Source organism: Trachypithecus francoisi, unplaced genomic scaffold, assembly GCF_009764315.1.
Source record: "Trachypithecus francoisi isolate TF-2019V2 unplaced genomic scaffold, Tfra_2.0 Lachesis_group0, whole genome shotgun sequence".
Lineage (NCBI taxonomy): Eukaryota > Metazoa > Chordata > Mammalia > Primates > Cercopithecidae > Trachypithecus > Trachypithecus francoisi.
Window position 1 is genome coordinate 32,365,204 of NW_022681453.1, and position 72,089 is coordinate 32,437,292.

The 72,089-nt window shown below is 40.3% G+C and overlaps 1 protein-coding gene, 1 long non-coding RNA gene and 1 other non-coding gene across 5 annotated transcripts; 1 reads left to right on the top strand and 2 right to left on the bottom strand.

Annotated features, from left to right (window-relative positions):
• Nucleotides 1-1,986: 1,986 nt before the first annotated feature.
• On the bottom strand, nucleotides 1,987-15,053 carry PSMD6 (proteasome 26S subunit, non-ATPase 6). Of its 2 annotated transcripts, none has more exons than XM_033210338.1 (8): nucleotides 14,361-15,053; nucleotides 13,396-13,601; nucleotides 10,388-10,533; nucleotides 9,911-10,130; nucleotides 9,691-9,799; nucleotides 4,828-4,996; nucleotides 2,343-2,420; nucleotides 1,987-2,194 (listed from the first exon to the last, which is right to left on the bottom strand). In XM_033210338.1, the coding sequence occupies exons 1-8, from the start codon at nucleotides 14,503-14,505 to the stop codon at nucleotides 2,098-2,100; spliced, it is 1,170 nt and encodes a 389-aa protein (XP_033066229.1). In that variant the 5' UTR covers nucleotides 14,506-15,053; the 3' UTR covers nucleotides 1,987-2,097. The 2 variants fall into 2 exon arrangements, with proteins under 2 accessions (XP_033066229.1, XP_033066230.1); XM_033210339.1 differs by lacking the exon at nucleotides 14,361-15,053 and adding an exon at nucleotides 13,942-14,083.
• Nucleotides 14,893-28,691, top strand: LOC117083087. Of its 2 annotated transcripts, none has more exons than XR_004436931.1 (8): nucleotides 14,893-14,978; nucleotides 15,727-15,844; nucleotides 17,628-17,689; nucleotides 17,851-17,991; nucleotides 18,476-18,566; nucleotides 20,185-20,301; nucleotides 22,213-22,416; nucleotides 28,393-28,691. It is a non-coding gene; the product is annotated as an uncharacterized LOC117083087 (long non-coding RNA). The 2 variants fall into 2 exon arrangements; XR_004436932.1 differs by having other exon boundaries at nucleotides 22,213-22,355.
• Nucleotides 28,692-63,475: 34,784 nt separating this feature from the next.
• LOC117084775 lies at nucleotides 63,476-63,692 on the bottom strand. The gene has a single exon (XR_004437662.1). It is a non-coding gene; the product is annotated as a small nucleolar RNA U3 (small nucleolar RNA).
• Nucleotides 63,693-72,089: the final 8,397 nt, after the last annotated feature.

The following is a 72,089-nucleotide window of genomic DNA, read 5'->3' on the forward strand; positions in this document are numbered from 1 at the left end:
AACACACGTGTAAATTTTCTTAAAACATTGAGGTGTTTTGTTTTGTTTTGTTTTGAGCTCATCAACTAAGTGTATTTTGTGTGGCACCCAAGACAGTTCTTCCAGTGTGGCCCAGGGAAACCAGAATATTGGACACCCTGTCCTAGTTGATTAACACAGGAGACTTTTAACCATCAACCTCACATGTACAATATTGGGGGTAGTGCAGGGATAACAAACTCAAATGCCAACAGGGGCCAGGCAGGCAGTGTATATGAACAGACTGGGTGGACTGGGGCACACTGGAAAACAAGCTATACTTGTCGCTTAGCTTTTTGGAGCATGAGTCCAGAGTTAGCCTAATCTTTCCTTTTTCCAGAGAAGCTAGATATGTGGTTTTTAAACTGTCAACTTTTACGTGGTGACTATAAATTTTTTTCTTGAAAAAAGTATTTAGGGTGTGCCAGTTGCAGCCTGTGGGTGACCAACTGCAACTCTGTAACATTCAGAAGCCACCTTTGCATTCCTGACTAGCTTTGGTTTTCTGTAGAAACCCAAAAAGCCGAGGTTTTTTTTCTTCAAGAAATGTTTTCTAGATAAGCATTTTTAGAAATTCATAGGTGGATATTCTCAAAATAGGCATATTCAGCATTTTAAAAGCCTCCCCTCCACCATAGTGCCTACAGGAAACTCCTTTCAAAACAGAGCTCTGGCTACAATTGCTTTCCTTGGCATATAACCAATGGCTCTTCTTCCAGCGATGAGAGCCACTGTCTTCACTTTTAAGATAATGCTTCTAATATTTTGCCATTAATTACCTTGTGATAGGGCTTTGATTTTCCCAGCCTGTTATTCCTAGTCTACTGAAGAGTTTTTATCATGAAGAAGTGTTGAATTGTATCAAATTATTTTCAATCAAATGAGATCATGTGTTTTTTTCTACTAATAAATATGTTAACAGGGATCATTCCCATCAGTAAATGCTCTTTAAAACAAAAAAACTCAAAACTCTTTCCTTCCCCTGCCTTTTACAGTAAAATGCCATTTCCCATTCTCTTCTGAACTCACCTCTACCAAAACTGCTCATTAAGGTCACTAGTATCTCTGGTATCTTTCACTTAAGCCAAAAAGCTTAGGATCTCCTCTGATAAATTTTCTCCCCCTCATCCTCCTCATCCCATTCTAATCTTTTAGCAAATCCAGCTGCCGCTACAATCCATGCCACCGAATGCCATAGTGAGACTTAAAAGGTAAGCCAAATCTGCACTTAAAATTACCAGTGACTTTCCCTGTCTGTCTTTCTTCCCTCCATATGTGCATGGGCTTTCCCTCCTTTACACTTAAATGTCACCTTACCATAAATGTCACCTTACCATAGAAGCCTTCCACAACACCTCACAGAAGAGAGCCTATACCCTGTATCTCTCTCTGGTTTTATATTTCTTATAGTACTTATTCCTATCTGACACACTGAAAAAAAAACTGATAAAACTAATAAAGTAATAAATTGTTTCAAACAGGGGAACAACTTTGTTTTCCTCACTGCTATTACTATGGTCCTACTTTTGGAAAAAGGATTCAATTTGCTAATATTTACATACAAGGTTTTAAAAAACTAAGATCGGCCTTGGTAGATTCTGTAATCCAGGTTATGTCAGTGTCCTAAAATAGGGTAACTTCCTGTCCTATATGGTTACTTGTTTCTGAGGGAAAGCTTATTACACATTTTATTATCTTCTATCTTTTGTATACTAAGTGGGAGACACTGTTTAATTGTAGGCCACTATATAGTATGTACTCTTCTTTCTAAAAAATCAGGAAGCTTACAGGTAAGAAATAACGGGCTGTGTCACCATCTGTATTTTACTGATGAGGCAGTCAGGATCTGAACCCAGCTGCAATCTTAACACTATAAACCAGATTTTCAATAATGAATAATTCAAGTGACAGTATTTTAACATAAGTGGACCCCATTCTACATGGCATATGTGTTTAAGAAAAAATAAATGGAAAGAAACAATGCATATTTATTTTATACAGTTGACCTGGGCACATAGTGAAGTAAGCTATAAAAATTCCAAATAATTATCTCTAAAGGAAATCCTTTGTTACATGGCTTTACATATTAATTACTCTGGAAAGTTTTTGAACTCTGTTTAGTAGCAGATCTCCTTTCTTGATAGTTTCTTGGTACTGCCAGTTCTTGCTATCAGGTCTATAAATAAATTCAAGAAAAAATGAATTATTTACCAGTCACATTACTCCATGACAAGTTGACCTACTTTTAAAATTTAAGGCACTTAAAATTTAGGAATGCCCCTTATTCTGAGCAGTGTAACAAATGATACACAAAATGAGAGTACCTGTTGGTTTCTACTATTTCATTCACTTTATCTATTTTGCAGTGTAGTCTCCCAGCAGCAATAAACCTGGACAGTTCCCTAATTTAGAGAAAAAAAATAACAGCATTAGCTTTATAGAATATTCTTAGAAAAATGCAAACTGCATTAAAATACTGTCTTAAAATTGTAACATTTAGCTTCCCTTCAAGCTTGTTATTGCATATGCAGTAGTTGAGGTTGTCCCTGATGTTATTGCAGGCTTTAAGTCATCTAGAATAAACATGATCCTAGAAGTTTATATTCAGATAGAAAGTAGATCAAACAATGAAACCATTCATATGTACTCTGAGAAAAACTGTAGGTTAGGAAAAATTAGGGACTAAAACTGATTAAACTAATAAAGTAATAAACTGTTTCAAACAAAAGACCTAAAACAAAATTATGGAACACAGCCCATGTGTAAACACATCAATAGCAATAGTATTTACTAAAACAACAACCCCTTCCCTCTCCAACATGTCTTGGTCTAAACAAGTGAGAGGCGAGAAATGATGTAGAATTATTGCTTTGCTCATTTTTAAAAAGGGGATTTCATCTAAAATGTAGTTTTTTAAGGGAGAAAGAAAGAAGAATCCATAACAACCCAGATTTGAAATTCTTAGGTATCACAGAAATTTAAAACAAGGGCTTTTTAGGTAACAACAACTAGAGATCAATGGTGCAACCTTTGCCTTAATCTTAAGCTTGTCTTAGAACGTGAAGAAAAAAAGCTGAACAATTCAAATACTACCAGAATTCAGCTACTACCTGAAAGGTACCAGCTGCCTTGCATTCACTTGTCATCAAGATGACTTAAGGAATACTGCTGTGTGTGCCCCTAACTAATTAAGGCTTTATCATCTTCACATCACAGTTAAGATACTGAAATATCACAGTTAAGATACTGAAGAGACATAACCTGACCAAAGCCACAGAGTTGGAAAAAGAAGCAAAGCCAAGCCCTTTTTCTCATGCACTGCTCACAACAAGCCACTCCTTCCACTGACTCATGAAAAACATAATGCCCAGCCTGCACCCTAATGAACAACCCTCTTGGAGAGTGGTCATCTGACTTCAATTTCACAGACTAGAATTCAGAAATGGAACAAAATCTTGGGATACCTGCCTTCTGTTTTGGTAAGGATCATTTAAAAAATGTGTTGGTGTCTGAAACTTACCTTCAAGTGGTTAAAAAACAAAATGTATAGATTGTGACAATATGTTAAAAGGTACTGTACAATTCTTTAGAATGTTATGGATGTTTGAAATTTAAAAAATACTAAAAAGAAAATGGTCTTATTTAAAAGAAATGCATCTTCATTTAAAGTTTCCACTGCAGACCATTGAAAACACCATCATCAACATTTAAAAACACCCACATGTGGGAGCCACCGATCTAGATACCATCTGGACATCCCATACTGTGTATGTCTCTTCCCCAACTCTACTCTTACCATCCTCGTCCAAGCCACAGTAACATCTCCTCCAAGAGCTACTAAACAGCGCAACTGGTCTCTGCTACCTTACTCTATATAAGACACTGCAGAGGACCATGTAACTTGGGCTCAAAATCTTCCAGTAGCTCCCTATCAAACCTAAATTAAAACTCAAACTCCATTCCATGACCTACAAGACCCCTACACAAATCACCTAACTCTCCATATATTATCCTCACAATCTCCTACTGCTCCCCCGACGATGCTGGAGCCACACTGACATTTTGTGTTCCTACAACATCCAAGCTTATTCCTGACTCAAAGCCTTAGCCTTTTCTATCCCCTTTTCTGCATGCAGAAGGACTCCGTATGCCTGACTCTTCTCAATTCAAATCTCAAAGCAAACCTCATCTCCTCAAGCATGCCATATGTAAGGATAGCATTTTCTCATCTCCATAGGTTCATTTCTATGTGAAATTACCTTTTATATTTATTTGCTTCCTTGCCATCTCTTCCCTACTACTACAATGAAAGTCTGTGAAGAGGGAGCTGTAAAACAATACCAAACATACAGTAATGGCTCATAATAAGTATTTGTTCAATCACTGATGCAAGTACTAAAAGTCCCACATTTAACAACCAATTTGACCAGAATTGCAGCAGCAACCTAAAAACTGGAAGGAATTATCAGAGGGGATATGAACAACTGTAAAATACGAGATCTAAGAGTCATTACTGTAGCTGCAGTGTGGTCTACAAAGAAATTACAGAAGACAACTCTGGTAACAACTGGTCTAATGACCTTTAACAAATCACTTAGAGTCACTACAACTCATTTTCCCATCTGTTATTGCAAGGGGCAGACATGAGGAAGGCAGAGGCGACAGGATATGTTTTGATAATATTGAGGAAAAAACCTCCCCCCTCCCCGTCAAGGTTGAGGGAACCAATGTAAACAAGTAAACTGTACAAGTTCATGTATTAAAAGGCAACTTTAAAACTTCAATTAACGTGGCATTATTCAGACTTACTGATCAATGAATTCCACACCAACACCAAATGCTTCTGCCATATAGCCAAGGGTTAATGACCTGTATGATTCCAGCAGCTGACTGTATGCATGAATTCTCATTTCTCTTACATAGTATCGATAATGAGGGGCAAAAAGCCAGTCCTTTTTCATTTCCTGTTCCACAACCGCTGCAATGAATAAAATGACAAATTATAAGACTCTCCTTTTCAGATAAAAAGATTAAAAACTAAAGCAACACTAGTTGAGTCCAACAGATAGATGAACAAGTATCAAATTTCTCACTGCCCTTCCACATCATGTCATCAACAATGGCAGCAACAGCAATAATAAAGAAGGCCAGGTATGTAAACATCATCCTTAAGTAGCAGGTGGCTATTTGACATCACCATCAGAAAGAGCTCAGCTTCTAAAGGAACTTGTTCACAGATGACAAAGTTCCCGTACTAACATTTTAACCATGGAGAACTTCTTAGGCCTTAAGTAAAATAAAGTAAAATTCATTTTTTAAACAATTCTAACAGAGAAACAGCAGGTGCGGTGAAAAATGATTTATACAGACCAGAAAAAAGGTATAAACCAGACATTTTCAAAAAGCAACAAAACTCAGAAGCAAGAAAGCAAAGACTGATGACTCCTATTTCCTGTTTATTTGTTCATGTAAATAGTCTACATAACAAAACACTATGAACAAGGTTTGAAGACAAATGATAAACTAGAAATTTTATTTACAATGATGAGTTAATGGCCTTGATCCAGAAAGGTCTTTAGAAGTCAATTAAACAGTAAAATGTATGTAGAGTATTAATGAGCAATTCACACAAATATAAATTATTTTACTGAATAACTCCTGTATATCACTGCTCTAGATAGTTATATGGCAGTGAACCAAAAGACAAGATCCTTGCTGCCACAAAAACTAAATTTTCAAAGGGCAGAGACAGATCAACAAATACACAAGATAAATCCTGTGAAGAAAATAAAAGTAACATGATACAGTGACGAGCAAGTCCTCCACCGGAATGGAGTGGACAGGGAATATCTCTTTGAGGGGCTGGCTAAGCACAGAGCAATGTAAATGATAAAAAAGTCTGAAGGCAGGAAAAGCATGGTTAAGCCCAGGAACAGAAAGGATGGCAGACTCAGTAATGCAAGCAGGAAGACAACTACAGGGATACAGCAGGTGAGCAAGAAAAGAGACTCTAGAGTATACTTATGTTTGTGGTTTCAATGAGATGGAAATCCCTGGAGAAGGAGAATATTTGTTTTTAGTGTTGGGGGTCAGGGTGGGATTTAAGCATACTTTGGCAGTGTTCAAGTGAATATGCCTATTAAACAGCCAAGTGAGGACACTAAGGAGGCATTAAGGCATGAGTCTGGTGCTCCAGTTTGGGGCTGGAGACATGAATTTGTCAATCACTGCCATTCAAACGTATCTGATGGCACAAAATGAAGATAAGAGACAAGGGCAGTAACTCAGTCTAAGGCAGTCAGTCACTGAGAGGTGTAACAGTGGATGAGGAGGTAGGGCCAGAGAAAACAAGAGCATGTTACTGCAGAACCAAGAGAAAGCTGTGGTGAGAAGCAAAGGATGGTCAACATCAAGGCAGATAAAGATGAGCAAGGGAACACATGATTTAGCAACATGGAGTTCAATGGCCACTAACCATGAGATGGTACGTATTCTCACTAATAAGAGAAATGCATAACACATCAATAAAATTATTTCTGTCCTCTCAGACTGGCAAAGAGTATGGAGAGGGTGGGACAGGCTCCCTCAAATGCTATAGACTGAGAGAAGTATAAATTATGTAAATATAAACTGGCATATTTCTGGAGGGCAACAGTAGTCAAGACACAATATATTTAACCTTTGGAAAGTTCAATTTCTTAGACTTTTTTCCCAAGGAAATAACAAGTGGGAAGGATGCATTGTTGGAGTGTTCAAAACAGGGTTGCTTATAATAGGGCAAAACTGGAAACAACCTAGTTTTCTGTCAGTAGAGGATAAATTATGGCATAGCCAATACAGTGAAATACTAGGAAGTCCTTAAGAAAGGATAACATGAAGCTCCTAGGAACACTACCTGTTCAATTTGCTGCTATTCTCAATGTTAGTACACGACAGCCACTCAAAAACTAAATGACCAATTATATGTATAGTGACATGAAAAGATACACACATTACTTGTGAAGAGAAAAAAAGGTACTTAGAAAACAGCATATAAAATACATCCACAATACATAAAAGTGTTACATGCTTGTATCTCTGGATAACAGTACCCCTGAAGGACACACTTGAAAACCTGATTAACAGCAGTTGCCTTTAGAGAAAGGACACTGGTGATCATATATTAGAGAAAGACTTTTTCTTCTTTATATGATACTGTTTACAACTGTATCATATAAAGTGTACATATAGTGTATAGTATATGTGTACATATAGCTTTGGTTTTTAAATTTTTTTTCTTTTTTAAAGTGCATATAATAAATGGACAAAAGGTCTAGAAGGATATATAACAAATATTAAAATCATTGTCTCGGGAAGAATTTTATGTGAGTGAATGTGTGTATGGATTTGGGGGTGAGGTAAGATACAAAACCTTTCACTTTCTCAGTTTATTTTTGATTTCTAAATATAGTCAGGTATTACCTAGAAAAGGACACTACTTCCTTTTCCAATTGAATTATTTTAGAGCACGTTAGTACCAAGTACTATCCTGCTGTCAGGGTCATTATGAAGATTAAAAAAAAAGCATAAGGTCTGCTCCCAGAAATTCTAGTTAGCAAAGGAGGCAAACTAGGAAATTATCACAAAACAGTGTGCTAAGTTTTAGCAAGTGGGGCATGTGGCCAGTAAGTATATGAAAAGATGCTCAATGAAACTAGTCATTAGAGAAACACAAATCAAAATTACAATGAGATACCATTTCACACCCACAACGATACCTATAATCAAAAAGACAGAAAATAGTAAATACTGGATGGGGGAACACTGGGACCCTCACACACTGCTGATGCGAATGTCAAATGGTGCAGGCACCTGCTTTGGAAAACTGGCAGTTACTCAAAAAGTTTATTAGAGGGTTACCATTAAAATGCAGCCATTCCACTCCATATGTCCACAGAAAAAGCTGTACACAAATCTTCATTATAGCATTATTGATAGTAGCCAAAAAGTGCAATCAACCCAAAAATCTATGAACTAATGAATGGATAAGTAAAATGTAGTATATACGTACAACAGACTATCATTTGGCTATAAAACAAAATGAAGTACTGATACATGCTACAACATGGATGAATGTGAGAGCATTATCAAGTGAAAAGCCAGGAACAAAAAGCCACTTTTTTTCTGACTGCACTTAGATGATATGTCAAGAATAGGCAAATCCGTACAGACAAAGTAGATCAGTGGTTGCCAGGGGCTGGAAAGGAGGAATAGGGAGTGACTGCTAATGGGTATGGGTTTCCTTTAGGGGTGATCAAGATGTTCTGGAATTACTCTTTTCAAAACCTTGCCAACATACTAAAAACTACTGTATTGTACACTTTAGGTAATTTTATGGTATGTGATTTATACCTCAATTTTTTTTAAAGGAGGGGGCATACAATAAGAGCCCCAGGAATGCAGAGAAGTAAGAGATTTGTTCTGACTGAGGGAAGCAGGGAAGGGCTCCATATTTGAGTTGAGTGATGACCAGGAGACCCCAAGCATAAAAAAGGGAAAAGAGCAATTCTACAATATAACCTGATGTACAAAAGCAACGTAACTTTATGTGTATGTATGAGAAGATAAGGCCAAGTGAGTAACTCATCATGCTGGAGAAACCTGTTCCTACATTACCTGAGGTAAGTACTATGAATTCTCACAAAGCAACCCAATTTGTATGCATAGAGAAAGCATCCAAAAACACTGGGCCAAAAGCCACTGCAAAAACATTAACAGTTATCATTTAGAATCCTCCATTCCTACTTTTCACCAATGCTATCTATTAAACCAAACACCTTCTGAAAAACATTAACAGTTATCATTTAGAATCCTCCATTCCTACTTTTCACCAATGCTATCTATTAAACCAAATACCTTCTGAAATTTGCAGCATAAACAAGAGACTATATCAATGTCAAATTTTAAGTTTTGGGAAAGACCCCTGGGTCAACTTCATGCAAGCTAATTCTTCTATCATCTTAATAGTTTGTGTCATTATTAGGAAACCAAATAGCCAGGAAAGAATGGGGACAAGAGGGAAAAACAAGCAAATGTGTGTAGGCAGGATCACTACAAACTAGCTTTGAGGGAATACAATTATGTTCAACAGATTATTTTCTTAACCCATAGCCCTTGAAAATGATTTGCAAATCAGCACAAAGATTTAGCTATTTAGCTATTGCATACAGAATAACCTATTGCTGAATTCAAGGTTCAATTAATCTCTAACCCAAATCACATTCAGAATTCCCTCACTTCTTGCTCCATGAAGCTTAATATTTATAGCCATTTGCTAACTTTTGCCTTATACTCCATTACGACTCTAAACCAGGGGTCTGGCAAATATCCCCAGCAAAGGGCCAGAGAGTAAATATTTTTAGGCTTTGCAAGCTACATAGCTCTCTGTCACATCCTCCTTTTTTAAACAACACTTTAAAAATGCAAACTTCATTCTTACCTCCTGGGCCATACAGCAGGCCACAATCTGATGACCCCTCTTCTAAACAAAATTGGGCACATTAGGAATACTGATCAAAGACATGCAGCTATCTACACACTACATTTCTCAGATAGGTAAAAAATCTTCTGAGGTTATTTGCACATAGGATCGGGAGTAAGACAGATAATCAAAAATATCAATTCTGTCCTTACCTAATGATTGGAAGAAAACAGAGTAACGGCATTCATAGAGTGAAAACAGATACTGCCGAACTGCTGGAAGACTGTGCAACACTTCAAGAATCTCTGCTCCTTTAATGACCTAGGTATTTTAAAAAACATATATACAAAATTCAAAAATGTACACTTTAATGATTTTGTGTATTTAAACAAAAAAAGTATTTAAATTTGAGTGTAAAAGTTTGGTCATTACCTTTTCCCTGAGATCTGGTCTTTCTAAGGCAATCATACTGACATAGACAGTATAAGTCACAAATGTTTTATAATCCATGAGTTCATAGGATGTAAATGTTGAAACAGTGTCAAGGAAGAGTTCGGCTGCCTGTTTGAAATCACGAATAGCCACACAATAAAGACCCTGATACACTTTTAGGCGGTTTCTCCTGTCCCAGTCTCCTCCTTCTTCTATTAAGCTATAAAATAAAAACAGTAAGATCATAGTCTGGAAACAGACAAAGCCATGTTTGAAAAATTTTCTGTTATTTGAAATGAGAAAACAACTTTTAACAACTTGAACCAAAAGGAAATATTTAAAATATTTTACTAAATAAGTACATCAATTATTTGACCAAACTTACTGGCTGTAAACAAAACAGGCAGTTTCTTATATCAACTTCTCATTTGTAACATCATAATTTAGAGAGAATATAATCCCACTGTTAGAAAGTACCTTTTGGCCTTTTCTGTGTTTCGTGTGATGAGATCATTATCCATATAAAATAAGCCAATCCTAAGGAGATAGAATACAATATCCAATCGGTGACCCAGGGCCACAGTTTTGTCATATGTCTTGCGAAAGGCTGTCAGAGCTCCCTCCTGTCAAGAAAGCCAAGGCAATAGGTTAGAAAAGGCTACAAGTTTCCAAAAAAAAGCTATCAGCTGTCTGGGATTTTCTTCAAAAGTTGGGGGAACAGGTAGGAGTAGAGGTACAACAAGATGGCCATTAACTGGTAATTGTTCAAGCTGGGTGGTAAGTACACAAGGGTTTATTATTCTACTTTCTCTACCTGTATAAAGTATTAAAAATACATAAGAAATGCCCAAGCATATACTTAGATTCTGGAAAACAATTTAAGAAAAATATAATATATTCACAATTGTTAAGTATTTTTCTTTGTTCTGTATATTCAATGTTTTCTCTCTTTAATAATCACAATATACTATTTCAAAATAACTTAATCATATCTGAAGGGTTTTGGAAATTGTATATTAGTCGCTGTTAGAATATGACTTAATTTGTAAATATATAATTTTCTCTCAAAGCGTTGTGGGATGTTTCCTTTGCTTTAAAGACGAATATGAATAAAATAATTTATTCACACTTGGTAGTTTTCATTATGTGTCTGCCTGGTTTGTTTTATGTAATTATTAGTTATATTTCATAAATTTATAAGAGACTGGGAAGAGAGCAATGGATACACCTAGCACTCAGATCTTGGTTTTTAAATACTATCCCCCACTAAAAGGAACCAGGGATCCTAGGAAAAATGGGTAATTCTAGGTTTATTAGAGTGAAAATAACAGGTGAACCTGTGACATTTTGTTTTATCAGAAAATAAGACTAATGAGATACGTCAAAAGGACAAAGTGTCTTGAAAGAGCCTCTACTAACAAATTTGCAACAAACTTAGCACCATAAAGAATAAAGACTCTCATCAGTGGTAACAGTGAATAATAAAAGCCCACTAAGTCCATTAAGTATTTAGTAATACTAAATAAAATAGGTGGGGAAAAGTTCTTTTTGGAAGAATGATATTTAATAAATACAGAGGAAATATAATATTAGAACATTTTACAACTTCCTGATACTGATTCAAGCATGTCCTTGTTGAAATTCTTCAAAACCTGAATCAAAAGTTTGAAGTTTCTCATTCATATGTAATATATTAGTCTTTAAAACCAAACCACAAATACACAGCTTAAAAGTAAATGGAAACCACTAGATAATTCTAAATTTTTATGTATTTTCCAAATTTTTACAATGACCAAGTCTTAAGTTTACAACCAGAAAAGAGAAAAAAACCTCGTTTTAGACATACATTACAGAACATTTAGGCACTTATTACGTGCTAGGTACCAGCCTAAGCTTTTTCCTATCTTGAATCCGCATTAAGTAGAAACTATCAGTACCCCTATTTTACACGAGGAAACCGAGGGTTTCATAAATCATACTTAACAAGGTTGAAAATAGAACCCAGGCAATCTGATTCAAGAGTTGACACTATTTTTATTTTATATTGGTACCATGTCATTCTATATCTAAATACTTCCAGGCAAATAATTTAAAATTAAGAACATTCAAAGCCCATTTTCTTAACCACTATTACACAGTTACTCAAATTTCAAAGATCCAGTAATGGTGGGTACCCCTCTGGTGCCCTGATGGTGGAGTAACCTGGCTGTTATATAGAACAACTGGCCACACATATTTAAAAAAAAAAAAAAAAAAGTTCATTGTCCCAACAATTGTTTCATATACTATACCCTAGAGAAACACTAGCATATATACACAGAGACATACATAAGCATGTTTTTACAGCAGCAGTTTGCTAAAGCAAAAACAGATGAAAACACCACACATGTCCAACAACAGCTGAACAGGCAAATAAACTATGCCAGAGCTAGCTCTACTGTGGAACATTTGGCAGCAGTTAACCAGGATGAGCCAGATTTATGTATGCTGGCATGGAAAGACCTCTTAAATATAATGCTGAATGAAAGGGGCAAACAGGACCGTACACTAGTACACTATGATCCCATGTACGAAAAAAAAAAAAAAAAGACTAAAAAATTTCTGCAGGTATTAATTTTTTTTTAAATTGGTTCTTTTATTGAGCATTTACATTTTTATATATAAAATTTTACATAAAAAATATTTTATGGCCGGGTGCAGTGGCTCATGCCTATAATCCCAGCACTTTCGGAGGCCAAGGCAGGTGCATCACCTGAGGTCAGGGGTTCAGGAGTTCGAGACTAGCCTGGCCAACATGGTGAAACCCGGTCTCTACTAATAATACAAAAAAATTAGCTGGGTGTGGTGGCGCACGCCTCCCTCAGCCTCAGCTACTCGGGAGGCTGAGGGAGGAGAATCAATTGAACCCAGCAGTGGAGGTTGCAGTGAGCCAAGATCACTCCATTGCACTACAGCCTGGGCGGCAAGAGTGAAACTCCGTCTCAAAAAATATATATATATTAAAAAGTTTATATAAATGCACAATAAAAGAACTGAAAAGCCTATCTCTGGGCAGGTACAGAGTAAAAGATCAACAGAACTTCAGCATTTACTATACTGTTTCTTAGTTTCTGCTAAGGAAAGTATTACTCGTGTAAAGTACTAAAGACACGAGACCAGTGCTTCCCAACCAAGAGAGAAAACTGCTGAAAACGATCCCAATTTTGTAAAAGCAGTAAATAAAATTCTCTAGATCTACACTTACGTTTTTATTGGCACGGGGTGAAATGGGGAAGAATACAGTCCTAGCTGCTGTTTAGGGAAATGACAAGGCATTGCATGGAGACTTTTTCATCTTTACATTGATTCACTAGTACAAGTAAGCATGATTACCTTTATACTTTTTCTAAAATGAAGTCAATTTTTTTAATGAGGAACGATTATCTGGAATAGTCCCCAGTTTTAGCCCATACTAACTACAGAGAGGGGAAACCATCTCCACTCACTTTGTCACCTATCCGGCAGAGGTACTCAGCCTTTGCCATCATTGCATCGCGAATTTCGCTCTCTCCTAGATTCTTCTCTGCATCTTCCAGCTCCTCATCCAAACGCTTCAACTCGTCTTCATTTGCCTTCTTCATTTTATTGAGTAGGTCCACGTCTATCTGCCAGTCGAGGGATCTGCACAAGGCTTCATAGTAAGGAGCCATGTCTGACATGCAAAAAGAGGGATGTGTGAGTGGGGACACTTGTGCCCTCAAGTCAAAGTCAGCCCACGTCTTTCACCCCCCGACCCCCAATAAGTCATCCACCAGTCTCTTCCCCACTAACAGGAAGGCATGGGATGGCGCTTAATAATCGACTTGGCAAAACATGAAACGTATGCTGGTGGGAGGTTTGCGTGAGGGCCAATCCTGGCACTGCCAACCTCTACTAGGGCTGGAGGGAGGGCAATCCTCGGTTTGCTCTTGCCGGAATCTGTTCCAAAAGTCTTCAAACAGGGAAAGACTTTTTATACACACATACTCACATACATATGTTCAAACACTCACATTCACTATAGAAGGGCCAAAAAGAATCGAACCCAAATTTCCTTCCACAGGCAAGCTGAACTCTCCTGCTGGAATACCCTGCGCCTGGGAGCAGTCCCGAATGACAGTAAGTCACGGGGCCTTTACCCTGTGCCTAGCACCGGGATAAATATTAATGCCTCACGACTCTCCTCCAAGCTGCCCTTACAGAGGAAGGCCGCAAAGAGATGCAAACCGCTCCGAGATAAGGCGCGGTCCCCCAGGGTATCCCCAAACCAAAGCAAAACCCTAAGGACCGGAGAAGCCAGGCCTGGTCTCGGAGACCCCGTCAGAGGGACGCCCCGGGGTCTGGAGCTCCACCAAAAAAAGTCCCCGCAGGCTCCGGAACGCGGGGACGGCCCAGGCCTAGGCCGCTGACTCGGCGCTCGTGCGGGCCTCACTGTTATCGCGGACGGCCGCCATCAGCTCGTCGCGCACGGCAGCGTCTCCGCGGTGCTCGGGCAGGCTGAGCAGGAAGCGCAGCTGCGCGATGCGTAAGTCGGGGTTCTTGGGCAGACCCTCCTCCTCCAGGTTCTCCAGCGGCATCGCGGCGATGGGGACAGTGGCTGACAGGAGACAACTCGGTTCCGACCGGCTGCGGCAGCGGAAGCGGAAGCGGGAGGAGTCGGCGAATACGCCCGGCAGCCTCCGGCCCGACTTCCGGCCCCGTCGCCGCCGGCAGCGTCCTCTGCTGGACACCTCCGGGAACGCCTCGCCCGGCCTGGGCGCCTGCGCCCCAGTGTGGTCACCGGGAGCTTTTACACGCTCAAGGCCCCGGCAGAGTCGCAGAGTGGGTGCGGCCCAACTCAAAAGCCCAATTTCTTGAATCTCTTTCTCACTCCCTTTTTAGCTATTTTACTTTCCGTTTGTAACTGATGGTACCTTAAGATTTTTTGAAAACTGAAAATGTAATAACAGCATCGCTAAAAAATCACCATAGTTTGTCGAGTCGTTACTCTTATGCATCTCATTAAAATCATCTTCATGCTGCGAGGTAGTACTATTAGCCTATTTAGTAGGTAAGACAACTGAGGCACAAAGACGTTAGGGAAACTGATCAACCAAGGTCATGTAACTGCCGTGTTGCAAGGCCTAAATGAAAACCCCTATCTAGAACTCTAAAATTCACATTCTTTCTGCAGTTTTTAGAAGAAAAAAACTGCACCCAGGATTCTGCGTCATAGTACAACAGCATGATCGTTTTGTTTACACATAAATTAAATCAAATCATTACATGCCTGCATTTTCAGACTCCTTTTGTTCATATTGCTGTAGATCTTCAGAACTGGTCATGGTTACATTAAATTCCGTTTTGTTTTGTTTTTTTTGAAACGGAGTCTTGCTCTGTCACCCAGGCTGGAGTGCAGTGGCACAATCTTGGCTCACTGCAACCTCTGCCTCCCAGCTTCAATTGGTTCTCCTGCCTCAGCCTCCCAAGTAGCTGGGATTACAGGCCTGCACCACCACGCCCAGCTAATTTTTGTATTTTTAATAGAGACGGGGTTTCACCATGCTGGCCAGGCTAGTCTTGACCTTCTGACCTTAAATGATCCGCCCACCTCAGCCTCCCAAAGTGCTGGGATTACAGGTGTGAGCCACCCTGCCCGGCCTAAATTCCATCTAATGGATTTACCGTAATTTACTTTCACTCTTCCCTCTCTTAGAGGTATCTTTAGGTTGACCAGAGTTTTTACTTACGTAATATAAAAACTTAGATGAAGACTTTGGATGTCTAGATCACTTCATGTTTTGCATCTTTTTCCTTAGCATAAATTCCCAAGAAGGAATAATGGACTAAGGAAAGAAGGATTTTGTGACTTGGGGATATTTAATGTTAAATGGTTTTCCAAAAGAGCTGAACCAGTTTACACAGCCGCCGAAACAGGTGAGACTGCCACATCTCAAAGGCAGCAGGCATCATCACATGATTTAAATGTATTATTTGTTTCTATAAAAATGAAACAAGCATTTTGAAGACAACTCAAATGATAGAGAATATATGAAGAGTAAAAAATTACTATTAAATAGCTCTCCACCACTGCTAAACTTTTGGTGAAAAACTTTCTAAACATCTTTCATTTAGTCATTCAACAAACATGGTTGCATGGTTACAAAGTACCAGGCACTGTCTTAGGCCTCGAGGACTCAGCAGTGAAGAGCACAAAGCCCTGTCTTTGGAACTTACATTCTAGAGAAGCATAGCTTCTTTAAAACTCACCTGGGTATTTTAACATGATAATTCTATACTCGCACACTTTATTTTATTTATTTATTTATTTTGAGATGGAGTCTCCCTCTGTCACCCAGGCTGGAGTGCAGTGGTGCAATCTTGGCTCACTGCAACCTCTGCCTCCTGGGTTCAAGCAATTCTCCTGCCTCAGCCTCCCAAATAGCTGGGACTACAGGCGCCCACCACCACACCCAGCTAATTTTTGCATTTTTAGTAGAGACGGGGTTTCACCATATTGGCCAGGCTGGTCTTGAACTCCTGACTTTGTGATCCAGCCGCCTCAGCCTCCCAAAGTGCTGGGATTACAGGCGTGAGCCACCGCGCCCGGCCTATACTCACACATTTTAAACTGTGTTTTGCTCATTCTACCAGGTATTGTGGATATCTTCGATGACAATGGATTGACCATATAGGATTCCATTATATTTATTTTTTTGTTTGTTTGTTTGTTATTTTTGAGACAGATCTCACTCTATTACCCAGGCTGGAGTGCAGTGGGGTGATCTCGGCTCACTGCAACCTCCGCCTCCCAGGTTCAAGCGATTCTCCTGCGTTGGCCTCCTTAGTAGCTGGGATTACAGGCATGTGCCACCAAGCCTAGCTAATTTTTGTATTTTTAGTAGAGATGGGGTTTCACCATGTTGGCCAGGCTGGTCTCAAACTCCTGACCTCAGGAGATCCGCCTGCCTCAGCCTCCCAAAATGCTGGGATTACAGTGTGAGCCGCCACACCCAGTCCATTGTATTTATATACCAACTTTTTCCTCACGAATCCTTAACTGTGAACTGATATGGGTTATTTTTGTTTTTTTCACTCTTATTAATATTACAGTGTCAGTTATCTGTGTGCATATATATTTTCACACTTACATAGTTATTTCTCAATCTAAATCTCTAGACGTGCAATTGTTGAATAAGAGGGTGTTAATATTTTATATTTTGATATATTCTGTAAGGATTTTATGAATTATTTTCCACAAATGATAAATCAATTTACATTCCCACTAATAGTGAACAGAGAGCCTGCAGGGGAGAAAAAGTAGTATCTTTTCCTCACCCATTGCAAGGTTCATAGCTGAGGCACCTGTAATAAAAGATAGAATAACAGGGCGAGGAGAGATGTCTCACACCTGTAATCCCAGCATTTTAGGAGACTGAGGCAGGCGGATCACCAGGTCAGGAATTTGAGACCAGCCTGGCCAGCATGGTGAAACCCCATTAGCCAGGCATGGTGGCGCACACCTGTAATCCCAGTTACTTAGGAGGCTGAGGCAAGAGAATTGCTTGAACCCAGGAGGAGGAGGTTGCAGTGAGCTGAGATTGCACTACTGCACTCCCACCTGGGTGCAAGTGCAGCAAGACTTTGTCTCAAAAAAACAAATAAATAAAAATAAAATAACAGGAGAAAAGCACACAAATATATTTAATATAAATTGTAGGTGACATGAGAGCCTTTGGAAATGAAGACCCAAAGAAATGAAGACATCTGTATATTTGTAAGGTAAGTTTGATGAAGAGTGGACAGTTGTGTAGAAGTGTGGTCAAAGGGGGTGTGATGTGATGGTAATAAATTGGGAGGACTTAGTAAGGTCTGTTTGTTCAGATTCTTCTCTGTGTCCCTGTATCTTCATATATAAGGATATTTCTTTCCTTTGGGCATAGGGATAATATCTTTGGAATGAGAGTCTTATGACCTACCTTATAGGAAGTTCAGGGAATTCTTTTATAACTGGCTTCAAGCGAGAAGGGCCCAGAGAAGATGAGAGTGACCTTCCTGCTTCTACCACTTCTTCAAAGCACAAGGTGTGATATTTTGAGGTTGCGTGTCCTGAACCCCATCAAACCTGTCTCCCAATGTACTTTCATTGACCATTTTAAGCTTTGCTAACAGTTGCTTTTCCTTTGCATTCCTTTTATGATTAGTGAGGTTAATTTTTTTTTTCACATTTTACTGACCAGATATATTTCCTGTTTTATGAAATTCTCGTTTGGCTTTGTCAGTTCTCTATGTAATCTTTCCACACTGACTAGTAAGCAATCTTCATATTTTAAGGAAATTAACTTTGTCAAGTATCACAGCTTCCCCCCTCATTTATTTTTCTACATTTTTAGGGGTTTTCTTCAACATAAAAGCTTACAATGTTTAAATAGTTAAATGTATCAGCCTGTTTATATTTGTAACAAGAGTTGGATATATGATCCAAAACTCATGTTGAAGTTTAGGGGGAAACCGTAAAAGTAGTCTTGTAGTTTAAAGTGTATGTGACTGGTATGTTCTGGTTTCCAGTTCATCCTAGTATAGATGCATCATCAAATTAAGGTTGCAACTGCCAGAAGATCTCAATTGCAGGGGATTCTGCGACTCATCATTATTCCAGGTGCAAATGAGCTTTGGCGCACAATGCCCTGCTGTCAGTCCCCCCAACTCAGCACGGAGGAGACCAATTTCCGGTCAGATCTGTCTTCTTCTTCTCTTTTTGCTATCGTAACCATTAATTGCTGAGGAATCAATCGAACCCTGAACTCTTGCTGTCATTTGATTGCCCAGCTGATCAAAGCAGCTCTCTGCCCCATATTGACAACTCATTATTGAACAGTAAATTGCCCATTCCATCAATCTCTTTGTAACCATTAACTCAATTTGACTGGATTAACTAGTTTTACAAAGACCCTTCTTTTAGCTTGAAATCTGAGGTTTTTGTAACCTCAGGGAGGAAACATAAATATGTATCTTCTTGGTAGATATATATCCTGCCCCATGGAAATTAAAATGTTTGATAGAAACAGGCTATCGTGAGCTAAGGACATAGTTTTCTTATTTGCTCTGGTTCTAGGGTTTATTTTAAAAATCACTTTTTCCTCACCTCATTTTTTAAAATCTGTGTTACAAGCCCTTTGCTATTAGAACCTGGTTTTATTTTGCGATCTCACCAAGCGGGGCCCTCTTCCTTTTCAGCCTTTGTACTTTTCCTTTATGTGAGATTATATGGCTCTGAAAAGGCTGCTCTGATTTAGGGCACTGGATTCCTTCATTGTGAGCAGAGCGTCGTCAGCTCTCTGTACAAGCCCCACGGGCTGTTGATTGTGATGACTACCATGCCCACTGCATTAAAAAAAGTTCCTCTGAGTGTATAATTAACTTTATCTGCTTTGCTCACTTTTAATTACATGCACTTACAGCTTTTTCATTGAATTTCAAATACTTTATGTGCCCGGCCCTGATTATAGCTTCCCTGTATATGTCCAAGATGGGTTTGTGCAGGCAGAGTTATCTCTGCTCTTGCCAGCATCCTTCCTGTTAGGCAGTTATTGATTACACCACACAGGATGGAAACTTTCCATAAAGCATCTGCTTGGAACGCACAGAAATTTCAGGGTTATTGTAGCATAATGATCAATTGATGTAGCATGCTCATTTCTTCCTCACTAAATTACTCCTTTCCAAAAGAGTATTTTGAAGGAAAAAGAGTGCTTACGAACACTGTTGTTTCTGGAGCAGTCTGGGTAATTGCTGTAAGCAGTATCAGTTTTCTTTTTCCAAGATGAGAAGACACTTGCACAAGACAGGGAGAGTGAAATGTGTCCCCCAGGATGACACACTTTATGCAACCCCTCCATCAGCGTAGACCTCTTACTACGTGCTGGGGTTACCAGACAGAGCAGTGGTCACAAAATTCATGGGGTTCACATTCTGGCGGGGAAAGGGTAGAAAGAGACAGAGAAGCAATACACCATTAACTAAATTATTCAGTTAGTGGCAAAATTAGTGAAGGCATGAACGCATGAATGGAATAGGAAAGGTTTTTTATATATATATATAAGGTGGTATTTGAGATTAGATTAAAATGATGGCCTTGGGTTAGGGTCATCTTTAAAGACAGTTACTTTGTGCCAATTTCCTTAGTTCATTTAATAATTACCCCACTTTGTGTATAAAATAAGTGGTGATGAAGAGGTTTTTCTAGCTCGTTTTCCTCTTTGTGTTTTGAAAATCAGCACACAGTCATCTGCAGGGTGCTAAGGATACAATGATCCTGGAACATGATGCGAAAAATCAGGAACTTGCAGCTGAACCAGGGCAGCCATTGAGAAGCGGCCATCCTCCCATTTCTGGTAAATTGCCTAAAATGTACATATCAATCATGTTAACCTATCATACCTCTAGTTCCGCCCACAGTCCATCTGTAGGGCTCGTCCTGGGTAGACACATGACACCCAGGGAAGCAGTTTGAACTGCAAGTAACCATCTACCTGAAGCCTACAAAGGGTCCTGGCATGAGAAGTGTTGTTCCAAAGGGAAGATCAGGGACACTCAGACTTTTACTTTTCAGAATTTGAATTAGAAACTGTGGCTAGAATCACCAGTTAGTAGTGGGTGTAGACACCATAGGGTCGTGAAATAGAGGGGAGGATGTTGGAGGAGAGCAGCCGGGATATGTCAGAGATGGAATAGCAGGCTGAAATCATGGGCAAGGAGGGGCAGGAAAAACAGAGGTACGCCTTACTGAGCAAAGGAGCCCGGAGGGGATCTGAGGAGAAGCAGACAGACAGAAAAGAGCCTAGCCACAGAAAATGATGGCAAACTGGGGTGGATCATCATCAGCCTATGTGGCAAAAGAACTGAAGTCAACCTTACACGCAAATCCAGCAGCGAAACCATCTTTACAACACCAATCCATGCTCCTATTCCTGCTCTTCCCAACGCTTTGAGTTCATGCCTCTTGCCTTCGCTGACCACCCTATTTTCTTGAGTACTAATATTCCAGTATTTGTAAGCACTTGTTAAATTATACTCACAATAAATACTAGTCACTTACAGTCTCATAGGGAGTCTCTGCTCCTAAGAAGAACAATTTTCTGCAATTTAACAACAGTACCCATGCATTCACCCAGCAATCCTGCTTCTGGTAACTTATCCTGAAGCTTCACCTCCAAAAATTCAAAAACACACATGCACAAAGTTATTCATTGCAGCATTGTTTAAAATTGTAAAATATTGGAAGCAATGTAAATGCCCAAATATAGGAAAATGTTTGTATAGACGATGGTACTTAACACACGATGGGGTATTATGCAGCTGTTAGAAAGAAAGAAAGAAAGAAAGAATGAAAGAAAGAAAGATCTTTATGAGCTGATAAGGAGCAATTTCCAGAAATCAAATGCAATTATTTAACAACAAAAAATGATAAAGAGGACTAGAGGAGAGACACTATAAAAAGCATAAATTCAAAAGTAACCACTGGAATATGGAATATCGAAAGAAAAAAAAAGAAGAGTGAGTCTCTGATTTGTGTAAGCAAACAAGTGAAACTAGGACACAGCCACAGAGCGCTATGGTAACACACGCAGCAAGTACATTGCAATTTCTTAAGATAAACTTGAAGAAACTACCCTGCACGCATTGAAACAGCGCTGTCTCAACCACCCGCTGATGCAGCAAAGCATAGGAACAAGAAAGTGAACTGGGAAAGAATGAACCAGCAAACATTTCAACAAGAGGTGTGGTCTAATCATGGGACGAATCAGAACCGTATTGGACTCCTATCACTCCTCTGTACTACTTAGTACTGTTTTTATTTTAACTAATTAATTAATACCTTTTTGGAGATAGGGTTTTGCTCTGTCGCCCGGGCTGGAGTGCAGCGGGGCAATTTCAGCTCACTGCAGCCTCGACCTCCTGGGATCAAATGATTCTTCCATGTCAGCTCCCTAGTAACTGGGATTACGGGGTTGGCCACCACACCTGGCTTTTTTGGGTAGTTTTTGTAAAGACGAGGTCTCGCTATATTGCCTAGGCCGGTCTGGAACTCCTAGGCTCAAGCAACCCACCTGCCTCTGCCCCACAAAGTTCTGGGATTATAGGTGTGAGCCACTGAGCCTGGCCTGTTTTTATTTTGAATTTTTTGTTTTTTGTTTTTTGCAAGGCGCACAGGAGGTTGGCGGGTGGGTGAGCTCGACGGTTTCGGGTTACAGAGGTTTGGAATCCATCCCTCTTCTCGCGCTGCGGTTTTTGCTTATTCACAGCCCCTTTCCTCGGAAAAGCCCAAGAGAAGTGTTTCAAGTGGTGACCAGCAGAGGGCAGCAGTATCCACCGCTTCCCGCAGAGCACGACGTGCGGGTGTAGATTGTCTTCCGGGCCCACCGGGCGATCGGGAATTCTAGGCCAGGTGGGTGCGGCGACATGCAGCCCTAGCAAAGGACAGGGGCGCACGAGAGAGGCACTGGATGGTAAGCACAGTATTTTCTAAATCTCACAGGAGAAAAATCACTGAAAAAATCACTGGTGTAAAAGCTGAGTCTGTCCTTTGAACTCCCGCCCTGATTTTAGTTACAAATGAAGCAAAAAATCCTTAAAGATCTATGTTCCTACATTTAGACCTTGACCTCGACGATCGCCTCGGAAAACATACAAATCATTATTTCCTTCATTTAGTCAACTACCTATTGATTTAACCCCTACTTCCTGCTCAACTCAGCATCCCTTGTCGTGGGCAAAAAAAGCGAATGGACCCCGACCATTGAAACAAATAAATTTAAACTTGGTTTGAAAAATTCCAAGTCAATGAATTTTAAAAAGTGAGTTAGTATCATACCAATTTAGATATTTTTAAAATAATGTTTAATAAGCAGGTTAATAATTAGCATTGGCCTAAGAAGGCAATGTTCTTAAATCACAGAAAACATATTTCAACTGTGGCTGTGTGTAGGACTTTGTGATTTCTTTATTTCCGATTTCCTTAGTAAGTTATTCAACCTTACAGGGAAACTTTTTAAATTTTACTTTGCTCTTTTAAATTAGCCTAATAATAATAATGGTGTCAAAATCTTGTATAGCACTTGCTATGTGCTAGGTACTTAAGCATTCCGTGTATATTAAGTCATTTAATCAATTTAACAACTGTATCAGATAGATATCATATTACCCCATATTACAGAGGTTCAGAGAGGTTAAGCAATTTGACCAAGGTCACACAGCTAGTTCATGACAGAGTAGGATTTGGACTCAAAAAGTCTGAATTCAGACTTCATGTTTCAAGCCATATCGTATTCTTATTAAATATTAGTCACAATATGCTCTCCACGAATAATGGCCTTCCGTATAGAGTCAGTTCCTTCTCCCTCCCTTGAATTCCTACTTTCGAGCATTCTAGATTGATTGATTACCCTGGTCCTCCCTACCTCCCTCCTTTCCTATGAAATGCCATGCCATGTCACATGAACCTTGACATTTAGAAGATAGAATTCTTTTGTTTGATTCAAGTCTTTTTCCTTAAGGAACATCACACTCGATTCTGATCTTTTTTTGGAACCCTTTGTTGATAATTTAAATGACTACTTTGTGACTTTTTATAGAAGCCTAATTAAAAATGCATAGTTTAAAAATTAATCACCCAAGTCACCCAGACTCAACATCTGTCATCCTCCCTCCCTTTTTTCCCCGAGGTAATTTTTCCAGGTCCTGTGGCTGCTTCATCCTGCTTCATTCCCTAAAATGTCTCCTAAATCTTCTTTCGTATTTCAGTAGTGACTCCAAGTGCTTCTTACCCCCAGCCTGGGCTTTTATAACAACCTCTCAACTGGTCTCCAGACCCCGATCCATCCCACAAACCACTACCAGATGAAGTTTCTGAAAGCAGTGCTCTGGCTGAGCTGTATTTTTTGCTCTGAAACCTCGCATGGCTTCGCTTGTCTGTGGAATTCAGTACTGAATCAATTAAGAGGTAGTCTTTTCACTGACTTAGTTTTACTGTTCCCTGGTACACAAAAATACTTCCTTCTATAGGTAAATTCATAAAGACACACACCCAAAAGTAGAACAGAGGTTACCAGCGGCTAGGGAAAGGAAAACGAGGAGTTAGTGCTTAACGGGTACAGAGTTTCTGTGGGGAGTGATGAGAATGTTTTGCAGAAAGACAGTAGTGATGATTGCAATTAATCCCTGTGAATTATATGCTTGAAAATGGTAAAAATAAAATTAGCCAGGCGTGGTGGCTGGCACCTGTAGTCCTAGCTACACTGGAGGCCAAGGGAGGAGAATGGCTTGAACCCAGAAAGTTGAGACTGCAGTGAGCCATGACTGTACCACTGCACTCCAGCCTGGGTGACAGAGCAAGACCCTGTCTGTAAAATATAAGAAATAAGAAAATGGTTAAAATGCCAAATTTTATGCATTTTTACCATAATAAAAAGTTTAAAAAGTATACTTTATTCTAGCCCAATTAGATCAATTGTTCTATTCTCTCTGAACCCCATTCCCCTGCTTTTTAAGCTTTATATGAGGCAGAAAAATATGGTCTCTCCTTATTGCTGACAACTATTTCTCGAACCTTGCAAGGCTTCCTGCTTCTTCCTTCTGGTCAGTGAAATATTAGAATAAAAATTTCAGAATATCTCTGGTGACTTTTATTGCTTTTCCATCGCGAGTTTATAGGAACATTCTTTTCTTTCCTCTCAGTGAGCATAGGCTTCCTAAAAGCACACAGAAATAGAAAGACAAGTCTATTTCATGGACTCTGCTTTCTAATCAGATGGTCTCTTGTGGAATGTTGTCTCTGGGGAGGTCATAAATGGTTGTCACACCATGTGCTGTGAAGCCTTATCTTCTCCTTTTCAAAAGCAGGCTGCCTGGTAGGTTTCCTAAACCATGTACAAGCCAAATTTTTGTTTGAAATGTTTAATATTCTTCTTTTTTATTAAGAGAGAACACTGATCCCCACACATTCAGCTTTATTTTAGGAAGAAATAATTTAACACCTAACCCGTTATTTTTATTTTATTTATTTATTTAGAGACAGAGTCTGTGGCCCAGGCAGTGATGCGATCTTGGCTCAATGCAGCCTCCACCTCCCGGGTTCAAGCCATTCTCCTGTCTCAGCCTCCTGAGTAGTGGGGATTACAGGCACACGCCACCATGCCTGGCTAATTTTTGTATTTTTAGTAGAGACAGAGTTCATAATGTTGGTCTAGAATGCCTGACCTCAAGTGATCCACCCATCTCAGCCTCCCAAAATGCTGGGATTACAGGTGTGAGCCATGGTGCCTGGCCTAATTTAGTGCCTAATCTGTTTAAAATGATGTTGTAGTTATTGTATAGCCACTTCGTTGTCACTGAGAGATCTCTCAATTTGAAGAGCTCACGTCTCTAGAGGAACAATTATAAGCAAGCCTTGCTTAAAGAATTCCACTCTAAGAGAAGGATGAGGGGCATTCTGGGGTCATGGCTACCCAAAAACAACCCTTCTTTATCTCCATGCTCAGTTCTGCCTCTGCATCTCATGAATTCTTTCTACTGAGGCCTAAGGGAAGTGAGGCTCAGGGGAGACCTTTAACTCTCTGGAAGCCCAGGTGGAGAAAACTGGTGGAAGTATTTTTTCCCTATAGGCTGGGGAAGTACCTGGAGACCAGGCTTCCAATAGCCTAGGATGAGGACAAGACAGTGGAAGATGCTGGAAAGAATTTGGCCTGCAGTCATCCACAACTCGATGAAAGTTGTGGATGGATGGTACCTCCTCAAATTGTCTGTGGTGACACCTGGTTGACATTGTTTTCCCATCCTTCAAACCACTCCTCTCATCCACAACAGACATATACATACAACAAAAAACTCATGGGAGTGGCCTAAGACTTCTCAACTGCAATACTGACAGCTAAAACATGATGGAGTCACATCAAAGGGAGAGGGACAGCAACCTAGAAATCCTATACCCAGCTAAGATATCTTCCATCTGTCAGGCTGAAAGACATTTGAAGATAAGCAAATAGAAACTATAGCACTCCAAAACCCCTTTCCAAGGAAATAATTAAGACTGAAAACCAACCACAGGTGAACCAGAAGAGGCATCTGAAGACGGAAGAAGATGAACAGAAGAGGTAAAATCACTCAACAGGATGTAGAGGGCCATTGTGGAGCCACAATACTGACATTTATTAAAACAATGCAACCAACAAAACATTTATGTACCAAACTGTAGAAGCCCAATGCCTCAAGCAAAACTATACAAATCCAAGGATAACTTGATGAAAGTACTATTGTAATCAGGGGCTGCTATATAGTTCCCTTAGCATATGCAGCAGAAAAAAAAGTAAGCAAGAACATAGAGGATTTAAAAATATAATCAGTAAACTAAATGTAACTTGTACTATAGAACCTTACATCCATTGAATAGCAGTATATTTCTCCATTATTTCAAATGTCCAGGAATATCTATAAAAAGTGATCATAAGAAGTGATGTAAATTCACAAATAAAACCTTAAAAATTCAAAAACATTGAGATTTTATAAGACATGATTTTCCAATACACAGTCTAACAAAATAAGACATAAGCAATTTTAAAATGGCCAAACATTTTACCCATTTGGAAACTAAAAGGTAGCTGTTGATAACCTTTGGATTAAAAAGAAAATCAAAAGAAAAATCACCAGCTTTCTAGAAAGCAATGAAAAGGCGTGTACAACATACAAAGTCCGTCAGACACAATGAGACCCAGCCTGGATGAGAGTTTACAGCCTTGAATGCCTTCCCTGCCAAAGAACAACCAAAAAGGGGCTAAAGACTCACTTCTATAGTTTTTTAAAAAGAACAACATAGTAAACCCAAAGTAACTAAGAAGAGGGATGAAATAAAAATAAAATACAAAGGTAATAAAATAGCATATCTACAGAGAGGAAAAATAAACTCAAATATTGCTTCTTGGCAAAGGCCAGTGACACCTACAGATAAGCCCCTTCAAATCCTGGTGAAGGAAAGAGTGAGCAAGAGAGATAAAGACAGTGAGTGTGAACAAAAACAGGCTAGATTAGAAATGTGAAAGAAGAAATAACCATAGATATAGAAGGGATTAAAATCATTTAAGAGACTATGATAAGCAACCCTATATAACAGTTTCAAAACTTGGAAGGATTAATCCCTAGTAATATAATAAATTATGAAAATTGACCCAAGGAAAAAAGTTTAAAATTCTAAATCATCAAAGACAAGCTAGAGATATTAATAAAAGATCTATCATATCTTTTTTTTTTTTTTAAAAAAACAGCCATAGATGTTTTGGAGACATTAGAGATATTTGAATATGGACTGTATATTAAATGATATTTGGGGATTATTACTAATTTTCTTTGCTGTGACAAGTTAAGTATGACAAAGCCCTTATTATTAAAACTTGCATACTAAAGCATTTAAGGAAGAAATGTCCTGATGACTGCAACTTTCTTCTCCCCCACACCCACATATCCACACACACACACACCCAAACATAACAATATCATTATAAAACTATAGTGATCAAAACAGCGTAATATTAGTGTAAAGACAAAGTGTTCAATGAAGCAGACTAGGGAGTCCAGAAAGAAACCAGATATAGACAACTGATTTTTGACAAGGGTGAAAAGGCTACGTATGAAGGACATGAGTTACTTTTCAATAAATGGTATTGGAACAAATGGATATCAAAATGGGTGGCTCAAAATCTCAACACACAACAGGCACACACACCTTTCCAAAAGAGTGAGAACCAATGTACCATATTTGCTGCTTCCATCTTAGTTTTCAGAGTCTGATTTCACAGGCATTATATTACCTAGGGCTCTTTTGTGGTTGAAAGCCACAGAAATAGACTCTGGCAGACTGAAGGCAAAAGGAAATTTATTCAAGGGAGATATGGATGCGTACAGGATGCAAGTCAAGCCTGGAGAACCAGTTTTATTATGGTATCTCCAAGGAACTCCAGCAATTTGGAGGAACTTACTTTAGGGAGCCAAAGTTGAGATGAATTAATTCTAGCATTTGTTCTACCTTATACCACCCCCTTCAAGATTCAGAGTGGGGAGAGAGAATCCAATTGGTCCATTTGGGTCCCATGCTTGTCCTTGGCAAGGCAAGCCCCCTGACTGACAATCCTCCAGGAGCATGCACTTTAGGGAGGCAAGTCATTGCTCCTAAAGGTATCAGGGTGTGTTGCCAGACAAAGAAGGGGTGATGCTGGGCAGGGAAGAACGACTGTGATCACCACTGTCAGTGTTCTACTTGGAGTCTTTGCACAACTGGGTTATTAATTCTTCCACAGAGGGTGTGATCCTACTTAAGTTCCATTTAACAAGCTTGGGTGGGAAAGCAGTATTAAAGTATTATTAATTCACATTTTTTGAATTAATAAGTCAAATTATAAAATATCTTTCTCTGAATCTCCATCTTATTGATCTGGCAGAAACTCAGCTGAGTCATTATTGCACCCAGGGATTGGGAGGTGACAAGGCTGGAGCCCCATGTCCTAGAACTGTGCCTGGAATAGCACTCTCTCTTCAGAGCACTGAGAGGATGCCATGAGAAGCCTACACTCACGGAGCCCCATGAGCCCTTCTGGTCTTGAAGAATCTTCTCCACTCCTGTGCCTTTTTCATTTCGGCCTCCTCTCATCCTCTAAGAAACCAAACTTCCTTTCCTCTCCCTGAGCTAATCCCTTCAATGAACTTAAGATTTGGGACAAAAGTCAAGGAGGGAGGTTGTTTTCAGGGGGCTTCTACATAAAGCTCTGAATACCAACCTCTTTGGTCAGTGTGTACGAGTCTCCTCAGGCTGCCCTAACAAAATACCACAGGCTAAGTGGCTTAGACAACAGAAATGCATTTCTTCCCAGTTCTGAAGACTGGAAGTCCAAGATCAAGGTATCAGCAGAGTTTTCTTCTGAGGCCTCTCTCCTTTGCTTGCAGATGGCCACCTTTTCCCTCTGGTTTTAGAGGGTCCCCTTCTATGTTTGTCTGTGTCATAATCTCTTCTTCTTATAAGGACACCAGTCATATTGGAACAGTGCCAGTCCATATGACTCCATTTCACCATAATTGCCCATTTATTTATTTATTTAGTTAGTTAGTTAGTTAGTTAGTTTTCAGACTCTGCCGCCCAGGCTGGAGTGTGGTGGCGTGATCTTGGCTCACTGCAACCTCCGCCTCCCAGGTTCAAGCAGTTCTCCTGCCTCAGCCTCCCAAGTAGCTGGGACGACAGGTGTGCACCACCATGCCCAGCTAATTTTTGTGTTCTTAGTTGAGACAGGGTTTCACCATATTGGCCAGGCTGGTCTTGAACTCCTGACCAGAAATGATCCGCCCTCCTTAGCCTCCCAAAGTGCTGGGATTACAGGCGTGAGCCACCACACCGGGCCGTGCTTTTGAATCTGGCTCTGCTGCTTATGGCCACTCTGTGGTCTTAGAAAAATTAACCTTTCTATGCCCCAGATTTTCTATCTATAAAATGGGTAATTATAATTCTGCCCAATCCTTAGGGCTCCTGGTTGGTTACAAGTGATATTACGTGTAAAGTTCTTAGAACAGAGTCTGACAACTACTAAGTGCCCAGTAAGCGCTAGCTATGATTTATTACATAGCAGCCAAATTAAAACCTTACCTTAAAAATTAAGAATCATTGGATGACTTGAAGAACAATTTTATTCTCAAAGTTGCTACACAAATAGAAATCAATACCTCCCTAGCTATCTGAGTGCCAGATCTCTGAAGACCTAATCCATTTAAATTGAGCAGTTGAAACAGTAATCACGAAGCCCTGTACTTTATAATAGTCAATGGTCCTTGGACCATTACTTAGCCTCCATAGACTCTTGCTTTACATACATTTCTAGTAGCCTTGCCTCTCAGGCTTTCCAGAAGCAGCAAATTAGGAAGTAAAGAAGGAAAGTGCTTAGAAGCAGGCACACTGACAGTAGCAAGAAATGACAGCTGACAGCTTGACAGCTAAGGAAGAAGAGAGAAAATTAAAAAGCAGAGCAAACAGTCCCACGTGGTCCAGTTCCCCCCAAAGGCCTCCCTGCCAGGAACTTGATTGATGTTCTTCAGGATGACCTGCATCCCCAGTCAGTAATGGTCCCTCCATCCACTTGGCCGGCCGGCCTAGAGAAATCAGCCTCCTCTTCAGCTACTTCTCTTTCCTCCTAAAATTTAGTTGGTCACCAAATGCTACTAATTCACTCTGAAATGTATCTGGTCAACACACATTTCCCAACACTCTACTGTAAACCCTTTATTACTGCCTGCTGGACAATTGTACAAGGGACTCCTACCTGGTCTTCCTACCTCAAGTCTCAGTGTCTAAGGAAAGTATATCATGGCAAGGATGGAAGTTGGAGACACACAGTAAGGGTTGCTGAGTATCCACTGTGTGTGAAGTAATAATGCCCACTGTTCTGTTCAAATTACAAAAAAAAAAAGCTCCTCTTGACATGTGCTATTAAGAGTATTAAAAGCTGCTATTTTTAGTTATTTTAGAAAATAAGACTAAGTATACGGATTCAGAATGAATTAGAGAAAGTGAAGTGATAGCTCAATAATTCAGATCCCAAATACCAGCCTCACTTCTTCCTTACCTCCTCTTCTTCATCCAACTGTATGGATAATTGTAGGGAAACTAGGGGGCAAGGGTGTGGCTTGGAGTGTCCTTTAATTCTTCACTTTGAATAGCACAAGGTTTGGTTTTCCTTTTCTATTTCAGCATCTCACGTTATTCTTCTGTTCAGAGACTATCATGAGCTTGACGAAACATTCATCTTGTTTTTGTTTTCCTACAGATATAAAATCTCTACACTGGCTCTCTTTTAATCCCTCCCATCCTGATTTGCAAACCCTCCACAGTGGCACTGTGGCTAGAACAGTTGGCTGTGCTGCTGTGCTGGCTGTTCGCATGTGTGTGGGTTTGCTGGTGAGAGAAGGCTTGCATGTGACGGTCTGCTGCTGCTGCTGGAATCCTTTGGTTCTCTGTGCAGTAGGATGCAGTGTCCAGCACACATCTGGGGTTATTATTTTCCACTCACTTTATGTGAGGCTGGACTCCAGGAGAGGCATTAACACAAATGCAGTAAAGAATTTAAGATCTGTATCTTAAGAGAATTCTTATTATTTTCCCTCTACCCCTACTCTGAGCTGAATGCAAATGTGCTTCCTTGTCTTTAATGCAGGCATTTCTAATAATCAGCATCCTTCTGATCATTAGGTAGATAAAGTGCCTTCCAATTATGAATCTTAAATGGAGCATTTTGCCTGCTCTGAAGCAATTTGCCATTTAGCGAAAACCTTTTAGTAAGCATATTAGTTGACTCCATTTAGGCAGGTACTTGTTCTGGTTGCTCCAGGAAGCACCCTTTATTAACAACTGCCAGATATTAACAAAATATTGCTATCAGCACATTGTCCTCACCTCTGTTGCCTGCACATATAGACTGCTGTCCTAGATTTTCCTTTGTCATCTGAGTATGCTCCAGTAATTCTCCATTCTTGCTCAGAATCTCACTGATCTCTGCCATGTCTTGTCCTCAAATCAATAGTGTTCAGTGTCTGTATTCTGATGAATCATTCGACCACCAAGCAATGCCTCAGATGGCCATGTTGCATTGCCCTGAGACAGACTGCCCTTACACGGTGACATTTTCCCTGCGATGTCTCACAGCTTTGAGGCACATATCATGGAATGTCACAGAGCCAAGTCAGAACTCCGCTTCCCCGCCAAAGCAAAGCAAAGCAAAGCAAAGCAAAGGGTGGGCATAGTTCCACACACAAGTCATGCACCCAAAAAGAGGACATTTTATTCTTAATATCTATTCACCGACCACCCACTCTCAGCCTTCCCTTGATTTCTCAGGATAATGCCTATTGAAACTCCAACCTTATTCTGTGTTATTTTAATCTCTGATGTGTTCACATTGTGAGCAAGAGACTGAGAGAATAAGAACACTTCTGTTTTTTTATTTTTTCTAACCCTTTGGGCTAATTTTACATTTACAGGGAATAGAAACTGATACAAATAAAATACTTTTGCTTTGAATTGACAGGTGTTGCTTTTATTTTCAAGCATGGCTTTTGACCTGAATTGTTCAAATAATTATATAAGTCCAGCTTAAGATGCTCTCAATATTTTCAGACCTGCTTGTATATTCAGTTTTTATATGTCTCCATACACAATTTTATTTTTTTGAAATGGAGACTCACTCTGTCACCCAGGCTGGAGTGCAGTGACGCGATTTCAGCTCACTGCAACCTCCGCCTCCTGGATTCAAGCGATTCTCCTGCCTCAGCCTCCTGAGTAGCTAGACTTATAGGTGTGTGTCACCACACTCAGATAATTTTTGTACTTTTAGTAGAGACAGGGTTTCACCATGTTGACTATGCTGGTCTCGAACTCCTAACCTCAAGTGCTCTGCCCATCTCAGTCTCCCAAAGTGCTGGGATTACAGATATGAGCCACTGTACCCAGCCTCCATATACAATTTCTTTTCATCCTCATTCTTTTCTCTTTTTGTTGAATTTTCTCTTCTAATCGTTTAATAAACAATCTAGAACATACGTAATTGATGCCAGAGAAATATGCACTCCACCTCATCTGAAAGCCTAGGAATACTAAGAAAATGGTTTATTTTTATTCTTTATTAAATAAATACTTTTAAAATAACATTTAACTTTTTTCTTATTAGACTTCTTGCTGTTGTACAAGATGAGACAATTAAAATGGTCTGTAATTCTACTTCTCTGATATAATTATTGTTAACATCCTGTATAGCCACCTTGTCTCTTATAAACAGAGAAAACATGGTAAATGCTTTCTGCACATTTTAACAGTCACATTTAACGGTAAAGTGAAGTCAGGATTTGGTAGCAAATTGAAATAGCCTCAATGTCCAATAATAAATTAACTCAAAATAAACTTTTTCCTGAAAAGCTGAGGCCAGTCTAATGGATCTGTCTGAGATTACCCCAAATACACAACTCCAAACTTCTAATTATGGTATGTGTGGTGTTTTTTTAACAAAAGTGAAAAGTTTAGCCACAAAAGAGCAACAAGCTCAGAAACCTGCAAGAAGACTGGATTGGTACATCAGAAGCAAGAATTTGTGTCCTCTAAAAAATGGCCCACTAGGGAATTATTATTTTTTTAATTTCAATTTTATTTTTTAAAATTTTTTTGAGGCGGAGTCTTACTCTGTCACCCAGGCTGGAGTTCAGTGGCGTGATCTTGGCTCACTGCAAGCTCCGCCTCCTGGGTTCATGCCATTCTCTTGCCTCAGCCTTCTGAGTAGCTAGGACTACAGGCACCCATCATTATGCCGACCTAATTTTTTTTTTTTTTTTGATTTTTAGTAGAGACGGGGTTTCACCTGTTAGCCAGGATGTTCTCGATCTCCTGACTTCGTGATCCACCTGCCTCGGTCTCCCACAGTGCTGGGATTACAGGTGTGAGCCACTGCGCCTGGCCAGGAATTGTTTTTAAAGATCCTTCTTCCTTGTATTACCATAAAGCAATTTTTTCCGTATATTTGGCTGATGTGTTTTTAAAAATGGTTATGATCTCCTATTGGGAAGCATGTATACATCACCTTTCCTTTGAAAAACTAGAGAATGTCAAGTTTTCTTCCTTGCTACAATTAAAACAACAACTTGAAAATATGAACACGTGGTCAAATTAGGTAGGAATGGCTGATTTTTTTTTACATTTGGAGGAGCGGGAGCACGATATATATTTCTTTACAACTTGGGGGCTTTTTCAAGGGTAGGTAAAGGTTTCAGCAGAGGTTCTCTGACAACATCCTTTACCCAAATATCTTTTTAAAAATAATTTGAATTTCAATAATTTGGGGGGTACAGTTGGTTTCTGGTTACATGGATAAGTTCTTTAATGGTGATTTCTGAGATTTTGGTGCACCTGTCACCCAGGCAGTGTACCCAATATGTAGTATTTTATCCCTCACCCTCCTCCCATACCTAATCATGGTATGTGTGGTAAGTGTTTTATAACAAAAGTGAAAAGCTTAGCCACAAAAGAGCAACAAGCTCAGAAATTTGCAAGAAGACTGGATTTGTACATCAGAAGCAGAAATTTGTGTCCTCTAAAAAAATGGCCCACTGGGGAATTATTTTTTTTATTTTTTATAGTTCACAAAGTCCATTATATTATTCTTATGCCTTTACATCCTCATAGCTTAGCCCCCACTTCTAAGTGAGAACATTTGATATTTGATTTTCCATTCCTGAGTTACTTTACTTAGAATAATGACCTCTAGCTCCATCCAAGTTGCTGCAAAGGTCGTTATTTCATTCTGTTTTATGGCTGAGTAGTATTCCATGGTGTATGTATACCACATTTTCTTTATCCACTCATTGGTTGATAGACATTTAGATTGGTAATATTTTTGCAATTGCAAATTGTGCTGCTATAAAGATGTGTGTGCAAGTGTCTTCTTCATAAAATGACTTCTTTTCCTCTGGGTAGATACCCAGTAGTGGGATTGCTGGATTGAATGGTAGTTCTATTTTTAGTTCTTTAAGGAATCTCCATACTATTTTCCACAGTTGTTGTACTAGTTTACATTCCCACCAGCAGTGTAAAAATGTTCCCTTTACACCACATCCACACCAACATCTATCATTTTTTTACTTTTTAATTATGACCATTCTTGCAGGAGTAAGGTGGTATCTCATTGTGGTTTTAACTTGCATTTCCCTGATAATTACTGAGGTTGAGCATTTTTTCATAGGTTTGTTAGCCATTTGTATATCATCTTTTGAGAACTGTTTATTCATGCCCTTTGCCCACTTTTGATGGGTTTTTTTTTCTTACTGATTTATTTGAGTTACTTGTAGATTCTGGATATTAGTCCTTTGTTGGATGCATAGTTTGCAAATCAAATACCTTTTTAATGGAAATCATTAATCCAGTCTGGAAAAGAACACTGGTATTTTATATAAATTTTATATCCAGGGTAACATTTCTACCATTGGTCTATGGAAAAAAATAAAGGCAAGGAATACTGTTCCTCTGGTTTTACCCTAGAATAATTTGCTCTTTGGATCAGTATCTAGATAGAGATTGTGACTACGCATTGGTTAAGTTTGGGAGGCTAGGACAAAATAGTCTGTGTTTATCCAAAGAGGAAGTTTTAAGAGACCTATGGGCTTCTTCGACTTGCACCCATGCTTATTTCACATATTTATAGACATTGTAGCCTCTATGTAATGTCTATGCTCGCTCTTAGGGCTATGTGGCTATGGCAATACCTCACCCACCATCCTGCGGAACAAGAGCATCCATGGATTTTTTTTTTTTTTTTTTGAGACAGAGTCTTGCTCTGTCGCCCGAGCTGGAGTGCAGTGGCCGGATCTCAGCTCACTGCAAGCTCTGCCTCCCGGGTTTACGCCATTCTCCTGCCTCAGCCTCCTGAGTAGCTGGGACTACAGGCGCCCGCCACCTCGCCCGGCTAGCTTTTTGTATTTTTAGTAAAGACGGGGGTTTCACCGTGTTAGCCAGGATGGTCTCGATCTCCTGACCTCGTGATCCGCCCGTCTCGGCCTCCCAAAGTGCTGGGATTACAGGCGTGAGCCACCGCGCCCGGCTACATCCATGGATTTTATCACGCAATCCACCAGCTGAAGCAGAACATGACCCATATACAACTGGGGTCCCACATGGCTGGAGCTCGGGGCTATGCCACGTTCAAAGAAATAGCAGTCTGATAGAAAATGAACATCAAAAGCCGTTTAAATCTTTACTCCGTCTCACAAGAAAACCCTATAAAGAAGAGATCATTTTTAGTGCAAAGTAAATTTCCTTTACAAAGCCTCCCAAGGTGACTCTCCACTTTCAAACTCTTTCACACTCCTAAGAGTGACTTCTACCAAAACACTATCTTCTCTCTCTACTCTTCAAAGGCCTTCTGCCCACATCCAGACCCAGAGGGCCCTTCCATCTCTGTCCTCATCTTCACTCCCTTCCTTGTTCTTTATTCTATGAATCGATTCACCCTTGCCTGCTTCTTTGTCTTTTGCTTTTCATTTCTTCTATTACCAGGATTCTAAGTAACAAAGCAAAGTCTGAGAGCTGACCAAGCAATCAAAAAGTAAAAACCCAAGAAACTTTCGTTTATTGATGGCATTAACAGGGACAAATATGATCAGCTAATGAGATTATCGGTTTACCTGTTTCCTACAAGCATGCCTATAATTTTTCATTCTTTGCTTTTGTGTGTGTGTGTGTGTGTGAAAAAGCCAACTTTCTTCCCACCCACCTCCTTGTTCCAAAGACCCTATTCTCCAAGGGAAATGCTAGAAGGCCTTTCAAGAAGGCCTTTGCTTTATGCCCACCCATCTTCTCCTGTATTCCACCTAATTCATTCAACACATATTTTCGAAACACAGGACTATGCTGGACCTCATATGAAGCCTGGTTTACAAGATGTGTAAGTAATATGCCAAAATGGTGACACATACACAAATGGCCTTGAGAGCCGACACTATGTCCTTTATTTTATAATTATGCTCAGGGAATATGGGTGATGTGGTATGGGTCACTAATCTCATGTTCAAATGTAATTCCCATTGTTGGGTGTGGGGCTGGGTAGGGTGAGAGTTTTTGGATCATAGGGGCAGATCACTCATGAATGGCTTAGTGCCATGCCCTTGGTGGCGAGCGAGTTCACATGATATCTGGTTGTATAAAAGTGTGTGGCACTTCCCACACTCTCTTTCCCCCTCTCTGGCCATGTGAGTGTCTGCCCCCTCTTCGCCTTCTGCCATGAGTAAAAGCTCCCTGAGGCCTCCCCAGAAACCAAGCAGACGGTGGTGCCATAGTTCCTATATAGCCTCCAGAACGGTGAGCCAGTTGAACCTCCTCTCTTTGTCAGCTACCCAGTGTCAGATATTTCTTTATAGCAATGCAAGAACTGCCTAACACAATAGGCAAGTAATGTGTTAAGTACTCAGATAGAAGGTGTATTGAAGGAGATGGAGTCTAAGTTAGAACATGAAGAACATGGGAAGGAAAGGTGTTGCAAGCAGAAGAAACAGCATTTGCAAGAACTCTTCTCTAGAATATAAGGCAGAAAGACAAAGGGTCACAATGATTAGCTTCAAATACTTGGGACACACATGCAAGGTAGTAGTTAAGGCTTGATCTGAGTTACTTCAGGGCTGAGAAATGGGATAAACAGACATGAATAAGAGAGGCCAAATTTACTCAGTCTGAAAAAGAACTTTCTTATCCATGGAACAACCTGAATAATAGTGATGATAATACTAGCAAGTACATATATGCCACTTCTTATATGCCAAGTACTAAGTGATACATGCACTTTATGAATAAATATATGTTACTTTATATAATTTATATATATATGTCTGTATATATAAATATACAATTAATACTCACAATGGCACTCTGCTACTACTATTCCCAATTTATAGGTACAGAAACCAAGGTATCAGGTAACATGTCCAAGGTGCAATCAGTAGCTGGTGGCTCCTGGATTTGAACCTCGGCAGTCTGGCTCTAGCATTTGTGTTCATAACTACCCTTCTATACTGCCAGTGGACTAGCACATGTACTGTTTCTGAAGGCATCCAAGTAAAGGTTGGGTGGCCCTTTGATAGGAATGCCTTAAAAGGGCTTCCTGCACTGAATGGGAGGCTGAGCCATATCACTTCTAAGACCTCTTTCTCCTCCGACCCTGTGAGCCTAGTAACTTCATTCAAATTGTCTTTATACTTTTAAGGTTCATAACTCACAACTCGTAACCACACTTCTTCCAGTCTCCTTTCTCTCTTCCACTCAAACCATGAAACTCTCTCAGTCCTTGCTGCACAATTTTCCCTCCACATGCTCTTGATGCTTTCTCCCAATTCTTGGTTATATAGGTTGAACCAAGCCTTTCTGGAAATACCTTTCCATCCTCCCCTCCTGCCTCTCAGTTTCCTTCATATGTCTTCTCTCCCTGTTCCCCTCTCTGTCATGACATCACCCAGGTCGAGAAACTCATCCAGCAAAGAGAGCATTTACCTCTGAGAGTGGGGAGAGGAGACGCCCAGGGCGGGAGCAGGCAGAGAGATGGCTGGTCGGGCATTGCCTTTCACATGGCAGTTTAGCTTTGTGGCCACTTTACTCTTGTGACTAAGAACTCCTCAGGTTTAAAGAGCAGAACAAGAGGACAGAGGAAAAGGAAAAAGTGAGCCTCTGTGTGCCAAGCCTGGCCACTCAGGCTGGAGGGCTTTTAGCTAAAGGGCCTCTCATACTTGGCACGAAAAGAGGGAACCGTTTCCCCTGTCTTTATAGAACCAGGGAGACCTCAGACATTTCTGTTTGTCTTGTGAACAGCTGGTGACTCCTATGTGAATCTAATTAAGCATCTTCCTGGCTGCAAACACTACAAGTTCTATTTTTAAGATTAAGAACATTTTCCTAAAATGTATCTCATAAAAGATTGGCTTCAGACATTTTATCGCCAACACACCATTTTGTGGTGCAGGCTAAATCTCATTATAGAAATTACTGCAACCCGAAGCTTGGCCAAGTCAATACTATTGATTGATGAGCCCAGGATGTCAACCATCTAAATACAATGCTTCAGACCGGACCCGTTGTTCTTTAACCTTGTCATATTTGTGGTTAATGCCCCTTCCCCTGGCAGCCTCCCCCTAAAAGAATAAATGTCAAATGCAAACCGATTGCATTTGTTTCAGTCAAATGAAGCAAGATGCAGTGGCGTTTTAGTCTGGAATCTGTGCTGCCATCGGAACTTGGAGGGGTTTGGTTGGTTGATTCTGAGCTCTCCTTCAAGTGCACTTGTGGCGGGCTCTGTTCTGTCCCAGCCCCTAAGACCTGCAGCATGACATTCCAAGCAAAAGAGACGTGCAGATACCAGGATGCTCAATTTGGGAAAGTAAAAGCCAGAGTCAAAGAAAGACAATCACTGTGAAGTAAATCCCAGGGCTCCTGTGGAATCTGCCTTTATTCCCATAAATACATACTTAAATCAAGCAGTCCCTCTTAGAATTCTGTCTGAGTCCCCTCCTGTTTGTTTACCACCATCATTAAAGGGTATAATCACGTGGCAACCTCTGTAAATAGGAGCAGAAATCAAAACCAGACAGATTGCTACCTACCCATAGTATATTTCACCTTAAGAATGATAGTAAAAAATACAATAGTAAAGCAAGGGCTATAGAGTGAAATAGGTATTTTTTTCTGCCTAAAGAAAAAGAGAGAGGAAAGAAGTTCAGCTAATTCAGAGTGGAAGGTTGAGTATTAGAGACCTCACATTTATCCAAATAGAGGATGGCGTGGTAAGGGGTTGCCGGGGGGAGGAAAGCATCGCAGAAATAGCATGGAGAAAAGAAAGCGACAGGATGACGGCACAGAGCCAGACTGTAAAAAGGGGGAAATAGTAAAAGAGCCTGAAATTCTTCTTCAAGAATTCTTTCTTTTCAGCTGAGTGGAGCCATGGTTTCCTGTAATTATCCAGTCATGTGGCTGGCATGGATATAAGTGGGGCTTCTCTTTAGAAAAAGAAGAAGAAGAGAAGGGTGTTGGGCTGTACCTGGGTCCTGTCTTGACAGTGGGATAATTTCAGCAGACCTCAGTCAGCAGCTCACCCAAGCCACAGCACAGACTGGCCTCAGAATTAGAGATTTAGGTATTCTCAGTAATTGGCAAAAGGCTTTTGGATGAGGGAAACAGTTTTCCAGGACCCTACCAGTCCATAAAGCAGAAAGGTTAGCATGTAATGCTGAAAGGTTAGCTCCACCTTGGTCCTTGGTTGACCTAACAATACAGCCTCAGCTTCCGTCTGTTTTCCAAGTTTCTCTTCTTGTCTGTGAAAAGGAGCAACCCTTGTACACAGAAGAAAGAGTGCAAAATGGAGCAAACCCTTCTTCAGGTGTAGTCAAAGCTGAGTCAAAGAGGAGGAGAGAGATCAACCAGAATGAGCCAAACAGTAGGAGATTTAAATAAAACCCAAGACCCAGTGAGGCCACTTCAAGAAGTCAACAAAAATTACAAACATCACTGGAAAGGATGGTGGCCATTGAAAACTGCAGGCAAGAGCAGTTGTGGTGAGGAATTGGCTTGGGCTAGTGTAATAATTGTTCTTGATACTACGTAATTGATGATTTGGCATCTTGAAATCATGGGCCAAACTCACGGCCAAAGTTGTTTGCATTCATATTTCTCTGTGTTTTTTGCAAGCACTTGGAATTGGTATTACAAATCCTCTGGCCACAAACTCCAACATCTGTGTTTTGCATCCTACCCTGTAAAGGACGTCCTCACCCAAAAACTTGCTGCCACTATAGTAATAAAGGCCACTGCCCATGCTTTCTCATTGTTCCTTCTGACTCCTGACTAACTCTGGCTGTTCTTGCGGCCCCTGCATGGCACTGTGTGCCCCCTCCTCTTGGAACTGTAACAAACTCTTCTTTCAAATGCAGTTGTCCCCATGCCTGTCATCTTGCCCTACCTGGTTCAAACAAATCCCAGGCACATTGTAAAACAGCTACAAAACATCATTTTGGATCCTCAATGGTGTATGCATTTCTAAATTGTGTTTGTGTGAGCAGTGGTCTGTGAGACAGACTTTTCCTCACAGCCTATGTGATTCTGAAGGTGGAATTCACAAACCAGTTAATGATGGTAACAGCTAACCTGGCTTGACAACTTGCAAACAATGATTACTTCACATGACTCGACTCATTTCATCCTCATCCCAGTTCTAAGTGGTAGGTGCCATCATTATTCCCATTTTACGCATGAGGAAAGGCTCAGAGAGGGTGAGTAAGAAGCAGGAGATGACTCAGCCTGTGGGCAACAGAGCTTAGAGGCAGTTTGGCTCCAGAGGCAGGGTTCCTAACATTGTACTTACTCTTACCTCAAATTCACTTGCTACATCTTTAGTTCTTTTTCACTGTGATGGCCACATAGTCATGAGCAATGACAAACATTTACTGAGGCCAAATGTATGCATTTCATTATCCTAGGCACCAGGAGTACCTGACTATGAGAAAATGAGTCCTACTCTTGGGGGATACAATGAAAATATAACAGACCAGCATAGCTTCCACCGAGAACCAGTTGTAGAGACAACAGATGCTTGCAAAAATAAGAGAGAAAAAAATCATACACTTTAGGGGAGCTGGAAAATTTGAGGGTGGGGGTGATTAACTTGTACTTTAAAGGAAAGAGAGGGCTAGAAAATGGACAGCTGAGGGGAGAGCATTTCTAGGAGATGAAAAGTAGAGAAGAAAGGCAACACAGGAAGACTGGCATGTTTACAGTTTGGCTCTATTGATCCATTTTTGATTTGAGTGAAGGAGTAGGTTGACATTAAAAAGGTTGAGGCCAATGACAAAGCCTCTCCTATTGTGATGCTCAGGGAGCAAGTGCATAGGCTGAGCTTTGTGGAAGACTCATAAGTAGAGGGGAGGAGCTGAGCAAACTCAAGGGATTAGGATAGGCAGGAGGGAGCAGCCGGGGAGGTGGGATGCCAGAAAAGAGGATGGTGGGGGTTTACTGAGATTGGGAAGGGCTGAGCTGAGGCCCACTGTGGGCAACAGAGAAGATGGGAATGAGACTGGAACAACATGGCCTTTGGGTTCAGAGGGTTCTTGGAGTCCAGTTCCATCATGGATAAAGAAGTACCTGTAATTTTGATTAATGGTGTTATAGGAAACAGTATTAAAAACAACCACTAAAGATCTTGCCTTACTTCTCTATTTCAAGTCCTACTAGAGGCATTTAAAAAGCTGGCATATAGTGGATTTCTAACAACTTGGATTACTAACACAACATGCTAGTGTTATATTTGTCAGTAAATCTTTTGCTTTAGGTCATTTTCTTTTAATTTTTGTTTTATTAGATAATTAGAAAGTTATTAAAGAAAACAGAAATTTTAGGTATTAAAAAGGAATATTCTAAATTACATGTAATCCTACCAGCTGGTCATAATAAAAGTATTTTTTTGGTATTAACTAACCTGTCAGACATTATAAATGTTGTATATACACACACGTGTGTTTATATAATACACTTGTTTTATAATGAAACAATCATAATCAGACATATGGCTGTATAACCTGCTTTAATTCATTCATAGCATACCATTACTGTATTTCCATGCCAGTAATTTTATATAGAGAGAGCTGGGCATAGTAGCATGAGCCTTTAGTCTCAGTTGCTTGGGAGGCTGAGGCTGGAGGATTGCTTAAGCTCAGGAGTTTGTGTCCAGCCTGGGCAACATAGCAAGACCCCATCTCTTAAAAATAATTATACATACATATATATACATATACACACACACATATAAAAATGATGTATATATACATTTTTGACCTAACAGTTACATGAATGCCCCATGATTTGTTTGAATATTTTACTTGCTTTCTTAAGTATTTCACATAATGTAATGTAGCACTAAATATTTTTGAACATTAGTTCTGAGTACTTCTCTGACTATACAGGTAATTCTCAAAAACAGATGAGAAATGTTACTTCTGACTTTCTCCTTTGTTGTTTTCAAGATTTTCTCTTCATCTCTACACATCTGTTGACCATAATTTTCTCTTTGGTCAATTTCCTTTTATATAGTCTCACTTGAAAAATGACTACATGAATCTCCCATGGCAATTCCAAAATTCCAAATAATTTATGTAGATACTCCGTCTTCAAGGAGGGGGAACATACATTCCTACTCCTTCAATGTGGGCTCTGCATAGTGACTTCCTTCCAAGGAGTGTGGCATAAAAGGAGCAACAAAATATAAAAGTACCTTTACAGTGGAGCAACATGACAACAATATCATCTAGGTGATCAAAGCCAACATCAACAGCTATAAATCATGTTGATGTTATGTACTCCTGATAAGATGTGATGAAAATGACACTTTACCTCTGTGGCCTTCCCCCTGCCCCGCCCCCCAGTAGCCCAAAACACCAGTCTTATCATGACAAAAACACCAGACAGCATTTTAATAGTAGGGCAACCTATGAAACATGTATCCAATACTCTTCTAAACTGTCCAAGTCATTAGAAACAAGGAAAGTCTGAGAAACTATCACAGCCAAAAGGAGCAAAGGAGACATGACCAACTCACTGTAACCTGGTAGCCTGGATAGAATCCTAGAACAGAAAAGGGACAGCAGGTAAAAACTAAGGCTATCAGAATAAAGTATGGACTCTAGTGAATAACAATTTATCAATATTGGTTCATTGATGGTAACACATGTACCATACAAATGTAGGATATTAACATCAGGGGAACTTGGAATTGGGTATATTAGAACCCTCTGTACTATCTGTATGATTTTTCTGTGAATCTACAACTATTCTAAGTCTATTAAAAATGAGGTTAAGAGCATCCTAAACGTGGTTGTTTTCTTGGTGCTGTCTGAATGCACAAATGCACACATGTGGACCGGACTTCAGGCTACTGAATTCAGGCCTAGTCTGGGCCTCTCCTCACTGGTGAGGGTGGGTGTGGGGATGGTCCACAGAGCAGACTGCAGTCCCCGCCCAGACGGAGAGCTCGATGTGGAGGAGCCACCCTTATTATTTGCTTCTGCTCCAATATGTGTCCTCATCCTAGAAGCTGCACATTCTTTCACTCCAGCAACACTAACAACAGTAAGAAGAGACATTCTCAAAACTGAGTGAAACGCTGCCACCACCAACCATATCAAGAAACAACACACCTGCAACAGCTTCCTCCGCGTCGATTTAATTTGCTGTCGGACAAGCTGAAGCCTTCGCAGGATGGAGAGTCCACCTGCATGACTAACTCTGCTGGAGAAAGCCTTGGACCTGGAACTTGCCCAGAGAGTTAGAAAAGCTGAGAGTGTGGCAGCAGAGTGCCACCAAGAATTCACTGTCTTCAAGAAGAGCAAACAGGAGCAATAATGCTATTACCATTGCTAACTGTGTAAAACACATGCAAAACACACCAATAACTTAGAAGTTTCTTGTTCACAGGTAACTGAGTTTTTTTTAAATATGGGTTACTTGGACTATTTCTAATAGCTAATATTTGCTAAGCTGAGCACTCACTACCTGCCAAGCTCTGTTTCAAGCAGCAAATATGTATTAATTCATTTAGTCATCACAGCTCTATGAAGTGGTTATTATTATTGTTCCCATTTTACAGATGAAGCTGAAAGAGAGGTTAAGTAGCTCACACAAGGTCTTACAGAAGGGAGAATTCACATCATGATAGTTTGACTCCAGAACCCAAACTCCCAATCTCTATACCATATAATATGTAACCTTACACACATATATGTGCACATATATACACACTCATATAAGTATATATGCATATATGTTTCTGTGAATGCACATAGGCACATATCTTTAAAACATTCTAAAACTGGTAAATTCTTTATGATGTAACGTTCTGTTTCAACTGAAACACAGAATAGAAAAGTTATTGACTGTTCAAATGTTCAGAACATTTGTAGATACTGTACACAAAACAGAAAAGTAATGATTTGATACTTAGAGATGAGTTGGTAAATAAAATGCCATTTTCATATCAGTTTTAGCAGATAAAAAGCCTTTGAAGATGACTTGAATATTCCACAGAAGAAAGAGCTCTCTCTTAGGACAACTGTTACCAGAGATATAATACTTAAGTACAATTGGAAAATTCTAAATCCCCATGGAGTTGGAGGCAAGTGGATTTCTCTAATGAGTACTACTTCCAATTCCCTTAAGAAAAATAATAAAGGCCAGATTGATTTTTCCTTGGAGAGACTGAGTAGGCATTTCTTAAACCTCACTCACAGGTAGCTGACCTCTGACTTGGTATTTTGAATCTGTAGGTCACAGATACGTCATTTTCATTGCATGCTTATATAAGTAACCTGCGAAATAGATGATGCTGGCATGTTGAAATCTGGTTTTTATTATTTTAAAAATAACATATAATTTCAAATAACTTTAAGGTAGGGTAGGGTTGTTTATTTCCGCACCATGTCGCCTAAGTAGGGAAAGCCCCCTCTCACAATAGCCAAAGGAAGCTTGTGGAGAAGCATTTTTCAGCAGCAAGGACAGGGATGAGAACTGGAGCTCTGTGATCCTGAGGGAAGGCTGATTGAAACAGCAGATAGGAGGAAGATTAGAAGCAGCCAAAGATAAACAGAACCCATGGGCTTATTCTGAGCATCTATGCTGCTGTGGTACACATGGTGGCTGAAATTCTCCCCAGGGGTGTGTATCACAAAGCTGCAGGTTTTCCCTCCATGATTAGGAGTACTGCTTCTGTTCACGTTACCATGGTGATACCAAGACCGATTAAAGGGAGTTCTCTGAGGCAGTGTGTTCCATAAACATGTATTACTGTATGTGTGCACGCTAGGGGTAACACACACACACAAACACACACACACATGCACGTACAAGTCAAATCTCATTCTGATTCTTTTGTTGGGTGGGAATTTGATGCCAGTATTTACTTATTTGAAATCTTAGTCTTCATAAGTAGGTCATCAGTTAGAAGTAGGAGAACATCCTGTTATACAGAAATGTTCATTGTAACTATGGGGCTTCCTGAGGCAAAGTTTTCCCTTCTCAAGACCAAAGGTGAAATATAGGTTGGAGAGAGGTGCCAGGGGAAAGGTAAATATGAGGACTGTCTTAAGAATTTTTTCCTTCTTTTTTTTTTTTTTTTTTGGTAAAGTCTGCTGGAACCTTCTTGGGCAAATCAGGAGTAGCCTTTGTGTGTCTAGGTGTCATGAATTCCTAAAAGGCGATATTGTGATGTGGTAAGACAAATTCAACCCCTCTGAGTTTGTATTTCGTTAATGGTATCTCCTGGGGCCCAAGTTGACATCCTCATTTACCCAAGTCTTTGTCTTTTCACTTGCTCCCAACAGTCTCTAAATCCAATGCAGTGCCTTCTTGTAGCCTCTTAAATCTAAGTTCTTTCCTCCATCCTCACAGTCTCAGCATTAATTCAAGCCCTCACCATCTTTACTAGGGCTACTTCAGTAGCCTCTCAGTGACACTCTCCAGTCCCACTGTTCCCTAGGCCACCACCCACATGACCACCAGAAAGATCTTTCTAAAACAGTTGTAGTTTTGTCACTGTTTTAGTCAACACCCGCACCCCCAACCCTGCCCCACCCCAGCAGAGCTTTCAAGGCCATAATCACATTCCCAGGGATTTCTCCAATTAAAATCCTGAGGCCAGCTGAGGTCATTATGCCCTCTGAGACTTAACCAAAATTTAGCTCACTCTTGAATTCTGAGGAAGGTCTAAGAATCTCCCAACAATTTTTCTTAATTCCTAGGGTTTATGTTCTCTTGGTCTAGCTTACTGAAGTTGATCTGTGACCCTGATATATTCTACACATTCTATAGAGATGTAACATATTCTATGCTTATTTTATGGGCAGTATTATGGTAAATGTATTACATGTATTGTTTCACTTAACCCTCACAACAGACCAAGAAGGCTGACACTATTATTACTTCTATTTGCTGGATAAGGAAACTGAGGCTTAGGGAGACACATGTCTGAAGACACCCAGACCATAAGTGGAAAGTGAGTAGACAGTCATGAGGTCTGACTCCACCACCGCTCTACACTGCCTCACTTTCTCGCCCCTCATTTCCTGATCATTCATTTATTCATTTACTAATTCATCTTTGAATGAATGCCTTTTGTATGCTAGGTACTGTTCTAAGAATGAAGGCGGATATCAGGAAGAATAGGAAATGATCCCTGCTCTTAAAAGGAAGCAGCAGCGAGCAGTATGTGGTGACAGCATTTCAGGAGCAAGGGCAGACCCAATGCAGAGTGCTCTGCACCAACCGTAGCCCGGCTCAAGAGTTTAAAGCTCCTCATTGCTCTTCAACTCACATTCAGAATCCTCCGTAACTTGCCCTCTTCTATCCCCCTTCATCCATCCTGTTCTTCCTCTCTCTTCCTCCCTATTCATCCTGGTTTTCTCTGCAAACATGCCAGATCATTCCTATCCTCTGGTCATAATCACCCCCAGTATTTACCTGATTAGAATGTTTTCTGCCTCCCTCAGTCCTATCTATTCTTCCGCATGTGTCTCAAGTCCCACATACTCACAGAAGGCTTCCAGACGCCCCCCAGTGACAATGATTTCTTCTGCTCATGCATTTGCATCACATCTTGCCTGTTTGGATTGTTTTTTCCTCTTGTGATTTTATTAGACTCGCAGCCCACTGCTTTATTATCATGAGCCTTTTTCTCCCCTTGGGTTCCTTTGCAACATTTCCCCCCTTTTCGGTAGGAACATGGCATGGCACAGTGCTTAACAGTTTTGGCTGTTGAGCTGAACAAGCCCAGTTTGAATCCTGACCCCCCCTATTTGTTAGTTACATAAATGTCTCAAGACACACAGCTAAGTCTTGGTTTCTTCCTCTGTAATAATGGTAGTAGTAGTATGTTATGACTGCATGTTTGTGTCCCTCCAAAATTCATACGTTGAAATCTCCAACGTGATGGTACTTGGAGAAGGGGCCTTTGGGATGTAATTAGGTTATGAGTGTGGAGCACTCGTGCTGAGCTTAGTGCCATTTTTAGAAGAGACATGAGACAATTTGCTTCCTCTCTCTGCTCTCCACTAAGTGAGGAGATGGCTATCTGTAAACCAGGAATGGGGTTTTCACCAAGAACCTGGCCATGCTGGCACACTGATCTCACACTTCCAGCCTCCAGAACTGTGAGAAATAAATGTTATTTAAGCCACTCAGTCTATGGTATTCTGATAAAGCGGCTGAAACTAATAAAAACATACTGTCTACCTCATTGAGTTGTTATACATACTAAAGGTTGTAACACGTTAGAAAAATCCAAGAAACACATACACATACATACACACACACACACACACACACCACACAACCAGGAAGTCATCTATGATGAGATGTGTCACCATATGTTGAGATGAAGTCTAGGTAACATCACAGTCTGGAGAAATAGAACAAAGGTAAAGTCTAGGTAACATCCTAATCTGGAGAGAGGAACTCTGAACATACAAACAAAGGAGCAATACACATAATTCAGATGTCAGCTGGGTCACCTTGCTTGACCCAGACCTGCTGTTCATAGATTTTGAGAAGCCTAATGTTGTCTCTAAGACTTCTTTAAATTCCTTGGGGGCTTTTGGTGTTTGTGAATCACCCACGGCCCCGAGCTCCTTGTTCTGCCAAATAACTCCTCTGTGGTCTCAGTTTCCATACCTTGCCAGCCCTTTCTTCTTAATTTCCATTAAATGAATGACTCACACAAGCAGAGCGTTTTCCCGAAAGTCTTGGAAGTTCTGTTGCAGAAATGCAAACTGCTCAAAATTTAATGCTGAAAATTTCTGTTCCTTAAACACCCCCAGCCATTTCCCTCTTAGTCACCTGGTCCTCCTCTCACTTCTTCCTACCACCACTTCCACTGTTGTAACGGAATTATTTCCAATACACAACCCTCTGCCAAATCTATGCTCTTACGACCTTATTTTGTTCCTTAGAATCTCATTAAAGTGTTTTTCCAGAGACAGTTGTGTCTTCCTAAGAGGAATTCTGGTCTCTGCTACTAATATATTTTAAAACTCTGCCACATGTAAATTATTACAAGTATCCATCCTAATCAGAACACTGGCATCTCTGCCACTGACTATGGGCACACCTAGGCCACTTTAGATCCAAAGAATGAGGAGATGAATAAGATGATTTCAACTGCCAAACTGTACATGGCAACCACATAGCTGAAAGATATAAAACTCATTAAATCTGTCTGAAAGCAGTTAGGGAATATAATGCTAGCTCAGAACACAAGTTCAAGGTTTAAATGTTAGTTATCAAGGTGCTCAAGGGGAAAGGTGAATATGTTGTCTATCACTGTGTATAACACATTACCTAAAAATGTAATAGTTAGATCAATGAACATGTATTAGGTCACAGAGTTTTGTATAGTTGGGAAGATGGGAGTGGCTGAGCTGAGCAGCTTTAGCTCAGAATCTTTAAAAATGCAGGCAAGCTGCTGATTGGGCTCGATGTCAGGAGTAACTGAGGGTTTCAACTTGGGCCCCCAGGAGATCCCATTAACCACATAGAAAATAAGAGGGTTTGAATTTGTCTTACCCTATCACAATATTTCCTTTTAGGAATTCATGACACCTAGACACACCATAAAGGCTGCCCCCGGTTTGCCCAAGAAGGTTCCAATGGACTTTACAAAACAAACCAACCAACCATACTATTTAAAACAGTCCTCATATTACCTTTCCGCTGGCACCTCTCTCCAACCTGTATTTCACCTTTGAGGTTAAGAGGTGAAAACATTGCCTCAGGAAGGCCCATAGTTACAATGAACATTTCTGTATAACAGGACGTTCTCCTACTGCCAACTGATGACCTACTATGAGGACTAAGATTGATTGGGGCTAGAGGACATGCTCCCACGACAGCTCATTCATGTGGCTGTTGGCAGGAGGTCTCAGTCCTGGCTGGCTATTGGCAGTTGCTAGTCACACAGGCTTGTTCACAAAACTGCTTGAGAGTCCTCACAACATGGCAGGTGGCTTCCCTGAGATTGAGCGATCCAAGAAAGAGCAAGGAGGAAACCATGATGCCTTTTATGGCTTAGTTTCAGAAGTCTCACACGGTCATTTCTGCCATGTTTTATTAGTTAGAAGTGAGTCCATACATCCAACTCACAGTTAAGGCAATGGGAATTAGGCTCCAGGTTTGAAAGGGAATGTCAAGGAGTGTGGGCCTGCTTAAACCATCACTGTGAGAACACCTTTAATCTCTTCGCACCACCTCAGGTGGAATGGTTTTGAACTTCAGGTGAAAACTGAATCAAGTATTGGAAAGTTTAGGGAGGACTTCTACTCTTTTCCTCTCTCTTTCCACAAGTCCTTGGGGAGTCCTATTCCTGTTCTGCAGAGAAAATCTGACAGAGATGGATAGGAGGCAGCGGAAGAATATAAATGTGGGACATGCCAATTTTTAATATTCGATGCCATCCAGAATTATGTCAGAAGCAGAGTGAGATTAATTGGGAAATTAAATTTCCTCTTTTCTTATTCTATTTCCCTCCCAAACTCTTCTCCTTAGCCAGGGAGGTTATCAAATGACATGCAGAGTTTTTTTCTCCATTATTCTTAGCACTAAGGACCCATTAGGCAGCACTGATGTTTCCCGGGATCAAACAATCAATCATTTCTTTCTCTGAAACGGGGACAGAGTGATTACACATTTTGTTCTGCTTTTAAAAAGTTATGGCTGGGGAGCTAGCATACACATGATAAAAATACTTTCCAATTGATACACAGTTATTATTAGAGCTGGTATTTACTTCAATGGTTTGTGTCACCATATTGCATTTACTGTATTGTGTCAATGGAGGAATTTTTAACTCCACAAACAGATTTCTTTTTTTTGATGCTGCTTAACTGCTCTGATTTACATCTGCAATTTCTAGACATGGTTTTCACCTCCTAGAAAAGATAGCCCTCTCCCTTTTTTAAATTAAAGTTTTCATCTAAGGCAAAAAATTCCAGTTTTAAACCAAGTCCTAAATTCAGAACTCTTTATATGTCTAAAAAACTGGTCTGGCATAATTGATTAATTCATAGTTTTGCCAAAGACCTTTACTGTATTTAGTGTAACAATGTCTGAAACTAGACGCAGCTGGCCAGAGGAATGTTCTTTATAAGCAATGGCTACTGTATAAGATTCAGTCATAATTTTGATGATGAACAAAACAGATGACTAACAGAATCAGAAAGCTAATGCCTGTATTCCAATTCCTTTATTAGGTCTCCTCTTTCATCTCCAACTACTGCATTTAATGCTGTCTTACAACGGAGTTCGATGGTGACTTGAAAAGTCAAAAGACCATCATGTCTCAGATGTGAAATCTCATTTGTGATAATAGGGACTGACCCAGTAAAAATAACTCTACCTCTGGATCCTAGTGAAAGAAAGGAAAAAAATTAAAGGAAAGAGCACAAAGAGTTGTGATGTCTGTCTGGATCCCTTTAGTGAACTGCCCCTGAGACAAGCATGCGCAGGGGAAGTGAGATTACCTGGGGGAAGTGAGAGTACCTGGGGGACACCAGGAAAAAGAGATGACCTGAAGATGATAGCATGCTTCAAGCAGCCCCAAGCAGGATACCTGGCACAGTGTAGATGCTCATGAGATATTTTGCGAGGCTCATTAGATAATTAGAAGCTCATTAGATATTTTGAAATAAGTTAAGTCAATTTAGGAGAAATTAGAGTATTTGGGGCCCAGATCCTAAAAGATGGATATATTATTCTCCAAGTATAAATTAGGCATTTTGGAGAAATCTCAACTATTCCAGGAACTAAGGGTATATATCATTACTATAGGAATAGTAACAACATTGTGGAATTTCATAGAATCTCCCCTTCTCACACTCCTCCTCAAATTTCAAGCCTTTAAAAATACGTTCATTATTTAAGGTTATAAATCCTCTGTAGGCTCTTTAGAGAGAATTTGAAACACACATAAAAATATAAAGAAAAAAATAAACCATAATGCCTTTACTTAGGAACAGACATTGTAAACATTTTGACTTATTTCTCCTCAGTAATTTTGTAAGCACATGGTTACAGAACTAGGATAATACTGCATGTAAAGCTTCTTGCATTGTGCTTTTCAGAATTAAAAAAAATAACATTTTATTGTGATTAAAAAGTGAATACATGTTTGTTGTAGAAAATCTGGAAAAAAACAGAAAAATGTAAAGCAAGAACTAAAAATAGCACTCCAATCTTGTCACTTCACAGAAGCACTGTTAATATTTTGGTGACCTTCCCTTCTGGGATTTTTAAATTTTTCTGGTCCTTAACAAACCTGTAGACTTACTTGAAAGAGTTGAGGCCATTTCTTGAGTGTCCAATTACCATTTAACCAAGATAGAAGTTAAAGACCCTTGGAAAAGTCAAGTAGCTTAATAAAAACTAAGTGGATTTCTTTTTCCAGTTGACGTTTTTTACTGTGACCCTTGAGGGTGGAGGGAAAGTACAGTACTCTCTGGGAACAAACATGCTATCTGATCCTCCCAAGATGGAAGCCTTCATGTCCCTGCATTGAGAGGTGGGCTGGGCCAAGGGAAAAGACCATGGGAGACAACAATGTATGAATGGACATTTTGGGATTAAGAGGTAGCTTGAGATGCTGTGAAAGCCTCAATCATCAACTCTAACTCAAAATGTCTCTGCTACCAAAAATTATATTTAGCTCATAAAATTTATATTGAACAAAATCACACTAACCAATGGCCCCTCTTTTCCTCCCATGGGACTTCTTTATTGTGATAAACTAGGGTCATATAGATTATTGGCAAGAGGAATGAAACTCAATGGTCTCATAAAAACAGAAATAAAAACCCCAAAAATCATTATCCTGAATCTTATGTTTCACTGAAATATAAGATTGAATATAAATTGAATAATTTTACCAAACTGGCTTCCAGGAGGCATCGTGGTATGGAACAGGCACTAGTGCAGCTCTGCCATGTATTTGTGTGTGAACATGGGCATGTTACTGTTACTCTGAGTTCTGGATTTATCGTCTATAGAACCAGAGTTAAGTATGCCTACTCTGCATAGGTAGTGAGTGACTCAAATTGGCTAACATGGGAAAGTGTCTTGCACCTACAAAGGAGGCAGTGTTTGTTAGTTCCTCGTTCATGGACTGCCTCTAATGACAGCAAGCGTGGTTGGTATATTATGGGGCACTGGTTATGTGCATCATTGTTTACTGTCATGGATAATAACATGATAATAAGCAATAGAAAACAACAATATTACAACAAAAAATAGAATATTACAACAAAAAATAGAATAACAATATTCTTTTTGCTTATTGCAGGTCTGCAGAATTGGAGACAGCAAAAAAGATTTGAGATAGGAAGGATGTTTCGGTTATCTATCTTGAGTAAAGGGAAAGTTTATGACAAACATAGCATACCTTTGTCATTAAAAAGTTAAACAACACATGAGTATATGAAGTAAATAATGAAGGCACTCCACCCCCATCATACACACCACCGTGGAAGTAAACTCTGTCACCAACTGTGTGTGCACAGTTCCAGAACTCTTTCTATTCATCACATGTACATGAACACACATACTTGTGGTTTCACAATATTTGCTCAGTATTGTGGTAATCGCCTTGCATCAGTGCACCATGGAGGCATCTCGTTTTTAAAAAACAACTGCAACAGTTTCCCAAAATTTGGAATGAACCATAATGTAACTGACCAGTCTAAGAAAAGGAAGAGGTGCAAATGCCAGTTCTTTGCATACTGTTGGAGCAACTGTGAGCAAATACTTTAAGACTCTTTGAGGCTCACTAACTTCATCTGCATAATGGGCAAAAGGATACCATTGCCACCCATGGTGTTGCTACAGCATTATCACATATTTCAAAGCATTTGACAAACTATAAAGCAAAACCTGATGCTGCCTTTTATTTACTCCTGATTGGAGGAGGAAAGAGGAAGACTAGAGACCATGCTAAAAGCGGGCACATTTCAGCTATTTGTGTATTAATGTTTAATGACAGCGCTTTGGGAAAGTCAGTGATGAAACGTTTATGACAACTTGTTTGACAGCAAAACTGTTTGCCTTGGAATTTTAATTTTAGTCAGTTCTATTTTGATATAACTCCAAAGACCTTCGCTTCCCTCCTTTTTAGGGTGGTTCATTGTTCACTTAGGCAGAAACCGTTGGATTCAGAGGGCTCTTTTTACTAATCTAAAGGAAATGGCAAGAGGGTATCTCCCTGTCTGCCTTATGAAGATAATACAGAAATGAAGCTGGGATCTTCTTCAGTGCCCTTCAAAAAGGTGGACTGGCTGGGCATCTGGATTACTTAATTAAAGTGGTTGATGCCAGTAAGCAGTGGGAAGATAAGAGGCTAAAGGAACCATCACTATGGGTCAGATGAATAAAAGTCCTTTCTGTGTTCTCTCTCTCTCTCATATAATACTGTGGCATCTCACTTCTTATTAAGACAAGGCTATTCCATCCTCTTGACACCAAGATAGGCTTGACTTCGCCTCTAGAATGGCCTACAGCTCTATCTCTAGGTCACCAGCTCTTTTGCAAATGCCATGCTGATGTTTTCTTCAACTTTTTTCTTGGATGTGGCGCTAAAAAAAGAGATCAAGACACAAAATCAAGGCCTTTGATTTTTAGGAGAGAGGAAAGGAAGTGGGGTGGCTCTAGTTCCCCAAGTTACTAAGGAAACACATCCAACCAGGATGTTGAAGTTCCAGGATGATAAGAAAGGATATTTACTAAGACTAGCTGAGACTGACGCATTAATGAACTCAGCTTCAGACTCCACAACCACCCCCCATGAACTAAAGGTCAGAGTCAACTGCACTTTGAGTTGAGCAGAAGGAATTTGGTTCTCAGACAGATTGCTCACTAAATCAGTTGTCCTTGCAGTTCATTCAAGAATTTTTCAACTTCTTTGTTCTACCTTGGATAATAAAACGTATTGCATAATTCATTGGCTCTTAATCAAAACATTGTGGATCTTCAAAATTGACCAAGTGAGTGCCCTAACTCGAAGCTCCTTTTTTCCTCTACTCTGTTGACTAATGAGTGTTTTCTACTTAATAGTTGCTGACACTTGGGAAATACTTTGAAAATATAGTTGGGTTTCTTTTGGGAAAATGTTTCCATGATCAAAAAACAGACCTTCTCATTTTGTCAGGAACAAAAATCCAGTTACCAGAGCATTCTGCTAGCAGTGATGATATGCTCCTGCTGCTGCCTGTGGACCTGGCTCTACTCCATGTTGTGTATTTTTTTAAACCAGGAAAGTTTTCCTAAACTGGAGGACTACACTCTTATCACAAATTTCAGGATGCTTTTCTGCTTTAATTCTCCGGTGTGGTGTTGTTTGTTCTGCCTCCTGGGAAGCCACTTTCAAACTCATTGTTCAAGTGTCCTTGGAATGAAAAAGACGAACCATCCTGTCAAGGGAACAATAGTTTCTACTTAGGGGGAAAGTACATCTTGCCAATTTCAGTTTGCATTGTCCCAAACATGTTTGTAAAACTCTACCCTGAATAATCTGTGATGCATACAGTATAAAGTTAAGCCCCCACATGGAATGACTAACAAAAGCAGATGCAAAACAGCGAACAAGGAAAGCAAACACAAAGATAAAACAGCATGTGTCAAATCCTATGTCAATCATAAGAAAATGTTTTTCACGTGTAATCATCGAAGATTAAAGGCTGGATATTTAAGGAATGCAAAGAAGGATGCCCTTCAATAAACAATTTAAATAAGGTGAGAAGGCTGTGTGGTGGGTGAAATGGGAAAAAAGAAATTTGAAAGGCAGACTTGGGGTTCAAGGTTCCATCTCTTCTATGAAACAGTTGGGTTGCAAGAGGTCATCTAACTAGTTTCCAAGACTCATTGTCACCATCTGTAGACAGAGACAATAGCAACAACAGATCTCTATCTACCTTGTCAGGAATGAGGGAGGATCCAATGAGATAAGATACAGAAAGTCACTCTACAGTGCCATATAAATGTCTGCATTTCTGAAACAAAATTTGGCAGTTGAAAGAGCAATGGCAAGTGAGTGGATATGACTGTGGAGCTGTGGGAGCAGAGAATGGCCTGCACCTCCAGTCTGACCACCCCTGTTTCCCTGTCCCTCAGGAAGGCCAGATCATCAGACCTTCTTAGGGGGTACATGGGGGACTCAGGGGCAGGCCACTCAGCTATGAGGCTAAGCAAGGCTCCGGGACTTCCCTCCTGTTCACCCTGATGGCCCTCTTTCACTAACTGTTTACAGGGAAAAATCAAGTGTATCCTAGCTTGAAAGAATAATTATTGAATTAGCAGCAGTAGTTCCCAAACTCAGTGATGCATCAAGAATTACTCTGGGGGTCTTTATTTAAAAAGTACTGATTCTCACACTCCCAGACCCCTGCTTACCTTACAAAATCTGAATTGTTGGGGCTCATACCCAGGAATATATATATTTTAATTATTATAATATTGAAGTATCAGATATCCAAGAAAAAGAGTTTCCCCAAATCCCAATCCCAAAACATATCAATTTAAATTTTTTTCAGTTTTTAACTTCTAATCCCAGCCTATAGGCATATTTAGTACTTTCCTACTTTTAATGATATTGGAGGATTTAATATTCTACAATTTTCATCAACATTATCTGATGAATATTTTCATGTTTCAATTGTTTCTTTTTACCTCCCTACACCCCTTTCAGATAACCACTATTAAAATTTATCGGCCAGGCACAGTGGCTCACGCCTGTAATCCCAGCACTTTGGGAGGCCAAGATGGGCAGATCACGAAGTCAGGATCTGGCTAACACGGTGAAACACCGTCTCTACTAAAAATACAAAAAATTAGCCGGGCGTGGTGGCGGGCGCCTGTAGTCCCAGCTATTTGGGAGGCTGAGGCAGGAGAATGGTGTGAACCTGGGAGGCGGAGCTTGCAGTGAGCCGAGATTGCGCCACTGCACTCCAGCCTGGGCGACAGAGTGAGACTCCGTCTCCAAAAAAAAAAAAAATTGTCATGTTTTCTTTCCTATCTTTCCCTAGCCAATAGAAACAAGCACATTTTTGGCCACTGCTTCTCTTACAACACATATCTCCACATCTTGCTTTTTCCACTTAATAATGCATCATAAAAATCCCTCCAGGTTCCTAGGTGTAGAGCCAACTCATAGGTGCATAATAATCCATGGGGTATTAGTCCAGGTTCTCCACAGAAACAGAACACAAAGTGTAGATAAATAGATAGAAAGAGAGATGGATTTATCAAGGAATTGACTCATGCAATTGTGAAGGCTTGGTTAAGTCTAAAACTTACAGGACTAGCCACAGGCTAGAGACCCAGGGAAGAGTTGCAGTCAGAGCCCAAAGACAATTGGCTGGCAGAATTTCTTAGAACAAGACAGAGAGTCTTTGTTCTATTAAGGTCTTCTTGTGATTGAATGAGGCCCACAGACATCAGAGAGGGTAATCTGCTGTTCTCAGAGTCTATGAATTTAAATATTAATCTCATCTAAAAAACGCCGTTACAGAAACAGCCAGAATAATGTTTGACCAAATATCTAGACATGTGGTCCTGTCAGGTTGATACATAACATTAACTGTTATACATAGTAGGGACATACCCCAATTCATTCATTTCCCAATTCATTTCTCTATTAATGAACTTTTAGGGTTTTTTTCCCTGTATTTTTTTCTTCTATAAACAATGTTCAGTTATAAAACACTTTTTATTTCCACTGCATAGAATCTAAGAAAAAGAGATTTGGGGGTTTAGCAGAATGGTTCTTTGTAATTTTAATGATGCTGTAGGATCACTTCTGAAAGGACTTTTTATTGTTGTTAGGGTGACTCTGACACAGATGGGCCAGCTCTAATTATTGAGACTACAAATACACAACTTTTCATTCCTTTTTTTTTTTGAGGTGGAGTTTTGCACTTGTCACCCAGGCTGGAATGCAATGGTGCAATTTTGGCTCACTGCAACCTCTGCCTCCCGGGTTCAAGCGATTATCCTGCCTCACCTTCATAGTTGCTGGGATTACAGGTGCCCGCCATCATGCGGGCTAATTTTTGTATTTTCAGTAGAGATGGGGTTTCACCATGTTGGCCAGGCTGGTCTCGAACTCCTGACCTCAGGTCATCTACCCACCTCGGCCTCCCAAAGTGCTGGGATTACAGGCATGAGCCACCGTGCCTGGCTGAAAGTTTTTATTTTTATGTCAATGTGGAAATGTTGACATAAAACCTTCCCCAGGGCTGAGACCTTAAAATCTTTCTCATTCGAGTGTGATGATGACTTAGGTTAACCTATCTGATAACCAAAGTTAATAACCTCCCACCACCCACAAGCATGAAAGGCAGAGCTGTGGGAAGAAGGCTTGGGGACTCCTGAATGGTGCAGGGCAAGGATGGCACAAGCTCCTTAACCAGAACTTCACTGTTGCCTTTGTAACTGCTGGATAATATTTTAAATATTTATATGTTTTTTTTTCTCCCCACTCTGTCCTATTTTCCCTCTTCTTTAGTCAAACGAGGCTGTCAGGGGAGGTATATGGCAAAGATGAAGGTAGAGGTGGCCTGAGAAATTTCTTTTCTCAGGAAATTTCCTAAGTACTGAGAGGAAGAAGAGGGCGAGAAGAGGCAGAGTGGCAGAAAGACCAGGGAAAAGAGACTAGATAAAGGGATTCACCCATGCTAAGGGCAGAAGAGGAGAAAGTGCTATGGAACTCTGTATGTCACTGAACTGCCGAATGGAGAAGGAAGGACAAAGGGTCTCAGGCAGATGGGGCCTTGACAACCTCCCAGAAGATTCCATGTTTTCTTTTTCTTCTTTCTTTTTTTTTTTTTTTTTTGAGACAGAGTCTCACTACATCCCCCAGGCTGGAGTGGCACCATCTCAGCTCACTGCAACTTCTGCCTCCTGGGTTCAAGTGATTCTCCTGCCTCACCCTCCTGAGTAGCTAGAATTACAGGCATGCATCACCATGCCCAGCTAATTTTTGTATTTTTAGTAGAGATGGGGTTTCACCATGTTGGCCAGGGTGGTCTTGAACTCCTGACCTCAAGTGATCTGCCCGCCTCAGTCTCCCAAAGCGCTGGGATTACAGGCATGAGCCACCACATCTGGCTAAGATTCCATGTTTTCTAAGTATAGTATCCCTCATCTAACCTTGGCTCAGCCCTAAAGACCACAGACTGTGGTACAGCTCTGGTTCAAAAAACAGCGATAATAACTGACATTAATCAATTTGCCAGAAGAATGGGAGGCTAGAAGTAGAAATTATATTGATTTAAGGCAGTGTTTCTCAACCTTGGCACGATGGACATTTTGGATAACTCTTTGTTTGGTGGGCTGGCCTGTGCACTGTAGGATGCTTAGCAGCATCCCTGGCCTCTGCTCACTAGATGCTAGTAGCATCCCCTTCCCAGTTGTGACAACCAAAAATGTCTCCAGACATTGACAAATGTCCCGTGGTAAAATTGCACTTGACTGAGAACCACTGATTAAAGGGAACATAAAGAAAGGTTGTGTGTCTTGAGTTTATGGACAGAGATTCTTACCAGCTGTATGTACTGATATCGATTTTATGATGTACTAAAGGAGAGCAGCAAGACATTGTGTTTGTCCCAGATTTGCCTCCCTGACAATGTTTTGCTTGGGCTAATTGGTAAACATAGCTTTCATTCTCTCAGCAACTTGTCAACAAAGGGATGGCATCCAGAAATGGAGGGACATGCGTCTTAATTATACCTGCAGTGGTTAATGGGCCAGTGAGGCATTTCGGGTACTCTAAACCCTTGCTGACTTCTCCCAAGCTGGGGCCTGTCCGCTCTATCACTGTGCCAGACTGCAACGAGTGCCAGTTCTGGAAAACCTGGCTGCCCTTCAGGGCCTTTTAATTTGACACTAATAAGCCTGATTTGGACTTTGTATTATGGAGCAGCAACCAAATATTATTGCCAAAAAGGGCAAATAGCTGATGTCAGCAGTCTTTTCTAGGCAAGAAATGAACGTGGTATTTTCTCCGCCTCCTCTCTTCTCACTGAGAAGATGATTCCTGGAGATAATCCATTTGGTTATCCGTGGACGTGAACATAATCTGGAGGCAGCAGTCACTCCAGATGGCCCGCTGAAGCTGGGAGTCCTGAGTTAATTCCTGAGCCAAATTTCTCACTCCCTGGAGGAGCAGAGTGGAGGGTGTGTGTGCATGGGGAAGTCCAAGCTTTTCATATCTGGAAAAGAAGACTGGGAGAGGCCAGCATGAATGGCTACTGTCCTTGCCAAATCTGGATGGTATGTCTTAGGTGAGTTGTTAAGAAAACTTCCTGACTGCTGGTGCGGACAGATCTTGGAACAGACTGCTGAGGGCAGCTGCAGGATGACTCTCCCTGGAGTTCAGAGCTGCCTGGGTGGTTCCAATGCTCTTGCCTGACTCAGCTAGCCCAGACATCCTGAGTGACCTCTGAAGGTGTGCCCCAACTCACTGAGCCCTAGATCTGTGTGGGCTTCTAGAGGTGAGGAAGACATGGGGCCAGTAACATAGAACTATGGTGGATCGGTAGCTTCAATGGGTACATAAGAAATTTCAGAGAAACTTAGATATTTGGATGTACATCTCTGCTCACTGGAATGAAAGAGAAAAAAAAGAGAAGCAAAGAGAGAGGGGAGAGGGAAGAAGAGAAAACCAAAGGGAGGATTTTAACATAGCATTATGCATAGACAATCAAGCAAAAGATACATGAAAGCCATCAAGATGATTGCAGTGACATTTGATTTAATAAAGTAGAAAGGAAGAAAAGTAGGTTTCAGGATGATGGAATGGGACTGTTCATCATATCATTTTTTAAAATATGTATTTCTTTTTGATTGCTAATTTATTACTGAAATATATCAGATTTTCAGCTTTTGTCTTGCAACTTGGGTCTTGGGGAAAACTCACTTGGGCTTTGGTCTTAGGAACATGTTCCTATTTTTTTGAATAGTTTGAGGAGAATTGGTATGAGTCCTTCTTTGAAAGTTTGGTAGAAGTTGGCAGTGAAGCCATGCAGTCCCAGGTTTTTCTTTGTTAGGAGACTTTTTAATACTGAGTCAATCTCTGTACTCATTATGGGTTTGTTCAGGTTTTTATATTTCCTTCTGGTTCGTTCTTAGTAGATTGTACATGTCCAGGAATTTATGTTTCCTCTAGGTTTTCCAATTTGTTAGTATATAGTTGTTCATTATAGTTTCTTATCTTTTGTATTTCCATGGTATCAGTTGTAACGTCTCCTTTTCCATTTCCAATTTTGTTCATTTGGGTCTTTTTTCTTGGTTAGTCTAGCTAGTGGTTTATAGATATTGTTTATCTTTTCAAAAAGCCAACTTTTCATTTTGTTGATCCTTCGTATTTTATTTTTAGTCTCTATTTCTTTTAGTTCTGCTCTGATCTTTATTATTCTTTCTACTCATTTTGGTTTTTGTTTATTCTTCCTTTTGCAGTTCCATGAGGTGCATTATTAGGTTGTTTATTTGAAATGTTTCTACCTTCTTGACAGAGGCATTTATTGCTATAAACTTCCCCCTTAACACTGCTTTGGCTGTCTCCCATAGGTTTTGGTATGTTGTGCTTCCATTTTTATTTATTTCTATATATTTTTTCTCTCTTTCTTAATTTCATTGACTCAATGGTTATTTAGGAGCATGTTATTTAATTTCCATGTATGTGTGCAGTTTTCACAATTCCTCTTGGTATTGATTTCTAGTTTTATTCCATTGTGGTCTGGGAAGATACTTGATATGATTTTGAGTTTTTAAAATTTGTTGAGACTTGTTTTGTGGTCTAATGTATGATCTATCCTGGAGAATGTTCCATATGCTGATGAGAAGAATGTATAATCTGTAGCTGTTGGATAAAATGTTCTATAATTGTCTGTTAGATCCATTTGGTCTAAAGTATAATTTAAATTCAATGTTTCTTTGTTGATATTCTGTCTGATCTATCCAGTGCAGAGAAGGGGGTATCAAAGTTCCCAACTATTGTGTTGGAGTCTCTCTCTCCCTTTAGATCAAATAATATTTGCTCTATATATGTGGGAACCCTAGTGCTGGGTGCATATATATAATTGGTATATCTTCCTGTTGAATTTATCCCTTTATCATTATATAATGACTTTCTTTGTCTCCTTTTATCATTTTTGATTTAAAGTCTGTTTTATCCAGTATCTGTTCACTTTTGATTTTCATTTGCATGGAATATCTTTTTCATCCCATGTGTTTTTAGAGGTGAAGTGAGTTTCTTCTAAGCAGCATATAATTGGGGCATTTAAAAAAATCCATTAAACCTGTCTGTATTATTTAAGTGGAGAATTTAATCTGTTTACATTCCAGGTTATTTATGATAGGTGAGGACTCATTCCTGTCATTAAAAAAATTGTTTTTTGGTTGTTTTGTATAACCTTTGTTCCTTTCTTTCTCTCCTCTTTGCCATTGCTTGTGGTGGTTTTTAAATTTTTTTTATTTATTTATTTATTTGTAGTGGTAACATTTGGATCCTTTCTCTTTCTATGTCTGCTCTACCAGTGAGTTTATATTTTTATGTATCTTCATGATGGTGGATATTGCTCTTTTGCTTCCTTAAGCATTTTTTTTTTTTTAGGGCCAGTCTAGTAATGAATCTCCTCAGGTTTAGCTTGTCTAGGAAAGATTTTATTTCTCCTTTATTTTTGAAAGATAGATTGGCTGCATATATTATTTTTGGCTGACAGTTTTTTTTTTTTTCCTTTTAGCGCTTTCTCACATTCTTTCATCACATTCTCTCCTGATCTGTAGTTTCTGCTGAGAAATCCACTGTTATTCTGGTGGAAGTTCCCTTACATGTGACTTGATATTTTTCTCTTGCTGTTTTCAGAATTTTCTCTGTCCTAGACTTTTGTAAACTTTCCTGATTTTAAATTTTAAGGATTTCAAAAAATTTAGAACCAACTGGTGTCCAAGTAAAGTATGTCACAGGGCTGGATATGACTGTGAGTTATCATTTTCAACATCTGGTTTTATTTATCGTATATGTTGAAATAAAAACAAAACTAGAGAAATACATAAAAACAGCAAGAACTATTAATAGTTGTTCCAATGTGTGTGTGTGTGTGTGTGTGTGTGTGTGTGTGTTTGATGGAGGCTTGCTCTGTTGCCCAGGCTGGAGTGCAGTGGTATGATCTCAGCTCACTGAGACCTCTGCTTCCTGGGTTCAAGAAATTCTCTGCCTTAGCCTCCTGAGTAGCTGGGATTATAGGCATCCACCACCATGCCTGGCTAATATTTGTATTTTTAGTAGAGATGCGGGGTTTCACCATCTTGGCCAGGCTGGTCTTCAACTCCTGACCTCATCATTCACCCACCTCAGCCTCCCAAAGGGCTGGGATTACAGGTGTGAGCCACTGCACTGGGCCCCAATGTTTATTTACTTGATCAAATCATTCTGGTCCTTCAAAATGCAATATAAGCACAACCTCTTACTAAAAGCCTTTCTAGACATGCCCTCCTCTTCCCACTCCTTCATCATTCCATCCCATCTGCCACCTCTGTGGTCCAAGCCATCATAATATCTTCTGATTATGGCATAAGACAAGACAGCTGCTAGAGCTCCAGCCATCACATCTGCACTCCAAGGAGCAGGTTAGGGGAAGGAAGTGAAGTGCGAAAGGGCCTCCTTCCAGATGAGGCAGTCCCTCCCTCTCAGATGACTTTCAGAAGCTGTACCCAAGAACTTCACTTCCTTATATATCATTGTCCAGTCCTTGCTGCAAGGGAGTTTGGGATACACAATCACATCATTAACTAAAGTAAAATCACAGATCTGTGTAGAGGGGAGAAAGGTTATTAGGTGGGCAATTAGCATTCTCTTCCATGACTTGTTTTCCTGTTTTTATTTTTTTACAAATACGGGAACCACTCAGACTGCAGTCTTTCCCTCTTACTCTCCCAGAAGAAGAGAAGAATGGTTATCAATGGCAAATAGCACGCAGTTGCAGCAGAGCAACACCAAGAGCTGGCTTTTCAGTCAGGAACAGACACTGTGTCTCCTTGTGGTTTTTCATGCTTTACATATTCAGAGAAACTTCTCTAGTAACAAACTATAGAAATGATTCCTGAAAGTATAATCTTTCCCTGCTTTTACTATTGTCCCCTACAATTCATTCTACAAACAACCATTGTTTCTAAATCAATTACGCTGTGTTTCTCAATTTAAACATCGTTAATGGCTCTTATTGTCTTTAGGATGAATGAGGCTACAAATTTTAGTAAGACCTAGAATGCCTGTGCGACTTAGCACTGTCAACCTCCTTCCTCCTCTAAGTCCCATCCCTCTTGCTCTCTTTCTTGGCTTCACCTACACTGGCATTACTTCAATTCTTTGAATACATCAGGTTCTTTTTGTCCTTTGCACAGGCTGTTCCCTCTGTCTTAAACTCTCTGCCCCCAACTGACTGATACTGCCAAGTGTTAGCTGAAATGCTGCCAGGTGTCATCTGAAATGTCATATCCTCAGAGAGGCCCTTCCTCACCATTTCAGAGCACCTCCTCCCGCAATTCTTCTTGGGCTCTACATTCTCACTAACAACCTCCCCACAGTTCAGGACACTGCGTTGATGTGTGTGATCACTTCTGGTGGCCAGTCTTCCTCACTAGACTCCATCTAGGGTAAGGACAGATGCACTGTTTGGTATGCCTGGCATGCAATCTAGTACCTGACAAATTACAGGCACTCAATGAATATCTATTGCCTGAATCTCTAAAATAAGTAGTATGTTTGGTGCTATGGTACTTAAACAGGTAAAGGGTATATGAGACTCAGTTAAACTGAGGATATAAATCCCTAGTTGTGCAGGATCTGATATAACCCTAGATTTGTAAGTTTTTGTGCTGGGTCTGGGGAGACGCCCTCTCTCCCCAAACGCAGCACAAAAACTTATGAATCTAGGATTGTATCAGATCCTGCACAACTAACCACTTATCAATACCTAAAGTCACCCCTGCCTTTTTTTCCTCCTTTATTCTTATACAGAATGAACCTTCTAGGCTTTCCTAGTTCAGCTGTTCTATGCTGGGTGATGAATGTGAGGTGCCTGCTCCTTTATCCTCAATTCAGTTATGTGCATTAATTAAGCATAAATAATTGAGCATTGGGTGGGGGAGAGGGTACCCATTTGTTTACATCTTGGGATGTAGCTCTATTGCTCTAAAAAATAAAAATAAACAAATACAACCTCATGAAAATATTTTCCTTTAAATCTTTGCCTCCAAAATGCAGGGAAAAAAAGGGGGGGGGCGGAGGGAATTCTCAAGAGATGTTATCATGTAACTTTATCTGAGGATGCAAACTGAAGGTGAATGGGGAATACATAAACTAAAGAGCTGGCAATGTTTGCAGCTTGAGCAGGGAGAGGCATATCAATTATTGATACTTTTCCTTCTCTAGATGTGTGTGATTCATTCCATGCTGGCTCTAACATATGCAGGGGAAAAGAAGAGAGAAGAATGTTAAGATTTTCTCACTGGCCAGAGTGCTGATGCTGGTTTTCTGCTCCAATTAAAGCGGGACCTTGAGAGTGTGTGGGTAATAGTCTTTGTCCAGATGAACTTTGGCAAAGTGATGGAGGATGGGAGGCCCAGATGTGTGACCCAACAGCAGATGTCAACACTGGGATGGTCCAGCTGAGTGCACGTTTATGCCTTTCCTTCTCCAAGGGAGACCTCAGGAGATAGATAGTATCTCACAGGCTTACACCAGATGCTAATCAGATTATATCCAGATGCTCTATAAACATATGTCAGTGGTTGAAAAGACCTACTCTAATTGAAGCAAAATTACTTTTTCCAATGCTGTAGGTAAAATGCACAAGTAAAAATGTAACTCTGTGGTTCTTTAAATACACCCTAAGGTACTTTTTCTTTAGCACACAGAAAGCCCAGGTTGAACAAATAATGTATGTGCTCGCAAGAAGTCTGTTGTAGAGGAGAGTGGAGAGAGAAAGGATGTAGGCAGCCTCTTCAGCTCCCTGTGCTTACAGATGCAATTTCTTAATGGTTGAGGATTCTATCATCCAATTTGAAAACTGTGCTTTAGTAAATGCTCTTTCTTTCTTGCTGATTGAGGAGCTCCTAATGTTAACAGTACAATTTATTACATACTGAAGAATATCCAAAGTGTTTTCTTATGTATTTAGTGCAGAACTTGTGTTTTTCAACAAATGCATCAACCACCATTTGTTGAGGGCCCACTTTATGCACTGGGCAGTGAGGAAACGTCAGTGAACAGTGTTGTAGACAGCTGTGAGCTTTCAAGGAGCTCACAGTGTCATAGGGGAGGCAGACAAGTAAACAGGAAATTACGACACACGTGGAAACACCATGATGGAGAAAGCTTAAGATGCTATGGGAGTATAGAGGAAGCTCGCCAGATGCGGTCTTGCTATGGGAATGGCTGAGAAAGCTTGAGGAGGAACAGATATAGGCTGAAGGGGCTGGATGAAGTAGAGGTGAGAGAATGGAACCCTTAAGACATGAAACATGCCACACAAGACTGTATCAATGGCTATAAATTACACAAGTTCTGATTAGAAGACAGATAACTAAAACTGTATAAAAATAGAATGGACTTCCTGAGAAAACCCCAAGTTCCAATATTATCAGAGGTGTACAGAGACCAGATTAGCAGTTTGGGAAATTATAAAAAGAGATTTTTTTTTGTCCTGGGTGGGAGGCCATACCAGCCAGCTCCATAGTGCCAACCTCAGAGCCAAGCCAAATTTCCAGAGGTAGAGTTCAGAAATGTGCATTTGTTTAAAAGCTTCCAAGTCAGTCATTAGGCAAATCAAAACCACAGGTGGGAGAAGCCATTAAGATGGTTTTTTTTTTTTAAAGGGAAAACCACAAATATTGGTGAGGATGTGGAGAAATTGAAACCTTTGGGCATTGCTGATAGACATGCAAAATGGTACTGCTGCTGTGGAAGCTGTGTGGTAGTTCCACAAAAGTGAAACATAGAATTACCAAATGTTTCAGCCATTCCATTTCTAGGTATATACCCAAAGGTATTGAAAGCGAGGATTCAAACATATTTGCACATCCATGTTTGTAGCAGCATTATTCACACACCCAAAAGGGGAAAAAAAACCCCGATTCCATCAATAGATGAATAGATAACCAATCTGGTGATATATCCATACAATGGAGAATGATTCAGACATAAAAAGGAATGAAGTTCTGATATATGCTATGACATAGATGAACCTTGCAGACACTCTGTTAAATGAGACAAAGACACAAAAGGACAACTACCCTATGATTCCACTTATATACAGTATCTAGAAAAGGCAACAGAAAATGGATTAGAGGTCACCAGGGGCTGGGGGTGGGGAATAGGGAGCTATTGCTTAATGGTTACAGAGCTTCTATTGGCGTGAGAAATAGGTTTGGAAATAGACAGTGGTGATACAACAATGTGAAAGTACTTAATGCCACTAAATGGCAGGCACACTTAATAATGGTTAAAATGGTAAATTTTATGTTATGTATATTTCACCATAATTTTTTTTAAAAAAGACAAAAAGCCTTCTGATTTTAAAGTAGTCAGTTCACAGAGTAGTTAAATAATTTTTTTTTTAATTTTTGATTTTTGTGGGTACATAGTAGGTATATATATTTATGGAGTACAGAAGACATTTTAGTACAGGTATGCAATGTAAAATAATCACATCATAGAGAATGGAGTACCCATCCTCAAGCATTTATCCTTTGTGTAACAAACAATCCAATTGTACTTTTATTTTATAATGTACAATTAAATTATTATTGACTATAGTCCCCCTGTTGTGCTATCAAATACTAGGTCTTATTCAGTCCATTTTTTTTTTTTTTTTTTTTTTTGCACCCATTAACCATTCCCACCTGCCTCCCCCTACCCTTCCCAGCCTCTGGTAACCAACTTTCTATTCTCTATCTCCATGAATTTAATTGTTTCCATTTTTAGGTCCCACAAATAAGTGAGAACATGTGATGTTTGTCTTTCCTTACCTGGATTATGTCACATAATATAATGACCTCCAGTTCCATCCATGTTGTTACAAATGACAGAATCTCTTTTTTAACGCTGAATCATGCTCTATTGTGTATATGTACCACATTTTCTTTATCCATTTATCTGTTGGACACTTCAGTTGCTTTCAATTCTTGGCTATTGCGAACAGTGCTGCAATAAACATGGGAGTGCATATAGCTCCTTGATATGCTGATTTTCTTTCTTTTGGGCATATACCCAGCAGCAGGAATGCCGAATCACATGGCAGCTCTGTTTTTGATTTTGAGGAACCTCCAAACTGTTCTCCATGGTGGTTGTATTAATTTACATTCCCACCAACAGTGTACGAGGGTTCATGTTTCTTCACATTTTCATCAGCATTTTTTATTACCTGACTTTTGAATAAAAGTCATTTTAACGGAGGTGAGATGATATCTCATTGTAGTTTTGATTTATATTTCTCTGATGATCAGTGATGTTGAGCGCCTTGTCGTATACCTGTTTGCCATTTGTATGCCTTCTTTTGAGAAATATCTATTCCCATAGGGCAGTTTTGGGGAACCTCTGGACTAGCTTATAGAGCTTACAGTTCTAGATGTTTCACAGGCTAAAAAAAACCAAAGCAGTCACATGGTTTCTCCTTCATAGGGCAAAGCCAGGTGCAGATGATGTCGCCATCACTGTCAACCAGAAAGACCCTGAGCTGTGTTGTGTAAATATCTGCCTCTTAAACAAAAAGACGCTGTAGGATGTACTTTTGGGATATAGCTACCTGTGAGCACAGATAAGCTCCAAACCTTTCTAATATCTGCCTGAGTCAGTAAGGGGCTTCCCTCTGATAAAAACAGTTAGTGAAATCCAAGGTCTTTCTCCAGGACAGGTGGCAGATGGGGGTATATTTCAGCTCCTGTTGCTCGCTTCCATGGATCACTTATGGGTAATTCCATTTATTAGGGTCAGATAGAAGCCAACACAGGCCAGCATTCCCTTCAATAGATTTCATATGCACATAGGCACCTTGAATCTTCAGATTTGCACCAATCTCCCAAAAGTGGGAAAGGAAGAAGTGGGTGCAGCTCAGTGTATTCAGTGTCCTACCCTGAGTTATCTAAGAAGCAGAGCATGAGACAAAGGCTTGAGTGCTAGTAGGTTTATTTGGGAAGTGATTCTGGGGAGGAGGAGTCGGGGATGGGGATGAGCTTCACAGGGAAGGAGAAAAGACTAGGTATACTAACAGTTGTTACCTAGTTGGACACATCGATGGGCAATAAATAACCCCATAGAACATTTTGAGAGGCATATAGCTGAGAATCCAGAACAATTCATCTAGGAATTGAATAGGGGAAATATTTGTGCATCAGCTCAGTTCCCTACTGGTAGGAATGGCCTCATGGGCATTCCATGCTTTGGCTTGAGTGTGCAAGGAGTCAGAGCTGACCCAGGACAGGAAGCAAGAGGCAAGTAGCCCCGGGCCAAGACCCAAGAGAATGCATTGTCAGGCTGCACCTACATGAAACTGAAGGCTGGGTTGACCTCAGGGGCATATTAGCAGGTGCAGTAAGAGGTAGGGCCAAGATGATGTGAAGTGGTATACAAGAGGGATGCAGTGTAGTAAGAAATAATCCTGCAATTCTAAGCAAGTGTGAGACTACTGCATGGATCCAGGATCTTCCCAGGGACCTCCAAAGGGCTGCCCACGAAGCTCCAGACCAGTGTATAGACATGTCTACAGTCGGGGAAAAAAACAAGGGTTTGATGGGGAGAGGAGGCAATACTGCTCATAAGAGGGTAGTTTTTACTTGTTTCATTTATCACTTCAACTCCTGCAAACCACAGCAAATTAAAAAAATAAATTTTATTCCTTTCATTATCCACTTATCCCAGAAGGGATTCCTTTCCCAGAATTTCTGCTTAGTTTCTAAAATTAGAAGCACTCATTTGCTCGAGGTGGTTGCAAATTTAGCTCAACGGTTCTCAAAGTGTGGTCCCAAACTAACAGCATCATCACCTGGGAACTTCTCAGAAATTGACATTATCAGACCCTACTCTAGACTCTTTGAATCAGAAACTCGGCGGGGTGGGGCCCAGTAATCTAGTTTAATGAGCCCCCCAGGTGATTCTGATGCATACTCGAGTTTGAGAATTGCTGCCTAGAACACTAAATCCATCACGTGCTCTCAGCCAGGTTTTTAGGACTTTGAATTAGAAACATGGGCATGAAGTAACAAATCAATCTTCACTTTTATATCAGCAAACACTAAATATGCTTGTATTACATTCCTAGGACTGCCAGAACAGATGATCATAAATCGGGTGGCTTAAAACAACAGAAATTTATTCTCACTCAGTTTTGCAGACCAGATGTCCAGAAAGTGTCACTAGGGCCACAGTCCCTTCCAGGGTTCTAGGGGAGAATCCTTCCTTGACTCCTCCAGGGCTTCTGGCATCCCGTGATTGTGGCTGTGTAACTCCAATAGCTGCCTCGTCTTCTCATGGCCTTCCCCTCTGTGTGTCTCTGGGTCTGTATCTCTCTCCTTTCTCTTATACCACCAGCCATTGGATCTAGGGCCCACACTGAATCCAGGATGAGCTCATCTGGAGATGCTTAACTTAACACATCTGCAAAGGCTCTATATAAGGTCACATTCACAGCTACTGTGAGGTTAAGACTTAGGACATATCTTTTTGGGGATCAAAATTCAACCCACTACAATGTCTAACATGCAGGAATCCAACATCTTGATAAAATTCGTTATTAGCCTTTTTTAAAAAAACAGATAAGCAAACAAACTCCACAACCACTTGATCACTTTTTTCTCCTCTGTAGGCAACACCAACAGAATCATATGTAACTAGGATGTCTATTTACCAGCTTGGTATACAAACATTACCACTCCACACTGATGTTGACTCCTTGTCCCTGACTGCTCAAATTAGCCCCTGTCCCTCCCCACCCCATATGCTAAAGAAACATATTAATGAATCACACCCAATGCCTGGTTGCTCACAGGTGATGCTTGCCCCAGTGAAGCTGAAGGTCACAACTACTGCTTCAAATACTCACTGCCCTGGAAACCGGCCACCTCTGCTCCAAAGCAAGGGCTTGCTATGTGCTGACCTTGTGTCCCAGGCTCCACTCCTGCTGCTTGTTCCAATGTCTTGCTCTCTGTCTTCCTCCAGTCTGACTGCAATGGGGTTGGCAGGGGTAGGGGTGTGAGTGGAGATGTGGGTGAGGGTCTTTTCTCCCACATTACCGAAGCATGGCTACAGGCTCTCTCAACTTATGCATAAGCCCAGACATACTCCACGTCCTCCCACTGAGCCAATTCCTTATTTCTGTGTGGCACAGGGCCACCCAGCTGTACAATTCCAAGGGGCACCATTCACATCATATTCTCTGAGAACGGTGCCCTCACACACCATACACAACTACAGCCCTGACATAGCCAGGAAACTGATTCCTCCCGTGGAACCCCTTAATGCCTCTTGGCTTGACTCACCTCCAGCCTGACTGTGAAGGAAGTTCTCTCATTCCCCAAGAGTGACTTACAGTCCAAGTTCACCAGTAATGGGGCCATCCGTTCCCTTCAGGGAAAGCTCCACCCCAGGAAGACAATTCCCAAAAGCTCTGACATGCTAAGAGGTCCCAAACTAAATGCTATTCGAGCTTGCCCAATCTTATCATCCTTGTTACAAGTATAATAATTAAAAGACATTTGTAGACATTACAGTGTTGGGAACAAATATAGCTTTTTAAAAAAGGAAAGTAAACTTACTCACGTGCTTGCCAAGTCTCAATCAAAAGGTGCCATATGGAAATGGTATAAATACGATGGGCCTCCAGCACCTGCCAACTTTGAATCTCCCATGGGCTCGCAGATGAGTTGCCACATGGATTAGATCCAAAGGCTTGGTAATTTGGTCCTCGTCCTTTCCTAGATAGTTCTCGCTGGAAGAGAGTGAAAGGAAACAATATGGTGTTCCACTGGAAAATAAATGGAGGCTTGTCTGTCTGCAGTGCAACCAGCGTTTCAAAAAAGACCTCCCCTTCTCCCTCCATACTTCTAAACTAGCCCCAGCAGAGCTGGCTCCCAGGTGTAGAAGCAGGTGATGAATGTCACCTGAAAATAAAGAAGCTGAATAGGAGTGAGGGCAGGAAGGAGTAGTAATCAGAATCAACCACACTGGCCCATTTTATTTCTTTCCTTAGCTAGGCCTACTAGAGCTTCATTTGTACCCACTCACCTCTTAGTAAAGGGGCGCTTCTCTTTGCCTCTCAGGTGTCATACCTTTTCCTATCGGGGGCCTAAAGAGAGCAACAAAGTGCTCACGTGCACACAGTTGTCAAGGGGCGGAGCTAAGATCTACAATGTGAACAGTCGGAATCTGTGGCACGGTCCCCTGGAAAAGGATCCCGGGCTCCTAGAAGGCCACAGCTACTGAAAGAGACATCCCATTGAATACCAGCAAAATACTCTCCC

Excerpts from the sequence above, each read along its gene's own strand:
- PSMD6 (XM_033210338.1), bottom strand. The coding sequence starts at position 14,505 with ATGCCGCTGGAGAACCTGGAGGAGGAGGGTCTGCCCAAGAACCCCGAC. Across the intron at positions 13,602-14,360 it reads GGCGGCCGTCCGCGATAACA|ACATGGCTCCTTACTATGAA; the intron begins GTGAGGCCCGCA and ends TTTGCATGTCAG. Across the intron at positions 4,997-9,690 it reads TGTTTTCTTCCAATCATTAG|CGGTTGTGGAACAGGAAATG; the intron begins GTAAGGACAGAA and ends TATTCATTGCAG.